This window comes from Pyxicephalus adspersus, chromosome Z (assembly GCF_032062135.1).
Source record: "Pyxicephalus adspersus chromosome Z, UCB_Pads_2.0, whole genome shotgun sequence".
NCBI lineage: Eukaryota > Metazoa > Chordata > Amphibia > Anura > Pyxicephalidae > Pyxicephalus > Pyxicephalus adspersus.
Genome location: NC_092871.1, coordinates 54,411,098 through 54,470,301, shown reverse-complemented (window position 1 = coordinate 54,470,301; position 59,204 = coordinate 54,411,098). Strand labels below are relative to the sequence as shown.

The window sequence follows — 59,204 nt, the reverse complement described above, 5'->3', positions numbered from 1 at the left end:
TGAACTAATCATGAAATAAGAGTAAAACATAATAAATAAACATTCAAAATGTTCCTTTTTAATAATAAAAAGATACAACTGTGTGAAAGACAGTAAACAAAATATTAAATAAAAAATATAAAAGAATGCATCAGATCTAAAGAAAATAGTTTTTGTCAATATATTTTCTAGCAGAGAAAACATCTCTGTTATTTCGCAAGGACATAAATATGAAAAATTATATATTGATATATAATATATATATTGTATATTTTTTTCCTTATAACATATTAATATTTATTTAAATATGCAGTTCTTCAATGAATGTATACAACGTTAACAGATGGAATGGACCAACTATTGCACCAAATTCACAAACATCAAAATGCATCCCACATCAGAAGCCGCCTGGAAACTTGTAGGGCGCAAGGCTAGCTAGAAAAAAAGGAAGAGCCGTTCTCAGGGGTGGGCAAAGGAGTGGACAATCGCAGAAGCTAGGTCATGCCAATTACATGAGCTAGAAGGAATGGACAGCAATCTTGGAAATGTTTAGAAATCTGACAATGACAGTTAAGTACCTGCATAGACTAAGACTGGCAATATGTAGCAGCTCGCCAACTGTGGAACTACAAGCCTCATATTTCCTGGGTGTTTCCATATTTCTGCCAGCATTCTAAGCCTAGAATACATAAAAAATTAGGAGGCTGCACAATATGATGGGGTGAATTTAATGAAGGAGGCGAGGCTATTTTGTTTGTTTCAGTAAATAAATATCTTTGTAGGGCATTGTTTAGACCAGGGGTCAGGAAACTTTTTGGGCTACTAGGCCATTTTAGGAGGTCAAGTCCAGCGCTCATGGCTCCATCCCCCAACCAGGAATGCCCCTGAAGGGAAACCCCTCACCTCCACAATGCATACTGAGGAGAGGGAACGCCCCTGGAGGGAAATCCCTCTCCTCCGCAATGCATACAGAGGAGAGGGAATGCCCCTGAAAGGAAAACCCTCTCCTCCGCAATGCAACAGGGAGGCTCCGGAGCCGCAGGTTGCCGACCCCTGCCGGCCGGGATTAGGTTGGATCGACCAGGGGGGCGTTAGGCCGGAACGGACTACTGGCTAGGCCGTATCTGGCCTAAAGGCTGGAGTTTGCCTACCCCTGGTTTAGACAGATGGTTGTGAAGTGGTGTGGTGACTGCTTATATTTCTGGACTTAAAACCGCATACCTTTCTTAGGCAGTGACAGACATTTACAGCCGTTTATGATTTTGTTAAGCTTTAAATAGAAAATACAGATTGCCAACTACAAGCAGCATTTGATAAGGTGAGATCTAATGTGATTGTTGACATGCCTGACAACTATCAAAACTGCCTATGTGAATGCTCTCAACCATCTAAAATACACCATTGAGGAAGCGGTTGATTGGTGGTTTGTGCTCCATGAACCCACCTCATAATTGCAGCCTCCAAAAGCACAAGAAGTCTCCCTGTTAGCTAGCTCTAAATAAGGTAAAGCAATTGTTAGCAAATGAAAATTTTTGCCTGCACATATTTATAAATTAGGCATTTTGTCTCAGATGTTTGAGCCAGTCATAAAATCACCAATGTATCACAGTTCTGCAATATATATGGTTGGCACACTACTGAAAGAGAATGAAAAATAAGCCTGTATTGCCTATTCAATGAAGAGCACAGCTCAAAGCATATCATGACTGCACTGGAGCCTTGCAGTGCTGGTGCCCTGGGATATATTCTCACTTGCTTAATAAGGACATTCGGTGTTGGGCATTGCTTTACTGCATTTTGTAGCATATGCCAAATGAAAGTCATCAAAATCTCATGGTCATGAAAGAAGCCTACATTGAGCTGCTTGCATTGTACTACATTTTTACCTATTCAGGTGCATTTTCCTCACCTTTTAGAGTGTAAGCTGTTTTGGGCAGAGTCCTCTCATTCTTCCATGTCACTGTCTGTATATACACTGTGTATTATGCTGGTGCTATATAATACAGTTCATTATTATTATTATTATTATTATTCATAATAATAAAATAGCCTTTCCTTCTATCAGAGTGAATTCTTAAATGTTTCTAAAGCTTTCACTGTCAATCACCTGAAGACGTCGGACATCCCTTTAATGCTTGCCATACAATAAACAATGAGTTGATCACCCATCATTTTACCAACCTTTTCCTCGAAAATCTAACAAGGAAATATTTACATAGTTGGAAAATATATAGTGGCCCTACAGTGGTGAGGTGTTAGGATTGTGGCACGCAGTAAGTAAAGGATGCCTATGTGTGCGGGGTGGGTATGGGAACCTTAAGCACATTCATCATTACAATGAAGATTCTTTGTATGGAGGTGACTTTTTATGCAGGCACCCTGTTACAGGCGCAATGAAAAGGCCTTGTTACCATGGTAACAAAAAAGGGAGATAGAACTGCCAAAGGAAAAACAAGCAGGGATTAACTGTTTTACCCCACATGACAGCCTTTAACTCCTTCACTTTCATTAAATATTCCCCCAAACATGATAAGTTTTAGAACATGGGCAACTTTAACCGCATCACTGCCATTGGCGAGCATGCAGCATTCAGTAGATAGTCAATGCCGAGGATTCTAAGTAGCTGTCTTAAACCGTTTCATTATCAAAGCTCTACATTGCATTCCAAAACCCACTCGTTCATTTAATAAATCATTATCATGTAGGTAGCTGCCAAACTTTATGGGCTCCTGTGCCTGGCGCAGCAGGAAATTTTATATTTTGGGTCCACTATCCTTTATAGTGTGTGTAGCCATTTTGATCCTGTACTCAGGGGTACCTAATGTGCCCAGTGCTTGAGCCCAGTAGACATTATTTACTTATTTACCATTTTGGCTCCTAAAAACAAGACATGCAAAGTCTCCTTTTCCCCAAAACTTTCCCTGCATCTGAGGTTTTTTGCCAATATTGCATACATCATGCAGTGTAGAGCCTGGCTAGTAATAGTAGAGACATTGGGCCTGATTTACCAAGCGAGTACAGGGAAGCTTGACGGGTGTATTTATGTGCCAAAATACGAGGCCTATTTCCACGAGCCAGAGCGGAAGCCAAGTGCTAGTACACTTGCCTTCACATGCCAGCAGGTTTGCTGCTTTGATAAATGAGCAATAGGGGTTGAGAATCCACCAATTATGGCGATTAGTTTGCAGCTGCATGATTCAGTAGGATATGTTACGCTCTGTCAATGGTGAGGTGATAGCAATAATTAGCGCACACCTGCTCCCTGTTCTGTGCACATCTACAGTCCATTACTGGTCAGTTTCAATTTTTAATGCTTCATCTTCTTTTAGGTATATGCTACATTTTTATGTTACGTTATACTCATTCACAAAATGGATTCATTTATTGTTACATTTTTTCCACTGTTTTGATACTTTTTAGTTTCCTTGCAACACTGCAAATTAATTTAGATCAAGCTGTGTATATAATAATTAGCACTTCATAATATGTCATCACACAATAGTATGAATGTAAACAAAATGTCAGCAAGCATTTGTGATCTGATTCAAATTTCATTCTAGTTTGGCTTAAAAGAAATCAAATATTTGAAAACAGAATTGTTGCCAAAGATGTTTTAATACTTGTATCAAAAAACATTTAGTGATTTCACTTGTGTTTGCATGTCAAAATACATTTTAATGCATATAAATACATGCATTTTCATTATTACTACGGTATTTTAACCACCTAGCCGTTAAGCCCGACCTTCGTATGGGCAAAAAAAAATGGCTAGGATGGTTAAGCTCGTATTTTTGTCACATCCTTACCTCCATGGTCCTGCTGTGCACATCCAGCGTCGTTTTCCTATTCCAGCGTCGTTTTCCTATTCCAGCATCGTACAATTTAAAAAAAAAATTTCATGAAAAACAGTGGATCACTTTTGGTACAGAAATCTAGACCTCAGTGTAACGCTCAGGTGGTTAACCGGACTGGTTTGTGTGTGTGTGTGTGGGGGGGGGGCTGGGTTATCAAGTAAGTTTGCTTGGATGGTATGCATTGATGTGACATTGTAATGCTCATTATTGTTAGTTTAATCTTTTCCTGCAATGTTTTTGTGCTTGGTTTGTAATGACAGTTTCTGTTGTTTAGCAATTCATCAGCAATGTTTTGTTATTTTTTTTCTACAAATATTCAGTACAAATGTATGCATGGTTTCCACTCCAAACTGCTACTTAGACCCCGTCGTTGCCTTTGTACTATTCTCAAAGTCACATGCCAGATATTGGTATTTGAATGTATTATGTACCTATTTCTTTTATGAACAAATTGTCATGGTTTTTTTGCTTTGTTTTTTTTTTCTTAGTCGGACTTTTGCACTCATGTTGTTTTGCTGCCACACAACTCCTCTGTTCATTTGTAATACTGTTATAGGTTTGTTCTCATGGTGATGTGGTGCCTGATCTTAGCCCTATTGTAAACAAACACACTTCCACGTGCAGTCCAAACAGGTTGTCAATTAGCTGTCCAACTGAGTTGAATACTCATTCTAACACACATCAGATGGTGATGGAAGGAGGTCCAGGTTGACAAGCACAACATCAAAGCACATTGATTGCCAAGCTCACAAGCAGGGTCAAGCACTCTTAGAAATGAAAAGATGTTCTGTTTTTGCTCAACCTAATTTTGTATATATATATATATATATATATATAGGTGTGTGTGTATATATATATATATATATACACACACACACATTTATATAAATATATATATATACACATATATATATATATAAATGTGTGATAAATATATATGTAATATATATAAATTTATACACACATACATATATAAATATATGTGTGCGTGATATATGTGTGTGTGTGTATATATATATACACACACATATACATAAAAAGCAAACAAAAGAACGCGTGTGTGCTTGTGACTTTTGTGGGAAAATTTAGTCCGATGGCTTCGCGCGCTTTCAGTCGCAAGACAGTCGCAATATTTAGATGAGGGCGGCTTCTCCGATCAGGCATCGTAAGCTTTCATATAGGCGACTATGTAGAGGAGTTGAACTCGGTTAATTCTTGCCTAACAGAAAAGAAATAAGTCATTTTAAAATTTGCTTTTTCTTAGCGCATTTAGATGTTTTAAACATTTGAACAGCACAAACATTTTTTTTAGGGCTAAGGGTAATATGTGTGCCATTATAAAGAATGCTTTTTTTAGGGGAACAGTGACTTTTAATGCAAGCTCGCCAGTGTAAAGCTGCCGGGGATGCGCAGCTCTGGTCGCAAGCTCATCCAGTTGCTGCCTTTGAAGTTCTTTGAAGTTGTGTCTCCTTCACATGAAGTTCAGCCTTCATGTGAAGGAGACACAGGCAGCCCCGCCCCCATCTCATAGCACGAGCTTGGATTTCTGCCTGTGAATTGTATCCACCTCTAACTCTGTGTGTGAATTCTGCATCCTCACAGCTCTGTGTACAATCCTCCATATCTCCTAATATGTATGTCACAATGACCTGTAATTTTCAGGGTGTACAGGGGATCCTTTAGATTGGTACACCAGTAAACAGCTATTCAGGAAAAACCAAGTAAAAGTAGAAAAGTTACCCTGAACACACGTAAAATAAAATATTTTAACATTTAAGCCTTGTCCTATTCTTTAACACATATTTTAACCTTAGGGGTTTAATGTACCCCTGTACTCATTCCCCAGGGTGGTGTGGTAGAGATCTGGGAGTCTTCTTATTAACCTCCTGGGCGGTTACACAAATAAATCCACTGTATTGCATTCAATACAGTTATTTTGTATTGAATGCAATACAAATTGATTCGAATCGCACACCGGAAACGTCCTCGCACACCGACGTCACTGGGAACTCCCCGGTGACTCATCGAGTGCAGAGGAAGCCGGCCGGAGGAAGAAAGAAGACGGATATTGCAGAAAAGGACGACGCAGGACGCCGGCGGATCAGTTAAGTAGCGATTTACTATTACTTCCTATTGGTTTATATACCAAGACTCTACCAGTGTGACTCAGGGTTACTGCTTTCTGTACCTTTTTTCTACCCCGGGGTTACCGCCCAGGAGGTTAAAGGGGGCTTCCAGATTCCAAAGTCCTGCTAAAAACACTTTTAAAATACCCTATTGTTTTGAATAGAAACTTTCTTAAAAAGCTTACAATCAATTGTAAACGTGTTTCTAATTAATGATGTATATAAATATATAATATTTATAAATATAAATATATATGTGTATAAATACATAAATATAAATATGTATAAATATGTACATATACATATATATCTATAGAAGCAAACAAGAACTTGTGTGCCTGTGACTTTTGTTGAAAAAATCTAGTTCGCTGGCAAAAGTGAGTTCTCGCCCGCCAGAGCTCGCTGGAATTTATCACTAGGTGGATCCTCGGATCCGGCATTGTATGCATTTAAATAGGCGCCTATGTAAAGAGCTAAAATCAGTTAACTCTTTCTGAACCTAAAAATATTAGGTCATTTAAAAATATGCTTATTTCTCAGCTAATATAAATGTTTAAAACATTTGAACAGCCCAAACATTTTAATTTAGGGAAAGTGAAAGATGTGTGCCATTGTAATGATTTTTTAGGGGAACAGTGACTTTTAATGCAAGCTCGCCAGTGTCGAGATCCCGGAGATACGTGGCTCAGGGTGAGCTAGCATTTCAGTTGATACATGCCAGGTAAATACGGCTGCGTATTCTCGCCCCCGGAAAATAGCTTGATAAATAGGTTTTTGGTGTCTGATTCTGGATCGCGCGTACGCGAGCGAGCTTCCGATTTGGTTTGATGAATGGCCAATTATGGCAAAAGAGCACCCATGCTAATACAAATTTAGTTCTGTTTTACCTTATGTAGTTCCAGTGTCTTGAACAGCATTAATCACAATAGAACTTAACCTATTCCACAGTATCTAAACACAAAACCATAAATAACTGCAGTTTACTAGTTTTTAGATGTGATGGCTGCATTAGTTTTCTTTATCCAGGCATTTAATTCCCTTATTTTTACCTTCCTGTCCCAGGGTGACAATGCTCACCCACTGTTCAGTAGCATTGTCACCCCAGGTTGCTCTCTTGATTTGAACAAATCTTTTATCTTCAGTGCTAAGCAGAAAGTTTTTAACCAAAGTGTTCTGCACAGCATCACTTAACCCAAAGCAACCTTATCTCTTATCTCAGACCCTCCATCAAGGACAACAGTGATCAGAACAGAAGGCATGACTTAAGCTACGTACACACGTCAGATTTTTATCGCCCGATAATCGGCATCAGCCAATTATCGGGCGAAAATCTGCCGTGTGTACAGTTGGTGTCGTCCATCGTCTGGACGACCGACCTGCCGGATCCACGGACGATGGACGACAGCCGATCGTAATGAAAGGGAAGGGGAGAGCGCGCAGCAGGGTGCCGCTCCGTCGCTCTCCCCCTCCCCTCTCCATAGAGCATGAACGGTGCTGTATGTACAGCATCGTTCATGCATCGTGCACTCCCTTGTCGTTGGAAAGGATCGTGAAAGATCCTTTCCAACGACAAAAATTGGAAGTGTGTACGCAGCTTTAGGCACAATTAATAAGTCTACATGTTCCCCATACCCTTTCAAATCTTCTCTGGTCCACTTTTCACTTACTTCACTTTCACTTATTCACTGATTTTTGAAAGTTTTGACAATGTGGGATTAAATCTCTTGCATTGTGAGATTAAATTCTTACCTGTACCTAAACCCTTAATCTCTTTCTATTGAGTGATTTAGGGCAAGGCGACATGGGACAGTCAACACAAAGCTATTTTTAAAAGAAATTGCATTGCGAGAAATATCCCATTGCTTTCTGAAAATGTTATGTGTCACATTAGGATTTTAATTGCAGTATTTATAAAAATAAAATATGAGAGTAGAGATATACTTAAAATTTTGTAGCAGACAATACAGAATTATTCATCTCAGTCCTGTAAAAATTTTCCAGCAGTTTTTTCACTTTTGCATAGTGAACATTAGGCTTGCCTCCACTGTGTTGTAGACTGCAATAGACAAACAGTGTACAGTGCCATGCAAAGTATTTTCATATATCCATAGACCATTGGAACTTCAAGAATATCTTGATTTTGTACATAATTATACCATATTATTTATTCCAAATTGGATACCTCTGTTTCAGGCTTGTTGGCCATCATCATTGCAGTTGCATGGAAACTAGGAAAAGAGGCAGTGTGACATATGTTTTACAAGGGATCTACTGTCTTTCACACTAGTTTAGTGAAAACTTTCTAGGTTCCTTTCAGACCACATATCATTTCTGGTTATTTCTTTTTGGTAAAGTGTACAGATATCCAAACAGTACACTCCTTTTTTATTTTTTGCTCCCTTTTGATCTGCTAAATAGATCAATAAAGTGTTTTGTTATAGCTGCATAATAGTGTTTGTGTGTTTGTCAGCCCTGTTGAAAAAAAAAAAAAGAAAAATATAGTTAATTTTTTTGTTCTTAGATTTAGATACATTTCCCCCGTCGGATGTTTACTCGGATAAAACCTGTATTTTAATGTTTTCGACAATGCATTGTCATACCATGACATTCATTTTAAAGGATACCCCAACAAACTAAACAGACACACTTGTGTTGCTGCTTAACACAATGCACAGTGGGTCTTTACTTTCAATTATTCCATTACATTAGAAAAGTGGCCGTTGTTTATTCTGGTTACTGGGCAGCAACCAATCTTCACATCAATTACCGAAGTGCCTAGTTAGACAGGGAAAGCCTCACTCCCCCTATGTATTCTGCAGAACTAGTTTGACAGTTCAGTGCTACATTTACATTGCCTCATCTGTCTCTGATAGTACGTGATAGTAAGATGGCCGCAGCGGCGATCCACAATATACAGGTCTGTAACACATGGTTTGAGAAACACTATTCTATATGAATGTTTAGATCTGATTTAGAACACTGAGTCCAGAGACATACAACAAAAAAGTGAGGAATCTGAGTATATTTCATATGAAACCAAAATCACAAAGGCAGACATCTGAATCTTGTCTACAGCTTGTAATCCTTCTCATATTGGCCACCAGATGGTGCTACGGACTTGTTTAAATAACCCCCTCAGCGTTCTAATTCTGTTCATATTTCCACACAAAAAGCATTACATTTTTTTGCATGGAAATTCATTTTACATTGTAGGCCTACAATTCTTAGACATAACTCACCGAAATATGTCAAATATTTATTAAATTTATTAATAAACCCTAAATAAAAAACACAAAAATCTGTTAAAAAATAAAATAAAAAAATTGTTAAATATGTAATATAACTTCACAGTAGCTTGTATATATATATATATATATATATATATATATATAATTACATATATATTATATTATGATTTCCTTGTATTGTATTGAATCCAGTACAAAATTATTTGAATTTCCCGCTGCTCCTCTCGCCCGCACCAACCAACGCATGCTCTGACATCTCTGGGAAACCCCCAAGATCGTCTCTGGAGGAGACGTGTCCGGAGGAGCTGCAGGGACCAGCAAGACTCGGGGGGCGACAACGGAACAAGGTAAGTGGGTTTTTTCATGTTTTAGGCGACCCCGAATGTGACTCGGGATTACCACTTTTTGCACACTGGGGATTACCGCTTGGGGGGTTACCTTGTGCTAGTAACTTCTGTATACAGTATAGGTAGCAGTTTGGCCACCACTATAAATTTATATATAAAATCTGTAGGGTCTCAATACTTTTAAATGTGCCATTTTTAACCTTAGTTTTTTTTCTGAATCCCTGACCTGAAATAAGCATTCAGTACACCAAGTATGATGCTGACTTCCCGTCATAATACTGTAATTGATATTATTGTAAAAAAATATATATATAAATGATTTATATAGTGCTATCTAATCTTCTGTGGTAATGTACAGTGGAAATACATAGCACACACAATTACACTGTAGTTGACATTGCCCAATGGAAAATCCAACCTTTTGTACAATTAGTAGGAGAATTTTAAAAATGTTAGTGACCCAGAACAAGTAGACAGTTTGGGAAATTTAGTCCTTATATAAAAGGGTACTCTAACCAGCAAGGACACAGACAGCAACAACAAACTAAGAAATATTCTAACCATCTACTGCCCTCCGAAACTACAAAAAAAACTTTGGGGTCTTTATATAAAACAGTGAATCTGACATTTAGCACACATTCTCAGGCACAGAATCAATCACTCTCCTTGTAAACACTTGCATCCCCTACCTGATAATGTGTATTAAATGTCAAATTTACTGCTTCATATACAGCAGGTTTTAAGTGGACTTGGCCTAACCTTTCTGCAATATAAAAAAGGTTGAGCTGCCAGAACACTTCCTATATCAGAAACCAGAGATGGGAAATCAATAATGCCAACCTGACAAATTATCAAAACTATCTCCACCCTAAAAAAAATGTTTTGCCAAATAGTATAATGAATAAATCGCAGTAGTAAACAAGAAGGAAAAGCTAAGAGCCCCAAGAAATGCTCCAATAAACTGGAGGGCCCCCGAGATCTGAAAAACCAAATTCCGCCATGTTTGTCTTATGCAGGTCTACATTTTTGGTTTTTTTTTTCAGTGAATAGCAGTTGTGGCAGTTTTACATTTAGAATCACAGAGATCATCCAGAATTGACATGTGCATCTGACCACCAGTTGACCACCTAACAGCAGACCTACAGGAATGCAAAACTCATTGACAAGGGTCCAAAAAAGCATTGTATAAAATGTGTTTATATAAGGACACCTATGTGCGAGTTGTTATCCTTTGTGTGTAAGTAGACCAAAAAAAGAAGGCTTAGAGAAGCACCATCAGTCCAACAAATTCCTGGTTGATCTTGAATTTATTATGCTGTAGCACAGGTCCCTACACAAAATGCAACAAAAGCAATGAACTTGTAAACAGACTGTAGACAGGCACACTCATAAACGAGCCTACTAAGTTCATGTTTAGTTCCAAGTCACTATCATCCAGCAAAAATGATACAAGGGGACAAAACTTCTGATGCTGAATTGGTATGGTCTGAAATCACTCATTAGGCAGTTCCTGTAATTCCCGTAGACCCTGGAAAATTTAAAGAAGTATTAATATAAGTATTAAAAATAAATTATTTTGGCTAAAAGCACATTTATGTAATCACTGTATGCAGTTTATAATGTGAAAGCTAGCTATGACCATAAATATATATAAGAGAATGTAAGGAAAAAAAAATCTTCCCCATGAAAAGGCAAATCACCTCTTGGGGCCTTTGTCAGGGGTCTTTGTTTGCATTAGATGGATTTTACTTAAATATTTAAGGAGAGCAGGTTCAAAGGAGGTTAACATGTGCAGGTAATGTCAACAATACAGACAGTTGACAATGGATTAAGTGTCCCCATTTGAAGATCTCCCTAAGCTCAAAGTCCATCAAGACAAAAAAGAGAAGGCAATTCTCCATAGAATGTGCAGACAGCAATAAAGGCTTGAAAAAAAGTTCTAATCATTCCCAAAACTCTAACTAATAAGGGTTTGGAAAGAAATATACTTTAAGCTTCTGCTCCTCCTCGATCGATTTGGGTTTAAATACCCAGTGTTGGCAGCATACAGAAGAGTCAGACCCCTACTCCCACAGAGGCCCAAAGTCTTCAGTATTCCAGCAACTTTGCCAGCACACCACTCCAATCGACAGCTGTCTTGATTACTGAAAAGGACGGTTGATTGGTACAATGTGCAGAATGGGGGAAAGGGGTATCAGATTTCTGCAATGAGTGTAAGAGCAGCTATTACAATTCTCTATGTGTTGCCAGCACAGAGTAACTTAATTCCAGCTGAATTATTTATTAACTAATAATAAACTAAAACAGCATTTTATTTATTTGACACACATTGCAAAGAAATATTATAGTGCTGTACACACAGCTTGGAGGATGAGCAAGTGGCAATTGTGCTTTCCTGACCGCTGTGCTTTGCTCAATAAGAAAGTACAGCTGTTGTCTTTGATCCACCTGAATCGTTTGATGAACAATGCTGGAGGACCACCAGAGATGATTGTGATTGTTCATCTGAGAACACAATAGAGCTAGAGCAGGGGTGTCAAACTCTGGCCCGCAACATCCTTTTTTTTGACCCTAAATATGTACTGCAGCTGGTTCGCCGCTGCATTAAAATAGTGCCGCCATTAAAATTCCTGGCATCATTTGCATCTATAGACCAGGGGGCTCTCTGCCTATGTGTGGCTCCGCATTGGACTGTTTCATAGACACAAGTAATGGCGGGAATATTAGTAGCAGCGCTATTTGGCCGCTTCTGGCATTTCCAGCACTCCCCCTCAGCTGTACTTTTCCTTGCTACTCCAAGGCATGGATTTTCATAGAATAAAATTGTTATTATTATTGATAGCCTGTGCAAAAAGGTTACCATTGAAATTTAACTCAGAAGGCTACAAATAGAGAAAGAGGCATACGATTTTTTCTTAAATAAAATTGAAAAACAATTCCTATGCCTCTTTCTCTATTATAGGCTTGTTCCAGATTGAATTTGAAGCAAATGATTTTTCTTTGTTTACTGTAAATTGTGCAAAACACTGTTTTGTGTATGTTAGTTATATTTATTTCTCTTTCCAAGTTTTTGGCATAATTTGTATATTTAAATCTAAATCTTTATCTAAAATAAAGAATGTTAAAAAAAGAATGTGAAGCAAAACCTCTTTGTTTCCATATGAAAAGGTTTTATATCTAATGAGAAGGAGAAACTTCCTCAATTTTGTCTAAGTTTTTATTTAGGCCCACAGTGTATTTGAGTTTGACACCCCTGTTCTAGAGTGTGTATGCAGTTTTAGACAGAGCCTAATTCTTACCTCTAAGACCAGTCTTATATGGGCCTTAATATTTGCAGCATCCTTGGTTAGATTTTCACTAATTCTGCAAAATAAAATATTAACTTATATATAAATTAAAAAGGTACAAAGCCACAAAACACACACTTTGTATAATGAGTACTGTCACAGCTTTCCTTACTGAGTTAGCATCTTGTTCTTTTTTTCAATAAATTTTAGGGCTTCGTCCAGCGTCAGTTCGGCAAAAAATCCAAAACCCAATGCCAGGCATATCTTTGATGAATCTGGACTGGCAAAAATACATATGAATTACATTACTTACAGAAAACAGACTCTAAAGAAATTCTTGATCATAAGCTTAGCGCATGAACATGAGTCTAACAAGCTGAAGCTGTTACTGCAATGTATTAAAGCCCATACAGACGTGAAATATTTTTGCTACAAATTACTGAAATAATGATTGTTTCCAGCTGTGATGGAACATACAAGCACTGTATAGACAGGGCTCTTCTGTTTCAAGGAGAGGGTAGGACAACCAGGAGGCACTTCACTGCATTCCCCCTATTGGAAAACAATTGTGGTCATCCCTATCAGTCAGTAAGTGTTTCCAGGTTTGATGGATCACCCAGCTTAACTGTGGAAAGTGTATCCTCTCCAGCCTTGGAGAACTTTAATAAATCAGGCCCATTATAAATTATGATTCATCACACATTTACATTTACTGGAGCTGTGATGTGTTACCATAGAGTTGTAGATATGATGACATGTCCTGGACCTGAGTTAATTCCAGACATGGTAAAAAAAACAAAAAAGTAGTATTATAAGCCCCAAGAGAATCTTTTGGTCTTCTGGAAAGCCTTGGGGACTTGGCTGAGAAAGTCTGCTAGAAATGACAGGTACTCAGCATGCAGAATTTAATGATGTTGTTGAAGTATGACAACTGAAATGGTATTTATTGCAATGTTCAGCACAGACCCTTTCTATACCCCAACATACAAACAGAAATCACATACATTCACAACAGTAAAGAATACCTACACTTCAGCGTTCACGTAAAAGTTACAGCCCAAATCAACTTGTGTTTTTAAAGGTCCCGACTCTAAGTCCTGTATTGAGAAAATAAGTTAAAAGTCAAATACTATACCAGGATAAAGTCAAATCAATAAAAGTTTAGCCTCATCCAAAACTCATACTTTAGTTCTTGGTCAATGCATGGAAATTATTATATGAAGTGAGGTTTTTAACATTAAATCCACTTTAAGGGGAAATTATAGGTTTTTGATTTACTTTTTTTACCAGCCTATAAGTTTTATATTATATACTATTTTGGTTCAGCAAATAAACATTTAATACAGGACAAATGTTTAAATCACTGTGCATTAGCAAAATATACAGTAGATTGGAAGCTGCTTATAGAAGAAGGGGAAGAATCACTGGTATAAACCATTTGCTTGGGTGTGTGAATTGCAGTTTGAGCTACCAAGCCTAAAGCTCCACCTGCTGACAGGATAAGACAGTACAAATTTTTCATGTGGAATAGTTTATATTTACCTTAAAAAAAAGATTTTAGGAGTTATATTTTTTTTTTTTGCCTTGATAAAAGTGCATATATACAACTTTCCTTTTAAAGTGAGTCTGTGCTTTGTTAGTTGCACCTTACACAGGTTACAGATATCCATTTGAAAGCGGTGGTTGGACTAGCATTGTCACATAGAAAGGCTATGACATTTCCTTCAGCTTCCAAAGCTGTATGGAACAGCAGAAATTTGAAAGCAAAGTAAGTATAAAATTAGTGGAAATTTTTTGCCAAAGTTTATGTTTTTTACCTGATTGGACAGATTGCTTTTGGCAGTCAGAAACAAACAAGGTTAATTGAATGGATGGCAGACAAGAACATCAGGGATTGGCCCAGAATTGCAAATGGACCTGCTAAGACTTTCGAATAGGAGTTAGCTTTTCTAAAACTCAGCAAGGTGCAATCAGGGTGAACCCCAATGTGCAAGTACACTGGCAGACACGTCACACGGCATCAAATATTTCAAGGAAAGTGCACTTTCTACCTAAACATACTGTGAGCAACAATGTTTACATTCTCCTAGTAAAATTCTCCTAGTACTAGCTATGTCTCCTCAGGCATCTACTGCTGAGATGCCTATGGTGTCTCCTCTGGTGTCTTCTATCTAGATGTTTATGGTGTCTCCTGAATAGATGTCTATGTTGTCTCCTCATGAGACTTCTGCCTACGTGTCTATGGTAAATGTCTATGCCTAAATGTCTCTTCAGGCAACTCCTGAATAGATGTCTATGGTCTCTTCTCATGTGACTTCATCCTACATGTCTATGGTAGATGTCTATGTCTTTTCAGGCATCTCCTGCTTGAACATATATGGTGTCTCCTCAAGTGGTGTACAGATTAAAACATGAAAAACCTAAACATGTTAAAGATCTATGTTTTGTGAGTACCTAACTAGATATAAATTGAACAAACTAAGTCCTGCCTCAGGTGGATAAACAGACAACGATCTAATTTTTTTTTTCATAAAGGTGTAAGAATCTTTTAAAAAAATAAGGAAGGTTTTGTAATGGACATTTCACCCTCCTTTAGTGCCTTGCATAGAGTATTGTTGGTGAGCTAGGGCAGGAGACAGAGCAGCCTCTACCTAGATGTCTATTATTTCTCCTTAGCCATCTCCTGTTCAGGTTTCTATGGTGTTTCCTGTCTATAAGTCTATACTGTCTCCTGCCTTGACCTTTATTGTGTCTCCTATAGCCTCCCCTGCCTAAATGTCTATGATGTCTTCTTGTGTGAATCTTCTCTGGATGAAGACCAACTACATGAGGCAGGCAGTGCAAACACTGCGGTGGGGTAAGGCATATAGATTAATATGCATCTGGGGTGAGGGAAGTTGGGGTACTTGAGGTCATGAGGGAAGACATAAAGATACATTTATTTTGATGTTCACAAACTGTACAGATAGACTAACAGATAGAGGGATAGACAGACAGACAGACAGACAGACAGATAGAAGCACTTCAGAGGGAGTGGACTAAAGTCTTGTAAGATATCCACCACCATGCTATTACCTGTAATCTCTCAATGATGTTCTTCAGCTGCAGGTACTGGCTGATCTTCTCATAGACGCTGTCCCGGTTCTCCAACACTCTCCTGTGATAAAAACAATTAGAAAATAATTACCTCCGGTTCTGAAACATGATAAATACTGAACAGAAATTGCATGCAGAACCCTCTACATGGAGAAACCTGATTGAGTCTTTAGGGCATTGTGTAATCATCTATCTGGCCATAGTTTTCAGTTCCTTCACAGACAGCCGGATGCTCACTATTAAGACATGAAGGGCGTGTTCCTGCCCTTAGGGCTCTCCTAAACCCCCCCCAATCACCTAATGAAGCCATAAGAACAGGTAGTAAGGTGGAGAGGTGCCACCCTGTCCTTGGTTAGCGAGCAGCTAATCACCAGACAAACATGGGAATAAAGGGGGTGGGTGGTGAGACTGATCTACTGACCAGTATTGAGTCCGAGTATTATAACAGCCAGGGAATACACATTTTTAGGAAGAAGTATTGTCATGTGTCTATTTTCTAATATATCTTTGGTATAATGGAGCAGCTCTACCTCCCAGGCTGCCTGTGTGCTATTGTTCACTTGTATTCTCTCCTTGTTAGGTCAGGCTGTAGGGCCCTGGACCACACATATGTGTAATTATTATAAGGAGCTTGAACAATCAGATTGTATCATGTATGTTAGTTTATAGATCAATCAGATTGTATCACGAGGCCACCATGGAATCCATGGACAGCAGTGAGGTGACAGCCTATTTAAAACAAGTCATATGTGTCATCTCCCATCCATCTATCTCATTGGGTTATTTTGAAAGCCCCAGGATCATTAGCATTGCTATCTATATGGGGCAGTACTTATCTGAGGTCTAATGATCGTACTAATTCAGGGTACCTAACTTCATCCAACAGTGCCCTTGGCTTCTTTTAGAAAGTCACCATCTCCATCAAAAGCACACATATCTTGCCATAATTAAAGTTTTTGATTGGTCTAATTATTTAGGAGCACAGAGTGCTACCAATTGATTTAATCAACTACAATCTGTCAGACTGAGGTAGCGTAGGTTTGTACAGTCCAGTGCAAATCCAGGGGTGCTCAACACGTGGATTGCGATCTAGCGGTGGATCGCAAAGGCAAACGTTGTTGGTAAATCATTTTGAAAGTAGCTCGCAGGCTAAAAAAGTGTGGGCACACCTGGTCCAATCTGTATGTGTATGGCCACCTCTGGCCAATAAGAGGCCACGTGCAAAATAATAAATAAGGTCACGTGCTCCTATGTAAAGAGGGGGAAATGGAGATACCACGTGGCAGGGAGGGAGGTCATGTGCTTCACACCTCAGGTCTCGCTGAAGGGTGTCAGTCACGAAAGCTTCGTATCTCAGCACCTTCTCCTCCATGGTACAAGCAGCCTACGGGCCACTTCCGGACGCAACGTTAGACGCAGTGACGTGAGCGGCACCTGGCGGCCATGTTGGTATCTGGCGGAAGCCCTACCATTGTGTCGGATGTGATAAGAAGCATTGTCCGGTTTCCGGTGGTTGGTCTTGACAAGATGGCGACACCTGAGTTGCTTCTGGATTCCAGCATTCGGCTGTGGGTTGTACTGCCCATTGTCTTTATAACCTTTTTTAGCGGTCTCCTTCGTCATCATGTTACCCGTCTGCTACAGGGGGAGAAGAAGACCGAGTTGGAGCCTCTTAGCGACAGGTGGGGTGTCAGGAAGGCCTTTGCGTATGTCTGAGGACCTTTGTGCTCGCTGAGTGGCTAAGGCTTTTAGGTTGGTGATCCTAAGCCGGTTAGAATGGTGCGGATCTGCCAAGGGTTCTCCATTAATATATATATATATATAAAATAGGTCCTATAAAATTACTGGGGACCCGGATCTTTCACAGCTGCCCTCCCGCACTTACCATTTGTTTTCCCTGTGGTATGTTGGGTAACACAGGGCTGTCTGTTTGCCTGGTTCATTGTGGATCCTGGGGCAATTAAACTGACTACAATTGCCCATGAGTATGTATTAGGGGCTATAATATGGCTTGGGGGGGCTATAATATGGCTGGGGGGGGGGGCATTTGAGCTTTCAAAGCTTTCCTTCTATTCTTGCCATATAGGGACCCTTTCAGTAATGTATTCCTGGCCCCAGAATGGCCAGAGTTTTTAAGCTGCCCCCAGTCATGGCCCCTATGTGTGGCCCCTGGTTTGCCTTGCATGTCATGGGGGCTGTAAAGAAGCTAGAGGGCCCCTAAGTTGTTACAGCTCTGCTCATGCTTTTGCCCATTGTGACTGCTAGAATATGTAATCTTACCACAAGTCTCGGTAAGACCTGGAGGTATTTGAGCTGCCTTCCCTCCTGGCCTTGTGTGCGGATCTATTTAGTGGCACTTTAATTATTTCAGCAAAACTACTATAAAGAAATTAGGTGAAGGTCTTGATATGGCCCCTTAGCTGTTCAGTCATATCTGGCCCCTGGGCGTTTAGACATATGAGGTATGGATAATATATGGTATGAGGGTGCTCAACCTTGGGTGTAGCACCTAATATGTAATGCAACTAAAGGCCATCAGAGGCTGTGGAGACTAATAGAGATCAGAACAATTGCAGCCCCTTTACAAATCAATGCTCCTACTTCTAGTGCTAACTGCTGATATCTGAGGGCAAATAGGGTAAATTTTCCTAGCGTGGACAATAATGTTAGACGTCATTCTAGCTAATTTATGAGAACTCTGAATGTGCCTCTGACTGTTTAAAATACTTTGCTCAGCCTTTTTTACCTTTATAACATTTTTTCATTCAGCCAGGTGCTGATAAGAAGCCGCATCCTCAGGGAAAATGGCAAATACATCCCCCGACAGGTGAGTTTTAACCTAAAAAAAAAAAAAAAAATACATGCTGGCACACAAAAACAGTCGCACAATCTTTTTGTGCACTGTAGTTAAAGGTTACCTGCTTTCTCTATCTGTGTAGCTGACATAGCTAATGCAGATGTCAAATACTTTTTTTAAAGGGAGACATAGAGACTGCTGTTACTGACCTGTTCTGCAAATGTTCCATCTCTGAATGTCATATGACGTATATAGTGTCTCCTTGAATAAGTATCCAGATTGGGACTTAAAGTTTTCAAGTTCACTGATGTGCATACTGGCCTTGGTGCAGTGACTTATGAAATAATTAAACTGTTGGATTGGCAATAAAGCCAGGCAATTGACCTTTTTAGAAGGAGGTCAGAGATGGCAGCTCTCTAATTATGCTAAGTACTTGCCTCCATTCCAGCAATTCCGCATGGACAGGCTTCCTTGTAAACACCAACATCTTTGCTGGTCGCCTTCTGGGTTTGGCATTTTTTGCCTTCTTAATAGGCCAGCCTGGCATGGAAATGTATTCATCACAGCATCAAAGTGTGCTAAGATTGGATTCTGATTTGATTTTGTACATGTAGGTGCTGCAAGCTCTGTGTCAATAACTTTTTCAAATTTTCTTCACAGTCATTTCTCATGAGGAAGTTCTATTTTAATGATGCAGAAACTGGGTTTTTTAAGAAAACCAAAAGGAAAGTCACTCCTAAGAACCCAATGACAGGTAAGTATCTGGATACCTTTAACTCTTTAGAGAACATATATTTAATGCAAAACGGTAACCTTGCCAGAGGAACCCGATCACATGCGTTAATTCTGTAAATTGAGTCTGTTCTTTGGAAGTACAGAGCAAAGCAGCATATTCAATTTTTAATCATTCCCTGCAGCATCTAATGTTAAAAAAAAAAAAGACAAGAGTATTTGTCAGGGGATATCCAGGAAATAAGGTGAACCTGTTGTGTTTCCTTGTATGTGCAAAGCATGGGGTTGCTTCAAGGAGACACTGTGATTTTGATTAAAAAAAAAGCAAGCATCTGAATATTTTTATTTCTAAAAAGTATGTATTTGCTTACCTATTTAGGTTTACTTGATTTTTCTAAACTTTACACTTAAGTCCGAATGTTTGGGTTACCAGTAAATGTAAACTTGACAGTTGCTGAACCTGCTCATATCTTGAGAGTGCTTGAAGTATCCAACATGACAATTCTTTCTCTGCAGATCCCAGCATGATGACAGAAATGATGAAAGGTAACTTGACCAATGTTTTACCAATGATCCTAATTGGAGGTTGGATCAACTGGGCTTTCTCTGGCTTTCTTACAAGTGAGTGATATTCATGTTTTATTAAGCAGTCCACACTCCAAGCTTTACTGCAGTTCAGCGAGGTAGTTAATTTTTTTTCTTTTTTTTTTGTTAGCTAAAGTTCCTTTCCCCTTAACATTACGGTTCAAGCCAATGTTACAGCGCGGGATTGAGCTTGTCTCACTGGATGCTTCCTGGTGAGATATATATTCATTTTTTTTTAATGTTTTTTTGTTTAATCATAATAGATTTTATTTACAATTTGACCTGTATTTACTTGTAGGGTCAGTTCTGCATCCTGGTATTTCCTCAATGTATTTGGTTTGCGTAGTATGTACACACTAATTTTGGGACAGGACAATGGTAAGTACAGGATAATTGGATAAAAATACATCTTGCCAGACAACGTATCAGTATAAATGATATATATATTTGAAAAAAAAAAAATATTTAGATTTATGCAGATTTTGTTGATATGCAGATCTGTATATAGTAATTTACTATATATAAAAAACATTGTACATCTTTTAGTATAGTTGTTGGTTCATTTTAACCTGCTTAATATTGTACATATTGAAAATTGGTGACAATGAACAATCCTAATCTTTGTTTCCTGCTTTGTAAGTTCATGGAATGCTACAGGGACATTTTTACATGACCGGTATAAGTTCCTGCAACCCACGTATTAGATCACATAAATTTCTAATACTATGAATCAGTACCAGGTGGTTGGGGTGTTCCTAATTAATGCTGTAACTTGCTTACAAAAACATGTCTGTCTTTGTAGCTGCAGATCAAAGTCGGATAATGCAAGACCAGATGACTGGAGCAGCCATGTCGGTGCCCCCGGATTCTAATAAAGCTTTTAAAGTAAGTACCTTAGCCTTTTTTTTTTTTTTTTTCACGTTTTAGGTTCCAACACAGATTATTGCATGTGTTTACTCAGAAATAGTGAAAAGTGGGAGAATACATTTATTTAGTCTGAAATGTTCCCCTATTACTAAAATAATTCCTGTTCATTGCTAACATCTTCTTAAAATGCTGTTTTAATGTTCAGTGCAGAGTCCTGGACCTGGAACAATTGCAAGGTCAGAAATTTAAACAATTTTATCAGAGTCTGATAGCTAACAGCTTTAGCAAAATGTTAGCTAATCAAATCAAAGCTGAGGAATAGAAAGGTCATTAAAAACACATTGTACAATGCCCTGTTTATAGTAAAACCTGAAACTTTTTAACAACTTTTTTTTTTCCTAGGCTGAATGGGAAGCCATGGAGATAACGGAGCACCAGTGGGCTCTGGAGAATGTAGAGGAAGAGCTGATCTCTAAAGACCTGGTCTTGGATTACAGCAAGTGATCAATCTGCGCAGCCAAAAGAGATTCCTTAATCAGAGTATTTTTCTTACTTACTAGTGCCATAAACTAATGAATAAAATAATTTATAGGGGAAATTTATGTGATGTGCTGTTAAATATTTTACAGTGCATACAGTTTTGTGCTGTGTGGTATGTATATATGTATGTTTGTGGTATGTATGTATGTATGTATATATGTATGTGTGTGGTATGTATGTATGTATATATGTATGTGTGTATATCTCCTAAAATTACTACATACTAGGTAAGGAGGTTTGTGTTTCCACCACTTTATGCTGTTACTTGCTTACCTCCAAGGAAAACCTATGCTCAGGCATAGGATGCAGCATGTAACTTGCATCTCTATCTCCCACAACACAGCTTTTCTTGCCAGTAACATGGGGCAAAATGAGGAGCCTTGTTCCTTTATAAACTGTTACGTAGAATTTGCACAACTTGCTCATGCAGGAGCAAACCTAAGCAGTATTTGTATAATGTGTATATAACCATGCTCTTCAAACTTCTTCACTGCAAAACTAAAGAATTCTGGTAGTTAGAGGGTTTATCTTTCCAGCATCCAATCTTTTTTTCTTTATGTAGAAATAAAAATCTAGAGGTAAATGGTTCCTTTTCCATTCCAAAATGGATTGAGAAAGGATTGCACAATAACAGAAATACCACCCCAGGGAATGGATCCAAAATAAAAAGGAACGGGTCATGTCCTTTTGTATGACTTAGGACGAGGAGGTTCTCAAATATTGCCAAAACACAGCTTTGCTTCTTGCTTGTTTTTAGGTAAGTCATTTTGTGAAATTTGGCATGACTCTGCAGTCTGTATTGCCACTTAAATTGTAATTCTATCATAATATGCTATAAGGAAGCTATGGTACTAACGGGAACGTCCTATTGCATCAGTCATGTTTTCCTGGTTTAGACCTCCTCTCCCATAATCTGCTAAGAAGAAAAAGGTATTTGAATATTTTCCAAAATGTTAAGTGAGACATAATCCTGCCCCTGTACAAAGCATCGGTCAGACCTCTTTTGGAATAGATATTGTGGAATTGGGGAGAGCGCTAATAAAAGGAATGAAGGAGCTCAGCTTTGAGGAGAGATTAGCTGAACTGAATCTATTCTCCCTTGAGAAGAGATGTTTAAGGGGGGATATGATCATCCTGTATAAACGGTCCATATAGAGAACTTTCTTCCAGATAAGGAAGGAATTCTTCAATGAAATGTCTGTGAAAATGTGGAATCGGCTCCCTCAGGAAGTAGTTTCAGCAAGTACTATAGAGTGTTTAAGGAAAAAGCTAAATGTATTTCTAGAAGCACAGAGTACAACTGGGTAATAAAGCTTTCACTTAAAGAGACTGTTGATCCAGGGAACATATGATTGCCTCACAGGTTCAGGAAGGAATTTTTTACTGTTGGAGCAAATTGAACTAAGGGTTTTAAACTTTTGTTTGCCTTCCTCTGCATCAACTATGTCTATACGGTTTTTATGACAGGACAATATGTTTATTTCTCTAGTGGTTGAACTTGAAATTTACTTTTTTTTTTAACCTATGTGCTTGACATATATGCTTATTTGACCTGCAGCACCATGTGTATACAATACCACTAATTGAATACTTGTGGACCACCACCAAGCAATGGGAATTCAGACCAACATTTACCACAATTAGCCAACCAAAGAATTTATATATATTACAAAACCTATTTTATTAAATATCAATAAAGTCAGACCTAAAAATAAAATCAATATACATAGCACAGAACCTCCTATTTGAGTATACCCTCACAGGAGGTTTAGTATATATATTGATTTTATGCTTTACGTCAGATTTTATTGATATTTAATAAAATAAGTTTTGTAATGTATAGAAATTCTTTGGTTGGCTTATTTTGGTAAATGCTGGCCTGAAAAGTCCTATTGCTTAGTGGTGTTCTACAAATTTACATTTTGTAGAAGTTGGATATCTTTATATACATTACCCCTAAACTACAGTTTGCCAGAAACTACATAAAATACAGCAAGCAGTATTGTTTCTGCACTGCTTTTAAAACGTGCAGGAATTATATACTACTTTTTCCGCAACTGAAATTATATTAGATTTATGTGAAGTCTAGAACTACATGTACATGAAAGGACAACTTCTACCACACTTCTAGCACTCAATGATGTACCTCATATTGTACCTACAGCCCAGGTGCCTTTTATGACACTGATTTGCATAATAGGTGTGGTTTATCCTGGAAAATGTCATTCCTAACTCCCAATATAAAGCAGCTGCTGAAGATTCATGTTATTTCCAAAAATGGAAATATGGTTTTGTTAGGTGCATCTTTAAGTGCATTTTCTAATTTTAAACCTGTCAAGAAAAATAAGGAACTAGACCCATAATTCCCCCCAGAAGGATTTGGCCAGTTGCTTCTTCACCCAGCTGCCATGCCTCCCCAGCCCACCTCTCACTTGCAGCTCGAATCCTCAATCAATCTCAGTGAGGCTGCTCTGTGCTCCGCTGTCATGTGTCCAGAGGATTGCTGCTGCCTGTGAAAGCTCAACACACAGTTCAGCCTTGATGAGAGTGGCACACAGGCAGTGCCGCCTCCATTTAATAGCACAAGCTAGAAAACAAAAGCTGCTTCTAAATGTAACTGCTCAAGTGGGTGTGTATGTGTGCAAACCGGGGACCCCAAGGGCAATATACATAGCAAGGAGCTTTGGGATGGGTATACCTACCTGTCACAAATCTGTAACTGTCAAACTATGCTACCCTGTCTGCTTCTCTACAAAACCAAAAATATAGGTGCAAGTGTAGGACACCTTTGGGGAACTCCCCCTATAACTTTATTACCATGGCATCATTAGAACAAAAAATTCTGCCCATCAAAATGGGATGCCCTGTTACACATTCCTGTGCACTTGAACCCCATTTTCCCTGGAATGGGGAGGGGTAAGAAACCAAAAATGTATAGGTAACATCTGTGGCTAACATCTCCTAAAATTTCAACACTATGACATCATTAGAACATAAACTCTGCCACTAAAACAAATAGGGTTCAGGTAGTGAAAAGGTACAGACGTGTGCCACAAGTGTCCCCCACTTGCACCTTTTTTTTGTTTTCATTTACCTCTCCATTCTAGAGAAATTGAGGTTCAAGGTAGAGCAGACAGGGTAACATAGTATGACAATTACAGCTTTATGAAAGGTAGGTATAAATTTAGGGCCCCCGCCCAAATGCTTTTTCTATGTGCGTGACACCTGGGGTCCCACAATTTGCATTTCCAACTTTGGGCCCTTAGACGAATTCCCTTTTTAAACAGCAACCTCAATGTTCAGTTTTCACAAGTTTTAACCCTGTGAACCCTATATCTTAAAATTCTTTAAAAAAATTGGTCACCAGTAACTATAAGGGTCCCCTGTGAAGCCTAAAACTTTGTCATTAAGACTAAAGGTTTAGGAGATATGAGGTTTGAACACGGTTGTTAGGCTGCAGAATATGACAAGCAGTTTTTACACACACACAGCTGTCATAGTGCTGCTGAGCCAGTGTGGGACTCCCTTGTTCATTTTGTAAACGGATCAAGTGAAAAAAATTCATAAAAGTTCACTTTAACCAAATATAGCCTCAAGCACATCTGAAGTTAGGCTAATTCACACTGGCAGTAAGGCTGCCTTTGCTGCATTGACCCCTTCCTCTCACCAGCAACCACTGCTGCATATGAAAAAGCCAAGCTCTTACCACCGGTTACAAATCCCAGGTGCCCAGCATTTACCAATTAGTCACTCAGGAGTGGTATATGGCAGTTTATTTTTTGCTGCTAATGTGAAATAAGCCTAATTTGTTACACCAGATTCATTATATTATTACATGGGACAGTCTTAAACCATAGAACGCTAGGAAGTTTGGTCATAATACACAGCACTGGACAGTTGGGGTATAATACATAGGATAAAATAATTGGATATACTAATGGGGCAGGTATTAGAAAGTTGGAACAAAGTATAAGGGTTAGGTAGAACACTGATCACATTTTAGGGTTACTGGATACCTACGGCATGAGCAACTGAGAGCACACTAAACATGGAGCTAAACCTTCTAAAAATTGATTGGTTGACCAAAAACAACCCCACAGCAAGTTACGTCACTACTCCTGGTTCCTCACATACATTTTGTAATAAATTTGTATTAGAATGTAGTGAATCCAGAAGATCAGCACTATGACCACAAGGATTTTCAAAAGGATATCAGAAATACTGCTTAAGTTTGCCCTTGTGTTTCCAGGAATGAGCATAGGACTGGGACCAGGACCAAGATTTACAGACTATGATATACTGGGTAAATGGTGCCACAGAAATATGAAAAAAAGTGTGTGTGTATACATTTTATATATACACACATATACACACACACATATATATATATATACACATATATACACACACATATATACACACATATATATATACATACATACACATATATATACACATATACATATACACATATATACACACATATACATATATATACATATATACACATATATAATATATACATATACACACACATATACATACATACACACACATATCAAATATTATAATAGTGATGAATGAAAGCCAAATTTGATTTTCATGGTTTTATTGGTTGTTCATACATAAGATATGTTGCAGGAAGAAGGGTGGAGCCCCTGCATTATTCCTCCCCTGGGTGTCAAACTAAAAGGTATTATTACAGGGAAGGGGAAAGAGGAATCTATGCACATTTAAAACATAAGTCCTTCCTGTTCTTACGTATCCTTCCACTTCCATCCTTCCACATCTAGACTCCTGCAAAGCTTTGGTACCTGCACTTTACTGGAGACCATAGTAAACAAAGCATTCTTTTCTAATACTGAGTATTTCTGCCTCAGGCACAGCCCTGCTTCTTAATTCCTGAGAAAAGTAAAGTGACTTAACCAGAGACCCATTTGCCACCAGAGTGACCACTGTCAAGGCCCTTAGCCTTCGCATGAGGACAAGAAAAACAATTCACCCACAATATAACCTACTCAGAAGTAAACAAGGGTTACAACAATAATACCAAGAAGCTCTTTACCATTCAACTAGGTAAAGGCCCTGACCAGCCCTTAAAACTAGGATCGCATTCATGACCGTTTGTTATCGGCTCACAGCATCCTCGTAATAAATCCCAGAGCCTCTCCCCTGCTCACAGTGATCTTTACAGTCAGTTTTTTTTTACATCCTTCTTACAAAGCAGTACTTGAGTCTGCTACATTGAGTGTTGAGCTGGAAGCTGACTTGATAGAACAACTCCTTTAGGTCCAAAAAAAAGGGCGTATGTCAATTTTTTTAGTTGAGGAACTAAGCACATCCTAGAACTCCCAAAAACAAAAGTTGAAATAAAGGGGTGTTTCATAGAAGCTGAGAGAAAATTCAAGAGGAAAGAGTACAGGATGAAACATGACAGGGAGTGTGGCAAAAAAAATCCCTGGAGGAACAGCAGCAGATCGGCACCAAGTGTCCACATGGCAACGGGAAAGATTATATGGGTACTGCAGATGCCACATGCTGGCACAGCCTAATATCCACGTGTTTACTTGTTCACCAACTGCGGGCACAAATAATAGTCTTTCAGGCTCTGCCTGGCCTAAGTCTGTTTCCAGCTGTAGGGTCAACACTCTTCAAATTGAAGATGAAACCTCAAACATTCACCCAAGAACAAGGCTGAGTCTATGAGACTGTATGTTAACTGAAAAAAAAAAAAAAACAACACAGGTTTACTGTATGAAGACTAGTCAAACACATTTCTTCATATACAGAGCAGTCACTAGGAACCATTTATAAATGTAGTAAAGAAAAGCATGCAAAAATAACAAAACATCAAAACTACTTTCACAAGTTTTTATCTAAAATTTTGTAAAGAGAGAAAATAGACTAAAGCTGTCCTTTAAATGATTTACCCAAACCTCCTATTAAGTCCTGAACCCTACCATTATGCAACTCTCTGGACTAGTACTTGGCTTTTTGCTATTAGGAAAATACCAGTAGTAGTTCTTGGCACATAGGTTTCACAGTTACCCTTTCCTGCACTTAGGTCAATAAAACATAAGCTAATTTAACACTTGAAAGTATACTCATCAGTATTAAGGGGAACAGAACTGGCTTTGTAAGTCCTGAGTCCCATCTCCCCCACCCCTTTCTGTTTATGGAAGGTGATGTTCTTTGTCAGGTGCCCACATCTCTGTCTATCCAGTAGAGGGGTCCTCTTGGAATCCAGAAGAAGAAAATGCAGCTGTGACACCAGCACAAGAAGATTGTTGGGGACCAGCGTGGGCCCATCTGCAGCCCTGAAATAATGGTGCCTTTCTGGGTAAGTATGTATCTACATGTGTGTGTATACAGTATATACCCAACACTAAAATAACATCTTAACCATAATTTAATCTTTCCTATAATCTTATCACTGATACTAATGTACACTAAGGCTAGATACACACATCCAATGGTTCTCGTCCAATTATCGGCTCAGGGCCAATATCGGACGAGTGTATGCAGCCTAAAACACTCCTTTGGTGACACTGAACTTACAGCATGATATGCCCCTGACATATGCTCTTTATCTCCTTTGTTGTCAATGATGAATGCTTTAGTATTGGTCTACAGGCTTAGCAGTGGTTTCAGTGCTATAATGTAAATGTGATCAGTTTGGCTGTACAGCCACACAATCACATTTACTAGGCAGTAGAGGTGCCACTCTTATTCAGCTAACAGAAAACCCCAAACCCCCTCCCTGACTTCTAGGCCCCAATTTTTCCCATGAGACCCAGGATGACAAACAATAGAATTGGGATGGGGAGCAGACAGAAAGATCAATTTAACAATGCTTAGCTGCTGTAGAGCAAAGGAGACATCAGCGGGCTAGAAGAACCCCTATGTCTCTGTAAAGAGAAGCTATCACCTGTACAACCACATCTTTTATATTTTACCAAACATAATGTTTATTGAAAACTTTCAAGAGATGAAGGCATGTGTAAGCTATAGGTCTCCTAAATTCTAGCTTACATAAGGCTATGGACTATTCCCATGTTGGAATGCTGGTGCATTGTGAGAGACCCAGCATATTTTCTTTACTTCTGTAAGTAAAACAGCAGTTGGGAGCAAATAAAAGGTGTTTCTAAAAGTAAATATGAACTAGGGTTGAGAAGCATGGAAAATACACAAGTTTAGTTCAAGTTGAGCCTTCTTACCTGAGTCTGCCCTTTGCTTGTTCTCTGGCTCCAGACTAATCTCTTTCAGTGTAAAGATGGAAGTAGCTGTAAAAAAGCTGCTATTACTAACAGTTATGAAGGTTTTGCCAGAAATGTGATAATTATTACAGTTGTCATTAAAAGAAAAGCTTTGAAAGAGTAAATGTATTTTTCTGCAAGTGGGGTCAATATATAGGAGATACTCTGGCAAAAATTAGACAAGTTCTGCCTTCTCCAACAACAAAAAGGTGATCCAGGTAATTTTCCACAGTAAGCAAATAAGGAGGTTCACTTATCAAAATCAATGGAATGAGTACTTTCAAAAAACCACCATGTTCCTCCCCCAGATTGTCAGGGAAAAACCTACTGCTTCTACATCCTAGGTAGGTACTTGAATGGCCTGTTTTTAGTCTGTAGGACTATTTAGTGCTGGCTGGTAAAAGTGCAATTTACGAGAAGCTAAGCATTACCTGCACCACTCAGGAATCTTTAGTCAACTTGGTGGATCAGAGCAAAGCCAAAACTTTTTTTAAATTAGGGAAAAGATGGGAACCTTCGGAGTATAATGCCACATGGATTACCTCCGAACTATGAGCAGGATAAAAGAAATTATATTTAAAGAGACCCCTTACTGTCTGGCAGCTTGTGAATACGTTCACCCAGTTCTTGGAAGTATGAATGCTTCATGGCTTCATCTGCAGAGATCCTCCTTCTTCCCTCCAACTGTAAAACAAAAAGTTAGAAAGCCATTGTTCAGACTCAATGCTAAACATGAGTCATATTAACATTTAAATACACCATTTTCACTTAAAGTGGACCTGTAATGATGAATGATGTAGGTATGCTATTGCTAAACTAATTCTAAAATGTGATAATTACCTGGATGTAAATTGGATTTTTTGGCTTGAAAAGTATCAATTAACTGTTACACAATTAGACAAATGGCTGAACAGCATGCTCTTTGGAGAGTGTTAAATGAACAGGGTTAAAAAAGCAACCTAGAAAGCAATACTTTTTAGAAACAGGTCAGCAAGGACCGCTTACATAAGCTCAATATAAATACACCATAACTAAGAAAGGATAAAATATATATTGAATTTCTAGAGTCCGCAATGTCTAACAGTTGATTCCTTGTACTACATACCAGCATATGTAGCTGCTTTAAGCTGAGGTTACCTATTACAGATAAAAGTTGTCTGCTACATGTCATACAGCAGTAAGAACATATGATGTCCTGCCCTCAGGATATTAATTCATGTTACCTGTAGAGCAGGCAGCCACTGCTAATTCTAGTGAGTACAAAGGGGATCATTTTAAAACTGCAGATTGTCGGGCATGGTTCAAATAAGTATTAGCAGCATACCAGGTGCATTCATCACTTCAATTATCATTACCAACCACAGCCAACCACTTTTTATTTCCCACTCTTCCCCCTTTCAATTTACTGACCTGTAAAAGCTTGGAGAGAAGATTTGCCCCATCTGAATCCAGCCTATAGAGAAAAAGGAAAGTGTATTCAAATAACAGTAAAGGTCTGGATGGAAAACCAGATTCATGAAAAACTTTGGATGTTTGGATCCCATACCTGGGTGCGTGCTTCTGGATAGGATCTGGATAATATTTGGGATAGTTGTAAGATTTAAATTCCTCATTGGATAGAATACCAGGCCATGTTTCTTCAGTGGGTGTCCCTGAAAAGCAACAAAAGGTTGTTTTTCCTATGAATACAATTACCCAAAATATACAACATGTGCTATGTGAATACATACAGCAAAACACTGATTGCCACTTTCACTTTTATACCGTCCTTCCACAGAGCACAACCTCGCAATAGGTCTCCAGTAATGCCTTTTATATTATACACAGATTACTTAAAGTGAGCTTCAACTCAAGAAAATGAAGATTTATTACTAGAAATGTTAATTGTGTCAAGGCAGCACCCAGAAAAAGTGACTTTTTTTCTTTAACGTCTTCCAAACATAAGCAGCACTTCTGCTAGTATGGGATTGTGCCTAGTCTCTCCTGCTCTGTAACCTCATACCTGTATAGCTACACTGTGAGATCTAAGGCACTGCTGCATCTCACATGAACCTGCAGTGTAAGCATTTCCCTTTTTATACTTCATTCATTCTGTAGATCTGTTCTTCCACCAACTCTAATTTTTGAAACATAAGAAAACCAAAAGACTCATATTTACCGAGTATCCTAAATATAAAGTGCAACTGTTCTTCCACAGTGGATCCTGGGAAAACGGGTCGACCTGTGACCATCTCATAAAAGATGCAACCAACGCCCCTATACAGGGGAGAATAAAGAGAATAAATACTGCAGTATATATATGGATCAGCTGTGGGCAAAGGGTTCAGTATATGCAAGTTTTTCAATTATTTTAAATATTTTTGTATTGGTTGTAACTAGGGTTCAGGCTATATGCTATGTATTACAAAAAAAGAAAGATATCCACAGATGGCAGGCATTGCTGAAGGGTTTTTAGAGCCAAATAGGCTAGTAGTGGCTAATGTTGCATTTAAAATGTACCTAAATTTTGAATTTTCACTTTACATAAACAGGTAGACAACCCTTTTATTTAAAGTAAAAATTTTGTTTGTTAGTGTTTTTTTTGTTGTTGTTTTTTTTAAGTGCAACACCCTTTTAAAAAAAAAAAAAATGGTGCAACACCACCACCTAGGCTAGGCCAGTGGTGCCCAACCATTATTCATCTGGGGGCCGCTGGGATAAAACTTGAGGTCCACAAATGTACACAAAAAAAGATGTATGTTTAAAACTAGAATAGTTTTAATTTAAAATAAAATTAAATAAAATGTTTCTAGTTACCATAACGTACATGTACCAAATATAAGAAATGACAAATCAAGAATCTCTGCAATGGATACTTCCAGAGAAATGCAATTTATTTGATAGCCAAGTGGTACATGTTCTTACTACTACATCATCAGGGCCCTTAATCTTCTGTATTAGGGTATACAGAAGGTAAGTGGCCAGATATGTGTGACTGGGTAGCATGGTATGAAAGGTAAAGTTTTTCTCATCTTGTGATGGCGCCTCAGCAATACAATTTTATGGGGAGTTAGCCACAAGAGTCCCCCACTTATTCTTCATTTTATTATACCCACAGCTCCACTTTCAAGAGAAACTGGGATTCAAAGATCATAGCTATGTGTGACAGGGTAGCACAGTATGGCAGGTATAGTTTTTCGTATCTTGTGATGGCGCCGTAGTAATGACATTTTAAGGGAGTTAGCCACAAGATTCCTGCACTTGCAGTTACATTTCTCTTTTCTTACAGGGTATTTTGGATTCATAGAGTAAGGAGATAGCTAAGTGTGACAGAGTAGCATGATAGATGGGTATAAAATTTTATTAAGGAAGGGGGTGGGGGGGCAAAAGGCAAAAAGGCATTTTCTACACATTTGCAGTCGCCAACATGCCTCTGTTCCAGAGAATTTGGGGTACACAGAAGTGTCCAGCTATGTGTAACAGGCAGCTCTTTAGCTTCTCAGTTCTTTGCACTGCTAGTGAAAGATGAAAAAAATGACCATTTATACATGGGGATAATGACAGCCGCATGAACACAGAACTCATCCTGCTGCTGGGATTATCTCACAGTACAAAGTAGGCGGGTGCGCCCCATTCCCCGCAAGATAACAAGCAGAGGGTAATGAGGAGAGGGCCAGATCTGACAGCGAGGCCGTAGGTTAGGCACTCCTGGCCTAGGCGATCAAGAACGAATTGGAGTGCAGGTATCCCAGGATACCTACATCATGCATCCCGGGAGGCTCTTGGCTGCTCTTTCATCAATAAGGAAAACATTTCCAATCACACACATGTTCAGTGAGATTGGCAAGTTTTTTTTTTTTCAAACTACGTCACCCGATCTCGTACCTGCACAGTGCGAGATCGGGTGAAGCAGGAAGAAGATGGTGACGCCTGATGCTCCCTCTGCGCCAGGCCAAAGACAGATACTAGGACAACGCGGGACCTAATGGAAGAAAACTCCAACAGACAGACTGATCTGCAGGATTGAGGGTTAAGTATGATTTTATTGTTTTGGGTTATTTTTGGGTTCACTTCCTCTTTAACTTACCACATATCAATCTGGGTGGAGTATTCTGTAGATCCCAAGAGAATATCTGGGGGCCGGTACCAAAGTGTCACCACCTCGTTGGAGTAAGTCTTGGTGGGAATAGACTTTGCTCGGGCCAAGCCTTTAAAAAAAAAAAAAAAGAAGACAAATTTTAAGGAGAATACATTGTATAATTTGTAAAGAAACAGCAAGTGAAGCTCCCTTGTCATCGTGAGAACAGAATGTTGTTTTTTGGGTCGAACTTCAATACTAAGTAACAATATGGGTTCTGAAGCTATTCTGTGCAACATCCTCTTCTCATTACCAACCCAGATCATCATGAAACATATACAATACTTTGCTAATTTGCATTACAATAAAGCCCCTTTCCTAAGAACCCTGTAGTTACACCTAAAAGTTTGCTCTTTCATACCAAAATCAGCAAGTTTGAGCTCCCCCTTCTCATTTATCAGAAGGTTCTGTGGCTTCAGGTCTCGATGAAGAACCTTGCGCCGGTGACAATATGAGAGCCCTCGGAGAAGCTGGAAGAGAAAGAGCTGAAAAAGCAAGGGAGAATTTGTTATTCCTTCTGCTCAACCACAAAACCAAAATCCCAAATGCTTGTACACACCTTGATGTTGTGGAGATTTATTAGATTACCACAGTCATCCAGGTATTGCTTCAAATCTTTGTCCTGCATGGATAGAAAAATGATTATATGAATAGGTTAACAGGTAGTCCAGACTGAAACAAGAACTTCTAAGAAGCCAGGGGACACATTAGATGTAGGCTGACATTTTTTTTAAATACTACCTAGAATTTTCCTAGCTCTGAGAAAGCTAAAGGCCCCATAATGTCAGTGCATTTATTTTTTGCAAGAGAGCATTTACCAGGTACTCAAAGACGAGAGTCAAAGTCCTCTCTGTGTGGATGATATCATGAAGAGTGACGATATTTGCATGTTTTAAGTCCTTCAAAAGGGAAACTGCAAAAAACAGTAATAGTATTGTTCAAAAAATTAAAGCAGAATGACAGATTTACATAGTGTTTATTTTAGCTTACCTGAAACATTAAAAAAGACTAAAATTCCTATTGATCAATACTCACTTAATAACCCAGCTAAATTATGCATAGATGAAGACCTTTGCCTTGTAGGTGTTTCACAAGGCAACTGTATTTCAAAGGATTATAACCTTACAGTTATGCAGAAAGTGCTCTAGAACCAGCTGTGTCCTTGCCACTTACCTTCCCTGATAGCAGTACAAGGAGCACCCTCCTCATGTTCCAGGCGAATTTCTTTAAGGGCAACCAGGTTTTCGGTCAGTTTACTGCGGCCCTTGTAAACAGTAGCATAGGTTCCCTGTCAAAAATAAACATTTAAGCCACAAACCAGCCAAACACAACCTAATCCACATTAAAATGTAATCCAGAACCTAGTTGCATTTGTTTTATTTTGGATAAGAAGTAGGAAAAGAAGTATTAATTTTATTCTGTCGGTGACCCAACTGGGGAGATTCCCCCTCATATGCTGTCCCTGTGATATCTGAACAAGAACTAAGGGGTAATTGGATCAGAAATTAAATTCTGGCTTGGCAATGGCACTGTGAGCAGGCACTTTCCTGGAGCTCTGTGTCCACCGCGGCTTTAACAGCTAATACTTCAGATCACACAGCTTGTTTCCACCCCACGACTATCACACTCACATCTCTGAATGTTAAGGGATTAAACTCTCCCTCAAAACGTTCAGTCCTATTCAATACACTCCGAAAATGCAGAAGCCATATTGTCTTTCTGCAAGAGACACACTTCCGCCATGACAAAATCCCGGTCCTGCATAACAAACAAGCCAAATACAGTTATCACAGCACTTCACCCGATTCTAAATCTAGGGGAGTGAGCAATCTAATAGATGGTTCTCTTCCATGGTCTCCCTCTTTGTGTAAAGTGGATCCAGACGGTCGTTTCCTCATAGTCCAGGGTATGACAGAGAAGCAACTATTTACATTTGTAAACATATACCTACCTAATACCGGCCAGTTGACTGTCCTTGAATATATTCTGACCCTCATATCTGAGGTGGCTCAAGGTACCATCATTATAGGAGGTGATTTTAATTTAACTTTAGATCCGTCCTTGGACGTATCCAAGGGCCGTTCCCACCTGCCTTACTCCCTTCATAAACGTCTGAAAGCACTGCTACATGACAATCAATTGATAGATATCTCACAAATTCAACACCCCGGAGACAGGGATTATACGTTCTACTCCACGGTCCATAATACTTACTCCAGACTTAATTATTTTCTGATATCCCATGATGCCATTTCACAGGTTAGCGACTCGAGTATTGGTTCCATAACTTTCTCTGACCACGCCCCTATTATGATAGAGATCTCTGGAAGGATATATGAATGTAAACCCAGTGTTTAGAGGCTAAATGAGGCACAGCTCGAAGACCCTGAACTGACCGCAAAGATTGAGGAAGAACTTTCCTCCTTCTTTGGGAACAATGCAGGATCTACAGACAATCCACTTTATGTATGGGAAGCTCATAAATGTTATATTAGAGGTCTGTTCATACAACAGAGCTGTAGACTCAAAAGACTAACCAAACAAAGGCTTGATATGCTGTTACAGGAGTTGCATCGTTTATAAATGTTGCACAAAAGGCTTCCAACAATGGACCTGGATTCCCACCTACTTCGCCACTTGTACACAAATTAACTCCCTGTACAGAGAAAAGGCTAAAACACAACTTACACGTTGCAAACGGTACTACTATGAACATGCCAACCACTGTGGTAGAGCATTGACTAGGGCGCTTAGGTCTAAGAAGGGGGCCATGTATATCCCTAAAATCAAAACCTCTTTGGGCACCCTGGCACACGCCACCCCTGACATTGCTAACACCTTCCATGACTATTACAGTCTACTGTATAATTTACGAGGAGACTCTAGTGGTAGGTCATCTCCTGACAGCCAGATCGCAATACAGGACTATCTCAGTGCCTCCGACTTACCGACATTGTCCTCAGACATTATAGAGATATTAGATAAACCGATAACACTGCTTGAGCTACAAGCGGCAATTCGCCAAGCCGCATCAGGGAAAGCTCCCGGCCCAGATGGTCTGACATTAGCCTACTATAGGAAATTCTTCCCAGTACTAGGCCCGCATTTAGTTTTAGCGCTGAATGGGCTCACTGATGGTCACACTCTTTCTCCTGACACATTAGCGGCCCACATATCAGTGATACTCAAACCAGACAAGGACCCTCTCCTATGCTCCAATTATAGACCAATATCGTTGCCTAATTGTGATTTGAAACTTTTTTCCAACATATTAGCGCATAGGCTGGCTCCAATACTGAATGATATTGTCCATCCTGACCAAAGCGGTTTTCTCCCGATGAGGGAAGCCAGGAACAACACGATCCGTACCCTGAATATTATTAACTATGCACATACTCACAACACCCCTCTAATGCTCCTCTCCACTGATGCTGAGAAGGCATTTGATCCGGTGGACTGGACGTTTCTGCTCCCCACATTGACACATTTGGGTCTTTCCCTCGTATTCTGCGCTGGATAGAAACGTTGTATTCCTCCCCCAGCGCCAGAGTACGGTTAATGGTGAACTCTCCCACTCTTTTGTACTACCAATGGGACGAGACAGGGATGCCTATTATCTCCCTTGCTGTTTGTGTTGACCCTGGAGCCCCTCCTACGAATAATTCGTACCAATGGAGATATCAGGGGAGTCCAGATTGGCCCCACTGAACATAAGATAGCTGCCTTTGCGGATGACCTTTTATTTTATGTTGCAACACCGGTAACTTTTTTGCCGGTTCTTATGCGAGAGCTAGACAGATATGCCTCCCTCTCTAATTACAAAATAAACCTGCAAAAGTCGGAGGCACTGAGTGTTACTCTTCCCAGAAAAATTAGAGAGGCCTTGGCCCCTTCTTTCCCCTTCAAGTGGTCTAACACAGCTATTTCTTACCTGGGCACACAGATTCCTGCTAATCTAACGCGAATTGTAGATCTCAATTTTATCCCTCTATTAAATAAAATTCGAAGTGATCTACAGAGGTGGAGACAGATGGCATTTACATGGTTTGGGAGGTGCAATGTGCTTAAAATGAATGTTATGCCTAGACTGTTGTATATGCTGCAAGCACTCCCAATACACATCCCACTTTTTATCCTTCGAAAATTCCGTTCGGAATTTGTAAAATTTATCTGGCTTATTGGGGCGCCCAGGCTTAGGATTACATTACTGAGACTCCCCAAAGCCAACAGGGGAATGGCACTTGTCTAGGCTGCTGGATTGGTGCACTAATAGCCACTCCAAACTGTGGGTTGGGTTGGAGGATGCATGTTCTACTGTCCCCATTGCCGCATTCGCCTGGTCAACACCGACGGCCAGGACGGCAATGTACACCCATCCATTGATTGGCGAGACCTTGAAAGTGGTCACTAAGTACTTCTCCTCTCAAAACGTAACCATATACCCGTCTCCAATTCTAGGCGATCCTGGATTCCCCCCGGGCCAGACTGACCCAATATTTCGTCAATGGCGTGCTTTGGGTGTGTATAGAATATACCATTTCATGCACAATGGGGAATGGCAACATATTCCGACCCTACAAACGGAAAGGGATCTCCCTTCATTGTCGCCCTGGCGCCACATACAAGTCACTTATGTTCTGAGATCCTTGCCGCAGCCCAATACAATAGCCCGATCGCTTCTTCCCCTAGAGGACCTGTGTGTAACTGGTAAACCTGTACGGGGCTCTCCCATGCCTATCAAACCCTGTTATCTGTATATACGCCAGAACTCCCTTTATTTGTATCCCAATGGGAAGCTGATTTGGACACTTGTTTTACTGAAGCCCAGAGAGATATGTTACTTCATTTCTGTCATAAGGCGTCCATTTGCAACAAATATTAGGAAACCAACTACAAGTTGGCCACTCGCTGGTACAGGACACCGGTGAAGCTTGCTAAGATTTTCCCGGGGTTGGATAGCACCTGCTGGAGATGTGGCGACACACAGGGTATGCTACTGCATGTTTTCTGGGAATGCTCAAAATTGCAATTATATTGGAGTTCAGTAGCTAATATTATCTTAAAGCTTACCGAAGTGGATATAAGGGGCAATTCGGCCTTGGCACTTCTTCATGTTTCGGACATGTCCCGCAGGTGCTATAGTAACTCTCTCCTGAGACACCTTCCCAATGCCGCTAAGGCCTGTATCCCAGCCTTATGGAAGAATACTGCCCCTCCGACAGTAGTACATTGGTTGCTGATATATATCACATGGAGGATATGAAATCCACTGACGCTAAGAAAGCGGAAAAATTTGCACAGACTTGGTACCACTGGATCCACTTTATCACTACTGAGGAATATTGCCATTTTGTACGACCACCCCCCTAGATACCTGAGTATTCTGGGATGGATGCCTAATTGCATTCTGCCACTTTTTCAGAGATGTGATTGATTCTATAGCTGGTCAATGCCCACTTTTTTACGACCACTTTATTTTCTTTTCTCTGTATGTACCTTGATATCTTTTAATAAAAATAATTAAAAAAAAAGAAATTTCTGATGCTGCTAAACATATGTTTGTATCTCCCCACCTGAAGCAGAAACAGCAATAAAATCTTAACATTGACTATTGATTCCTGCTCTATCAAAATATTTTGGTTGGATTAGCTGGTTTTTAATGCAGTGACCACCACTAGTAAAGATTTATAACAATCAATAGCTGCTCTTATCGCCATCTTTTTATCTGGAACATAACATGATTCTTAACCATTACCCAAAATTAAGCACGTTTAATGTTCCTAGTACAGCCTGTGTTTGTTTTAGGTCTGTGTTTTCAATTTTGTTCTTACAACAGATTTCAGACACTCTCATCTTAATCATGTCTACCATCTAACTAAATCAATGTTGGGTACCAACCTCTCCCAATTTGTCCAACTTGACATAAGTCTCCAACTTTCCAAAACCAATCTCTGACTAAAAGAGACAAAAAAAAAAACAAAAACATAAAATAGCAAACCAAAAAAGGTCTTTCCAAGAAGAAGTTCATTTTTAACCCATTATTAGTTTACAGATAGGTTGTACCTACCAGAGAGACCCGTCTTAATCGCCTACTTAGGGGCTTGTCAAATGGTGGGCTACTGAGAGCCAGTTTCTCCAAACAACCTTCAGGAAGACGAATATCCGCTGGGAGGGACAGACGCTTATTAATATCCTGCGGGAAAAGTAACATGCAACTTAAATAGGAGAAGCTACAATCCATTTATTTATTTAAAAAATAAATAAACATTATGAATGGGGATGGGCAGGGGAATCTATTCAGATTAAAAACATAAAATCCTGAATTCTGCAAGACTTAAGGTGCAAAAGGACTCGGGTATGTTAGAAATCTAAAAGTAACCTGTTGGGGATAAAAATACCAAAGCTAAAACAGATGGCTTGGCCCAGGCTCCAGGGCTGCCATGTTTATTCTACATTCACTGCTTAGAGGGTATGCAGTAGTGAAAGACTGGAACAGCTCTAATATGGGCAAAGAATAAGAAAGAGGAGTACTCCTCTATAAAAAAAATAAGGGCAGATGCAGAAATTCCTATATTTTCAATGTGCTTCCTTTTTTGTCCTCATATAAAAGAATAAGGGGTATGCAAACTGTGTTGTGGTGAACCAATACACAAACAACAGCAAGAAAGAGATAAAACCCATTAGTTTCACCTCTGTGGATATTTTGCGAGCTGCGTTGTTCCTCATCCTCACTCTCACTGGTGACTGAACCTCATCTGAGGAGCCAGAAGCTTGGTCACTCTCTCCGTCTGAACCCATCTTAAGGTCTTCGTGTACAATCTCTATGCAGAAGGAAGAATTGGGTCATATAAAGTCAAGCAGCAAAACTGAAATAAGACCAAAATTCCAGCATGTTTCTAGCTGCTAATCTTTGTGAAGGTATCTTTGTTATACCTAGTAGATGGCTAAGACAAACAGGCTAGATTCTTTGGAGTGAAGGTTAAAACTGGCCATCAGGAAGCAAAGCAAGACAGTGCAAAATCGTCCAAAAAAATATAACTTTATGGAATGAGTGGGAGACCAGACATGTCATAAACACATATGTAATGTATAAATAAAAGCAAAGGTAATGAGAACTTGAAAATGCCAGAAAAGAGGCTAATGCCAGAAAAGAGGCTATTGTTACAGCTACAATAAAGTGCAATGGTAGTGACAGCAAAGGTGCAGACATAGACCTGGAGCCAGCTGATCCTAAAAACTGAACTATAGCTTGTGTTCACATGTATGTAGTATTTTAAACTTATGCTGGAAATGTTGTGTTGACTCCTGAAATGGACTTATGGGTTAACAGCTCTGGACAATTCAGTTTTTGTTTTGTTCATGATTTTGAACATGGATCACAAATTTCAAAATATATATTAGTAGAGTGGCATTTTGTTTTCATTCCAAACTCCAGTCCCTCAGCAACTCCAAACTCTAGATGTACAATGGCAAGTCTCATACAGCACTGTGAACATTTCTGAACTTATATTGGTGGAGTGGCATTTTGTTTTCTCCAATCTTTCTTTACTACTTAGAATGGACGTTCAGGGTAGTGAATTCAACTCTAAAATGGTTCAAGGCTTCAGTTTTGATCCTAGCATTTCTGTTGGTTACCAGTCTAAATATAGAGTAGCCACTAGGGATGAAGGAGCGATCTCAAAATTCTGCTGTTCTTGCTTACCGAAATTGTAGTAAAAAATGGCCGGTATAAATTTGCTGTTCGAGCCCGTAAAAAAACAAGATTGCGGGCTGTGCTGATCAATGAATGCAGCACAATTCAGTGTGCGATCCCCGGCACTGGAGGTTACATGGGGACAATCCTCCCCATTCAAAACCTCTACTGCTCTCTGATTGGCTGGGGAAAGTAAATGGGGACAAGTCTCCCCATTCAAAACCTCTAGTGCTCTCCAATTGGCTGAGGAAAGCTTTCCAATCAGAGAGCACTAGAGGTTTTGAATGGGGAGACTTGTCCCCTTTTAACCTCTAGTGCAGGGGATCGCAAACCAGATTCCCAGGGCTCCAAGAATGATTGCAGCTGTGAGAATCAACTGCGATCCTGGGGCACTGGAGGTTAATTAACCTCTAATGCCCAGGGATCGCAGACAGGAGGATTCCCAGGGCTGCATAAACGATTGTTAGGCTTTCCTCATCCAATCAGATAGCACTAGAGGTACTGAATGGGAAGACTTGTCCCCATTTAACCTCTAGTGATGGGGATCGCAAACAGGAGGATTCCTAGGGCTGCAACAATAAAAGCAGCCCTGAGAATCCACTAGTGAAGGGGATCGTAATGATTTCCTCGATCTCTTGATGGTTTCGCAAAATCAGTTTACCGAAATTTCGCAGACCCATCGGAAGTTTGACAAAATTTTCACGAGAATGCCAGAGGCATTCTTACTCATCCCTAGTAGCCACCAAATCAAGTTTAATTCATAATTCTACTAGAATTATGTGAGCTTCCTTATTCGCAAGATGTACAGGCTATTGGTTGTCTTTACTTGATAAACTGAATTGCTTGTGGACATGGCAAGAAAAGTCAAAAACAAATTTTAAGTACAAAATTGAAATTAATTAGTTAAGTGATAAACAGGTCTAACAATAATAAAACTGGTTCTAACATATTAGATACCATCTTTGGCAGTTTTATTGGATACCTGGTGCCAGTGATAAGTTCAAGTCTATGCCGGCACCAAAATACCATTGGGGGGCATGGCTAGTACTATGAATGCATAAGAAATAAAGTGGTGGTGAGTTTGGTGCTAGGTCACCACCAGTATGGTGATAGAGGGACAGATGAAACCGGATGGGTCAAAAAAAAAAAAAAAAAAAAAAAACCTTTTAAGGTTTCAGGGACTGAACTAGTACCAGGATATCTGAAACATAGTACTGCTAGTATTAATGTCAAAGAGGAGTGGAGGCCCAGCAGCAATATTTAGGAAAAAGTGTTTATATTACTAATGTTAAATAGGTGAAAGGATTTTGGAGAGCTTTGTGGCATAAAAAAATTAGGAAATGAAAGCCTAATAAATCAAAATCTTAGCCCAGGGTCTGTCTACTATAAAGTGGTGGCTACAACCTTTGTTAAACCATCACACATGAGAAACTACCCCTCTCTAGCCTTGGAGAGCTTTAATACATCAGGCCCAACATCTCCAAGGTTTCATAGAATAGTGCACAAAAGTAAAAATATCCAGTGGGCAATCCAGCAATTATTTAGACAAAAAATGTCTTTTTGATGTCGGGAGTGAATAGCTAGACTGGATTGGGCAGATATGAAGACAACAATAAATCAAATAAACACTCATTACAACAAAAAGTATGCAAAAGAACATCTCTGAACACACATGTCAAGCCCTGAAGCTACAGAAGCAGAAAACTACACCAAATGGCAAGTTCCTGAGGCTACAATTTACACGGGCTCACCAAAATTGGACAAGAAGAGATTGGAAAAATACTGTCTAGTCTGATGAATGCTTATCCCTGCTGCAGAATTCCAATGGTATGGTCAACATTTGCAAATCAACAACATGATAGCCTGGATCCATCCACCTTTGTATCAACAATTCAGGCTGGTGGTGGTGTAATAGTGTGGGAGACATTTAATTGGCACACTTTAGACTCCTTACTATCAATAAAGCATTGTTTAAAAGCCCCAGCCTACCTTAGTATTGTTGCTGACCATGTCCATCCCTTTATGACAAGACTGTACCTATCTTCTGATGGCTACTTCTAGCAGGATAACGTACCAGGTCACACAGTTCAATTCATCTCCAACTACTTTCCTGAACATGATAATGTGTTCACTGTACTCAAATGGCCTTCACATTCACCAGATCCTAATCCAGTGGCGCAACTTTGGGATGTGGTGGATCGGCAGATTTGCATCATGGATATGCCAACAACTCTGCATCAACTATGTAATGCAATCATCTCAATATGAAGAGCATCACAAAGAAAGTTTACAAAGCCTTACTGCATGTATGTCACAAAAAATTGTGGAAGTTCTGATGATGAAAAGGGGTCCAACCTGGTACTAGCATGGTGTACTTAATAAAGTGACTGATAAATGTGTGTGTTGCCTCATAGTTACAAGCAAAAAATTAAGGAAGTTCTGATGGTGAAAGGGTGTCCAACCTGGTACTAGCATGGTGTACTTAATAAATTGACCGATGAATGTGTGTGTTGCCGTTACAAGCACGCTTGTGCAGATCCCCAATATTCTCACCTTTAAATTTAGCAATGGCACCCATCTACAGGCTGACTACAGAAAATCAGATTTGTTATTGATGCTCCCTCAGCCAGTCTCAATTTCCCTAGTCTGCTGATTTATCAATGGGGAAGCAGCAGAACACTGATTAAGCCATTCCCATGTTTTCCTTCCTGCAATCATTTTGTATTAGACTTACATTTCAGTGCAAGGTAACAAAGCCATGACTAGCTAAGAGTGCCCATTGGGCTTCACCTTTTTTGTTTTAGATAATCACTGGGATAGAGATAGACAGAGATAGTCTGTCAATTACAGTCCATACATCAAAGACTCCAGACCATAATCATAAGCCATGGCTTTCTCACCCAAGAGTGAGTTACTTGGAGGAAGAGAGGAGAGCTTGGCTGCTGACTTTTAGCATCAAGTCTAAATTTGCATTGCATTAGGAGCACTGTTTACCACACATTTAGAGGAAAGTAAAACAGGGTGCTTTTGAAATAGTTGATGCAGATTGTGAAGCTACTAATATTTTTACATGTTTGTTTGTGTGTGTGTGTGTGTTGGGGGGGGACTTTAAGGGGAATATAAGGAAAACAAAACGTACATTTCAATTTGCTTTGTAAGACAAATTCGTCTTTAAATTGAATTTATGTATATTTTGACTTAAATACAGAATAACACACAGGACAAATGAAAAGCTGGGAAAGGTCTCCGTAAATGACTGGTGTATGTTATATGGGTTTTTGCAATATTTACATACATATTAAACACAAAACCTAAAGAAGATCTCAGACTAGCAAAAATACACACTTGGCAATATGTCCACACAAACACAACACAACCTGGTGTGCACAAGCAAAGTGAGGTATATCATTGGGCCACACCTGTTAGTGTTCGGATGTGCATACCTGTGGGTTTATTGAATAAGGCACTGTGGAAAAACCCCCAGCAACTAATCACATTTTATCATTATGTTGCTGCACATGATTGTTTGCAATGCCATACTGAATAGGCCCGTTTGTTTTGATGGGGCACGCACACACGTACCTAGTCGGCTGCTCCGGTTCAGGTAAGAGCTGAGACTCCTGCAGACGGCACTGTGGGGCCGGGGTATGGGCGGCTTTTGGAAGGAGCTGGCGGTGTAGTGGTGCAGGAAGGATTGCATGCTGTGGGACGAGAGGCTTCTCCCATTTCTGACGATGGGCGGGGGGGGGGGGGGGGGGGTTTGGAACAAATTAAAGGTTGAAGGGGTGAAGAGGAAAGACAAGAATGTAATGGGCCAAAGATCCGATGCAGGAAAGAGAAGGATGAAGGCATGGAGACGAAGGAAGCAAAAACAATGTACCAGATAGCCATGACACAATAAGTAGAGACAAAGGAGAAAAAGGGTAAAATGGTAAACAAAGTGGGAAATGATAGGGGATGAGATGCCAAAGAGGAGGGGGGGAAACAGCAAGGGAAGATAAAAAATTAACTTAAAAGAAAACAAAAATAATACAGATTAAAAAAAAACAAAAAAAAAAACTAAATGAATAAAAAGAGGAAAAGAAAATTCCTAGATTTTAACCCAAAACCAGCAACATGCAAAGCGGGCACTCACCATTGTGGCCTCCTTTACGAATTGGTTTGTGTGTAAACTACTTTTTCAAGTGCAGAAATACACTGAAAATCTCCATGAAGTGATTTACCACGAAGTCCCAACAAAGTTCCTGCCTTTGGGTTTGCTCAACTATGCATTTAACAAGCTTGTGTTTCTATAATTATTGTTTTCCTTTCAGCCAACAGGCAAAACTGTACATATATAATAATTACCCATTGCTGCCTAAACTAGCCACAAGGTGCTACTCTGCCCATTGGATGTAGTTATGCTTACTCAAAGAGCTGCTCCTTAAAAGCCAACCAAAGAGACGGCCTACAGACATCAATGAAGACATTAATAAAAACATGATTTGATTGTAGTAGGTAGCAGATTTTTTTTAAATTACTGTGACTCTGCTGGCAGCTATTCCGGTTCTAATGTCAGGTGGTCACCAAAACAGAAAACAAAAGAAGATTGCACAAACAGGAAAGAAAACAGCATACCAATATTCTAACATTTTTCAGTCCGCACAAAATTTTAAAACAAGATTGGGACCAAATTTATCTTAAAATTTTTAGGTTTACTTTTGCCTAAAACTTACACTAGGCTTCAAACATTCTTTTATCAGCCTTTGACAACCTTGCAAAGTTTTTTCTTAGCAATGCCAGCCTTCTACCTGGTAAAATGTTTGTCAGCTATCACGGTCAGTGCCAAGGTCTTTTCATTTCACCATCTTTCACAGAGAGTAGCCTCTCTCTTTCAACCATACCAAGATTCCACTATTTCACAATGTTCTTACCAGGGTTATGCCAGGAATTATCATGGCTACTTTGTAATCAGCCTCCTCCCATTTTTATTATGCCTTTTTGTCTTATACCCAAGACGCTCTAAAGTTTGGAGTTTTCTGTCTAATAAATCATCCTTAATCTTGCTGCAATACACTCGCCTGTGCTTCTCACCCATCAAATTCATCCTACCCTCCTAGTACTACTTACCATTATCACTGCTTCCATTGTCCTCCAGGGTGATGGGTTCTGAGTGGTCTCCAGGGTTTTTTTCTGCTGTCCGCCCACCCCGAAGGGTCATGGAAAGTTGTCTTTTTATCTTCTTCATCCGGTCCATGGCTGCCAGCTGATAGAGGGAAAAAATATGATTGTAATAAAATAAAAGGGAAAAAATATAGACAAATGCAAATGTTTTTAGTAGAATGGAGCAAGTATTTACCTAAGCAAAATGACCACGAGATGGAAATAGGGAGCCTGTCACACCACATATCAGATCTGCCCTAAGAACCATTTTATACATAACATATCTCTATTTTCTAATACTACAACTGATTAACAAAGACTCTTTTCAGTGCATAAAAATGGAGTTCCTTTTCTGGTCTCTCCAATAAAAGCTAATAGGAACCCACTTATCCTATTATTTATTGCAGCTACATTGCTCCTCATATATTCACTTTTTACGTGTCTACATTAAGCCATCACCTACACATGACAACATTATTCCCATTTGTTGTGCCAGAGCATAGTGTTGGTCGAATATCTCAAGTGTTCGATTCAGCAGCAATTCGAACAGCCATATTCAGGTCGAATATAAGGACAAACCGAATTACAAGATGTTTTCCTCATTCTCTCAGGCAAACAATAATAGAGGAACAAAGACAAGGTTCATATATGCTTTTGCTTAGGCCTCCAAAAGCAAAATCACTTACATAGTTACTGGATCTTTAAACTAGGAAGGTCACCTTTAGTTAAAACTACACTTCAAAATACTTGGCAGATTCACAGATATAAACAAGCTTTATGCACATTTTGACTATTTCTATAAAGGTCAAACTTAAGTGAGCCCTTCCAATTTATCCTTAAAATCCTTGCCTCATAAAACCACTAGGGACGTCCAGGAAACAGAAGTGGGTGGTCCAACAGTTCATTTTCCAAAAACTTGTGGTTTTATTATAGGTGGAGTGTTTTTAATGAGGTAACTCATCTGCAGGTTTCTCAAATTTCCAGGTTAATTCAACAGTAACCTATTTTTCCCTGTCCATGGACATCTGGGATCTATGGGTCTTTTAACTCATCTCTTGGTGCCCTACATCTTATAACTCCTAGGTGCTCTACCTCTTCCCACCTCCAATTACCAAAAAGTGTTCGCTCCCCACCCAACTCTGAGTGCTCTATCTACACTCACCTTTGGATGCTCAGAGTCACCTACAGGTTCTCTCCATCTACCCAACTCTGGATGCTCTATCTTCTTACAACTCTTTGTGCGCTAACTCCAACACTTCGGGATGCCCTACCTTCAACTCACCTAGGATTGCTTTAAATCCTTGTATCCCTTGGTGTTTTACCTCCACCCACCTTTGGATGCTCTTACTCTGCCCACCTGTTGGCACTCTACATCCTACCACCTCTACTAACCTAAAGGTGCTTTCTATCCAAACAAATCTGGGTGCTCTACCTTTTCCCACTTCTTGGTGCCCTACCTCCACCCACTTCTTGATGCTTTACTTTTTCCCACTCCCACCCACCTAGGAGTGCTCTCCCTACACCCAACTAGGTCTGCTCCACATCCCTGTACCCCTTTCGTTCAACCTCCACCCACCTTTGGATGCTCTGACTTTACATCCTACCACCTCCACTCAACCAAAAGTGCTCTCTATCCACCCAACTCTTTCTTCTTCTACCTTTTGGTGCTCTACCCCCACCCAGTAATACTGATAACATTTTACCAAATGGAAAAGGAGAAAAAAAAAAATCTTCAAAAGCAACACAGACAGAAATTAAAAAAATGTTTTTCTGTAACAGAGTAATGGAAGGCTAGAACCCATATTTGGTGAAATTGTTGTAAACGGAACAGTAAATTAAAGTAAATCTCTTAAACAGAGCACTCAATAGCACTGAATCAGGCTTTTTCCTGCAACAAGGTTTGACATACATTTTAGGATGTTTACACTTCTGCACTTTTCATCTTGCCATATATCTTTTTTCAGCATTAGTGCCAGGGAGAGGAACAGAGTGATCCATCATAGTTAAATGTCTAATTCCTAATTATAAAAAATTCCTGTCCCCTTTGGTCTGATAAAAAAAAGGGTTTTGATGAATGAGAACAAGCCAGGGTAAAACTAGAGCAGCTACTACATCTAAGGACTGGTAAAATGAAGTAAATTGCATTTTGGGGTCTGATACACTTTAAAGCAGAACTAGCCTATCTCCTGAAATTTTAACAAAATTATATGTACATAAAAAGTATTATTATGTTATTGGCCCTCCTCACCCCTTTTCAGTGCTGGTGCCATTTAAGTTAGGAAAATTCAGTTGATTCCAGATCAGTTTACCATTCCCTGCTGGGAGTTAGGCAGCAGGGAGTCTGCCCCTGACCATCATTAGCCAAAGGTGAAAATCCTTGTTGTGTACCTTAAAGCAGACAACCCTTTTATGCAGGGTAAAATTTATCTTAAGTTTAAAAAAAATGCAGCCCCCCCCCCCCGTCCTAATCTGCCAATCATTCTAAAGACAGAATGGGAGCACAGAGCCTCCTGGGATGCGAGCATTTATATATATATATATATATAATTTTTTTTGTCTCAATAGCAAGGGAGTAACATATTGCAATCCCAGATAGCAGGGGAGCATTTCCACAGTCTAGTCGGCGCAGGGGCAGACATGGGCAGACAGGGGCCCGCACAGCAGCCTGCCCTTCTTTCATTAGTGTACAGCTTGGACACACTAAGAACCCAGTTCACACGGCCCTGTCCCTTGGTTAGTTGTCTTATGTATCTGTTATTTTACATGGTCCAAATAGCATATGAGGGTTTTTGTGCTATGAATTTATTCTGGTATGGGGGTGTAACTATCAACGTTCTCACTGCCAAGTCAGGGGCCTGTAGCTTGTCAATTAGCATTTGGCCACACCCAGCCACACCCACTGCTTTCTGGACTGACAGCACTGCCTCTGCTGCTAAAACCTCCCACTGTGATCTGCAGTGTCTTTGGAGGGGGAGCATGCGAGACACAAACAAAAGAGGATTTGGCTCAGTCAAGAAAAGCACAGAAAGATTTCATAAACCCCAATCAAATGTGGTAAAATATCTGATAGTTTTCTGATTCCTAAACAAAGTTCCTGAATTTGATCAATTTCAGTTTGATCCCAATTCTTGTTGAAAGTGTCTGTAAAGTGAAAACGTTTTAAGTTTAAAAGCATGGATCAGTAATAGCTTTGACCTCCTCTCCTGTAGATATAGCAACGTGAATAGAATTGCAACCTGGCACATACCTGATATCTGTCACAGGAACAAGTGTACCCATTAAATGGTTTACTTAAACTTCTTTCTGAATTAGCAACTTCCCATTTTTGAATCTCATCTTTATTCTGTCACAATGGTCACCAGGAAACATAGAGGTGTAATACAGATAGAGACCTGATAAAGATTCTAATTCTTTTCATTGCTACTGAAAAAAAAAACGTTTTTACAAACACTTTAAAATATCAGTTTCAAAATGAAGTTTATTGGTTGATTATTTTTTTTCAAAATAGTTCGCCTTTCAGTCTTGCAGTGACATTTGATCCATTGAATGTGGTGAAAATTGACTAAACTACTGCTGCTATTGTATGGTCAGCATTAGTGCTATATTCTGCCATTCCTGAAACACCCAGACAAAATCAAAGACTGATCACTGCTGTTCTCTACACCCAAATTAATCTCTCCAACTTTATCCTGTCCTTCTTCGGCATATACACCCATACTTTCACTGCATACTACTTATTTACAGTAATATTAGCTCTGGGTAATGAAAACCAATCTTCTGGCAAATAAATGTTGATGTTAACAATACAATGCCACAGTCATTCCTTCTAGAATTGATTAGTAAGGAAAGCATCAAACCTAGAAACAACTAGGACATGCAGCTTAAACCACATGCCTTCTCACTGCAACACCCAAACACACATCCCTCCTACTAGTCATGTGACCTATGCCAAGGAACTGGATTTGAGATTTTTTCTGTATCAGAGGTTCTTGGAGAAACAATAACATGAAACTGCCCAAGCAAAGTCATAAACTAGGTTACTATATATGACATTAGAACCCCAAGATGCTCTGGCACAGACCATCTTACCGGCAGAGAGATTTTCATGAAGACTGTGAACAAGGAATTGGTGTCCCTTAAGTGTGGATAAAGAAGTAATCAGCAGATTCAGTTGTCCTACTAATCTTAATATCCAGTCTAAGTATGATATTACTTTTTCCACAACTAAGAAAAATATGCATGAATGTGTCTAGTTAACTGTGTACACTCCATAACATTTACAGGGCAGTTTTGTAATACATAAACATTCACATATCCAATAACTACAAAAAAATCTAAGCTGCTCCATTTCATTCTGTTCTTCAGTCTGTGATAACAGAACTTTCTCTGTTTTCCTAAACATATACTTTTTCACTTATCAATATTTAGGCTTTCTCTGCTATTTCCAAAAACATACTACTTCAAATTATTACAAAAAATAAAAATGGACTATTCTCACCTACTCATATTCCCAGTTCTCAGACATTCTTGACCACCCCTCTAGATCCAGTTTTGCACCATACAATAATCACAGATCATCTATTCCTATACATTCAGTATTCCTTTGTGTCATACTCAGATATTTTCACCTATACCAATAGATCCAGTCCTCCACCATGCCAGTCCTCATCCTTAGCATTTCTATATATTACAAAGTATTATTATTACACAGTATTTATATAGCGCCATCATATTACGCAGAGCTGTACATACACTGTCCATAGTCATGTCACTAGCTGGCCCTCAAAGGGGCTCACAATCCTACGTCCTTACTATAGTCATATGTCAATAATACAGTCTGTCAACTTTGGGGGAAGCCAATTAACTTAACCATGTTTTTAGAATGTGGGAAGTAACCGGAGAATATCCCACACAAACACTGGGAGAACCTGAAAACTCCATGCAGATAGTGTCCTGGCCATGATGTATGTTGAATATTGGGACCCAGCGCAGCAAAGGCCAGAAATCCAACCACTGAGCCACCGTGCAGCCCATATACTACAAGATCCATTTCTTGACTATACCAAATCACACATCCTGGTATTACCATAAATTCAGTCCTTTACTTTGCAATAAACACTGATCCTTACCTATTCCTAAACATCCAGTAATTTATATTGCACTTAACTTGGAACATTCTTACCTGTCCCAATAGATTCAGATCTGCACCACAACATAGGCACACATCCTCTACTTCTTCCATACATCTAGTTCTCACTTGTACGATATTCACCATATAAAAAATAGATACATCCATCCACTGTACTATAACACACATTATTTGATATTTATTTACTAGAATAAAACCTGGAATTTATATATAGGCAAGCCAATGCCTCACCCTAACAAAACACTCTCCTATCTTTTTATGTTCAGTCCTCAATGTAACAAACCAGGTCTGCAGTACCATTACCACACAACATCCAGTTCTTTACTGTACTGTTCCCAGACATCTCCATAAATACACGACATATCCAGACTTTGTGGCTTATTTACTAGAGAGGCTGGATATTTTCCCTGGACACACAATCAAGAACCATAACCAAAACTCTGCTATCTTTATATATCTAGTCCCCTGATATCCCTGGACATACAGCAATGGACTATTACCAAACTTTGCTATACAAATACAGAGATATTCCTGTACATACAGTCATACTATATGTGGCCAAACACTGCAATTTCTATATTGTATTGATTCTTGCTATACCAAATTTCAAATACTACAAATTCTGCTATTCCTATTTACCCTGTCTTCTGAAATTCTTGTAGATATAGTCCTGGATTATCCTATATCCAAAACTTGCCTTAATCAACACTTCCAGTCCTGTATTATGCTATTACACACGTTTTCTATACATTCAGTTTTTCCTTATACAATACCTTAAATTTGAAATATACAGTGCTCACCTGCCATTTTTGTACACAAAGCACTTCCAATATATAATAACCAGTATTATATATGATTGTTATACAATCATTTCTCCCCTACACCATACCAAGAATTCCTCTGCTATTCCTACATCCAACTTTTCACTACACTACACCCATTATTCTATAACTTCAGTCCCCCTCTATACCATAGCCAGTATTCCTATGCTATTCCTATACATCCAGCCTCAACCCATACTTTACCCATTACTTCTATACAGTCAACATTCCTCAATAATTTACTCAATATTCATCTACTATTCATATACATCCAACCTTCCTCTACACCATACCCAGAATTCCTCTGTTGTTGTGATACCTCCAGTACTCCCATATACAGTATTCCTCTTCTATTGCTATACAACAGTCCTCTCCTATACCATACCCAATACTCCTCTGCTATTTGTATACATCCAATCATTTCCTATACCATACTCAGGATTCCCCTGCTTTTTTCCTATTCATCCAGCCATCCCCATACCATACCCAGTATTCCTCTTCTATGTCTTTACATCCAGTGCTCCCCTTTACCATACCCAGTATTTCCTTATACCATACCCAGTATTGCCCTATGATTCACCCGGCATTTCCCTGCTAGTCGTATACAACCAGAGTTGCCCGATATCATACCAGACATTCCCCTGCTGCTAGTCATATAGAAGCAGTGCTCTGCCTTCCCCAGTACTATACCCAGTATTCACCTGTTATTACTTTACATCTAGCCTTCCCCTATACTATACCTAGTATTCCCCCAGCTATAAATATAAATCTAGCATTCCCCTATACTATACCCAATCTTCCCCCTGCTATTACCATACATCTAGCCCTTCCCTATATTAAACTCAATATTACCCCTGTTAATACTATACATCTAGCATTCCCCTATACTATACCGTGTATCCCCTTGTTATTACAATACATCTAGCATTCCCCTATAATATACCCTGTATTCCCCCTCCTATTACTATACATCTAGCCTTCCCCTGGACTATACCCAGTATTACCCTGTTAATACTATACATCTACAATTTCCCTATACTATACCCAGTACACCTGGTATTACCATACATCAAAACAACCACTATACAATACCCAGTACCCCTGTTATTACTATACATCTAACCATCCATACTATACCCAGTATACCACTGTCATAACCATACATCTAGCCTTCCCCTATACCCAGTATACTCGTTATTACTAAACCCAGTATTACCTTGTTATTACAATACATCCAACCATCCCTTTAACTATACTCAGTATTCCGCTGGTATTACTATACATCCCCTATACTATACCCAGTATTCCCCTGTTATTACTATACATCCCCCATACTATACCCAGATGACATGCTGTTCACATCCCTTCGCTCCCCCCTGTAGAGCATCCCCCCCCCAGCCTATACCCCGGATCTTACCCTGTGTCTGAAATGCAGGAGCTCAATGACATCTAGCAAGCCCGGCCAATTCCCTGTAATCCTCAGCCATTGTTCATGAGCAACACTCGCCAACTCCCCCCCACTGTCTGATATCTATCCCTCCTTCTATGCCCTCCTCTTCCTGCAAACCTCCCAGTGCGTATGACACTCCCCGGATCCTGGATACAATGTATTAACCTGTCTACAACAGGATTATACATCGCATGCACTCACCCTCTGCATTGCCATATATATACCAAATACATATGATACACACATCATCAGATGATCTGAGTGTGTTCTGTGTGTATATATCCCCTGCATATGATCTCAGTGTGTCCTATTTATATATCCCCTGCAGATGATCTGAGTGTGTCCTATTTATATATCCCCTGCAGATGATCTGAGTGTGTCCTGTGTGTATATATCCCCTGCAGATGATATGAGTGTGTCCTATTTATATATCCTCTGCAGATGATCTGAGTGTGTGCAGATGATCTGAGTGTGTCCTGTGTATATATCCCCTGCAGATGATATAAGAGTGTCCTGTGTATATATTCCCCTGCAGATGATATGAGTGTGTCCTGTGTGTAAATATCCCCTGCAGATGATATGAGTGTGTCCTGTGTGTATATATCCCCTGCAGATGATATGAGAGTGTCCTGTGTGTATATTCCCCTGCAGATGATCTGAGTGGGTCCTGTGTGTATATTTCCCCTGCAGATGATCTAAGTTTGTCCTGTGTATATATCCCCTGCAGATTATCTGATTGTGTCCTGTGTATATATCCCCTGCAGCTGATCTAAGTGTGTCCTGTGTATATATCCCCTGCAGCTGATCTAAAGCTACGTACACACGGCAGATTTTTATCGCCCGATAATCGGCATCGGCCAATTATCGGACGAAAATCTTCCGTGTGTACAGTCGGTGTCGTAAAAATTGCAAGTGTGTACGCAGCTTTAGTGTGTCCTGTGTATATATCTCCTGCAGATGATCTGAGTGTTTCCTGTGTATATATCCCCTGCAGATGATCTGAGTGTGTCCTGTGTATATATCCCCTACAGATGATCTAAGTGTGTCCTGTGTATATATCCTCTGCAGATGATATGAGTGTGTCCTGTGTATATATACCCTGCAGATGATATGTATGTCCTGTGTATATTTCCCCTGCAGATGATCTGAGTGTGTCCTGTGTATATATATCCTGCAGATGATATGAGTGTGTCCTGTGTATATATCTCCCTGCAGATGATATGAGAGTGTCCTGTGCATATATCCCCTGCAGATGATCTGAGTATGTCCAGTGTGTATAAATCCTCTGCAGATGATCTGAGTGTGTCCTCTGAATATATCCCCTGAAGATGATCAGAGAGTGTCCTGTGTGTATATATCCCCTGCAGATGATATGAGTATGTCCTGTATATATATCCCCTGCAAATGACCTGAGTGTGTCCTGTGTATATATACCCTGCAGCTGATCTAAGTGTGTCCTGTGTATATATCCCCTGCAGATGATCTGAGTGTGTCCTGTGTATATATCTCCTGCGGATGATCTAAGTGTGTCCTGCGTATATATCCCCTGCAGGTGATGTGAGTGTGTCCTGTGTATATATCTCCCTGCAGATGATCTGAGTATGTCCTGTGTATATATCCCCTGCAGATGATATGAGTATGTCCTGTGTATATATATACGGCAGATGATGTGAGTGTGTCCTGCGTATATATCCCCTGCAGATGATGTGAGTGTGTCCTGTGTATATATCTCCCTGCAGATGATATGAGTGTGTCCAGTGTGTATATATCCCCTGCAGATGATATGTGTGTGCTGTGTATATTTCCCCTGCAGATGATCTGAGAGTGTGCTGTGTATATATCCCCTGCAGACGATCTGAGTGTATCCAGTGTATATATCCCCTGCAGATGATCTGAGTGTGTCCTGTGTGTAAATATCTCCTTGCAGATGATATGAGAGTGTCCGGTGCATATATCCCCTGCAGATGATCTGAGTATGTCCAGTGTGTATATATCCTCTGCAGATGATCTGAGTGTGTCCTCTGAATATATCCCCTGAAGATGATCAGAGAGTATCCTGTGTGTATATATCCCCTGCAGATGATCTGAGTGTGTCCTGTGTATATAACTCCCTACAGACGATCTGAGTGTGTCTTGTGTATATATCCTCTGCAGATGATCAGAAAGTGCCATGTGTGTATATATCCCCTGCAGATGATATGAGTATGTCCTGTGTAAATATCCCCTGCAGATGAACTAACTGGGTCCTATGTATACCGGTACATCCCCTGCAGATGATCTGAGTGTGTCATGTGTATATATCTCCCTGCAGATGATCTGAGTGTGTCCTATGTATATATCCCCTGCAAATGATTTGAGTGTGTCCTGTGTATATATCCCCTGCAGATGATATGAGTGTGTCCTGTGTATATATACCCTGCAGATGATCTGAATGTGCCCTGTGTATATAACTCCCTGCAGATGATATGAGAGGGCCCTGTGTATATATCCTCTGCAGATGATCAGAGTGCCATGTGTGTATATATCCCCTGCAGGTGGTATGAGTGTGTCCCGTGTATATATCCCCTGCAGATGATGTGAGACTGTCCTGTGTGTAAATATCCCCGGCAGATGATCTGAGTGTGTCCCGTGTGTATATTTCCCCTGCAGATGATATGAGACTGTCCCATGTAAATATCCCCTGCAGATGATCTGAGTGTGTCCTGTGTGTACATATTCCCTGCAGATGATATGAGTGTGTCCTGTGTATATATCCCCTGCAGATGATCTGAGTGTCTCCTGTGTACAAATCTCCCCGCAGATGATATGAGAGTGTCCTGTGTATATATCCTCTGCAGATGATCTAAATGTGTCCCATGTGTATATTTACCCTGCAGATGATCTGAGTGTGTCCTGTGTGTATATATCCCCTGCACATGATATGAGAGGGTCCTGTGTGTATATATCCCCTGCAGATGATCTGAGTGTGTCCTGTGTAAATATCTCCCTGCAGATGATCTGAGTGTGTCCTGTGTATATATCCCCTGCAGATGATATGTGTGTCCTGTGTATATTTCCCCTGCAGATGATCTAAGAGTGTGCTGTGTATATATCCCCTGCAGATGATCTGAGTGTGTCCTGTGTATTTATCCCCTGCAGATGATATGAGAGGGTCCTGTGTATATATCCCATGCAGCTGATCTAAGTGTGTTCCGTGTATATATCCCCTGCAGATGATCTGAGAGTGTCCTGTGTGTATATATCCCCTGCAGATAATATGAGTGTGTCCTGTGTATATATCCCCTGCAGATGATATGTGTGTCCTGTGTATATATCCCCTGCAGATGATATCTGTGTCCTGTGTATATATCTCCTTGCAGATGATATGAGAGTGTCCTGTGCATATATCCCCTGCAGATGATCTGAATGTGTCCAGTGTGTATATATCCTCTGCAGATGATCTGAGTGTGTCCTGTGTATAAATCCCCTGAAGATGATCTGAGAGTATCCTGTGTATATATATCTCCCTGCAGATGATCTGAGTGTGTACTGTGTATATATCTACCTGCAGATGATCTGAGTGTGTCTTATGTATATATCCCCTGCAGATGATCTTAGTGTGTCTTGTGTATATATCCTCAGCAGATGATCAGAAAGTGCCATGTGTGTAAATATCTCCTGCACATGATATGAGTATGTCATGTGTATATATCCTCTGCAGATGATCTGAGTGTGTCCTGTGTATAAATCCTCTGCAGATGATCAGAGAGTGCATTGTGTGTATATATCCCCTGCAGATGATAAAAGTATGTCCTGTGTATATATTCCCTGCAGATGATCTGATTTTGTCCTGTGTATATAACTCCCTGCAGATGATAAGAGAGGGCCCTGTGTATTTATCCTCTGCAGATGATCAGAGAGTGTCCTGTGTACACATCCCCTGCGGATGATCTGAGTGTGTCCTGTGTATATATCCTATGCAGATGATCAGAGAGTGCCATGTGTGTAAATATCTCCTGCAGATGATATGAGTATGTCCTGTTTATAAATCCCCTGCAGATGACCTGAGTGTGTCCTGTGTATATATCCCCTAAAGATGATCTGAGTGTGTCCTGTGTGTATACCGGTATATCTTCTGCAGATGATCTGAGTGTGTCCTGTGTATATATCCCCTGCAGATGATATGAGTGTGTCCTGTGTATATTTCCCCTGCAGATGATCTGAGAGTGTGCTGTGTATATATCCCCCGCAGATGATCTGAGTGTGTCCAGTGTATATATCCCCTGCAGATGATCTGAGTGTGTCCTGTGTATATATCTCCCTGCAGATGATCTGAGTGTGTCCTGTGTTTATATCCCTGCAGCTGATCTAAGTGTGTCCTGTGTATATATCCCCTGCAGATGATCTGAGAGTGTCCTGTGTATATATCTCCCTGCAGATGATAAGAGTATGTCATGTGTATATATCCCCTGCAGATGATATATGTGTCCTGTGTGTATATATCCCCTGAAGATGATCTGAGAGTGTCCTGTGGATATATCCCCTGCAGATGATCTGAGTGTGTCCTGTGTATATATCCCCTGCAGATGATATGAGTGTGTCCTGTGTATATTTCCCCTGCAGATGATCTGAGTGTGTCCTGTGTATATATCCATGAGTGATCATGAGTGACTTTCAACAATAAATGTGTACTGTAGTCTTCTTCATGGAAAAATAAGACATTCCCTGAAAATAAGACCTAGTGTGTTTTTGGGAGCCAAAAAAAAATATAAGACAGTGTCTTATTTTCGGGGAAACACGGTATATATCCTCTGCAGATGATCAGAAAGTGCCATGTGTGTATATATCTCCTGCAGATGATCTAAGTGGGTCCTGTGTATATATCCCCTGCAGATGCTCTGAGTGTGTCCTGTGTGTATATATCTCCTTGCAGATGATCTGAGAGTATCCTGTGTCTATTTATCCCCTGCAGATTATATGAGTGTGTCCTGTGTATATATCCCCTGCAGATGATCTGAGTGTGTCCTGTGTATATATCCTCTGCAGATGATCAGAAAGTGCCATGTGTGTATATATATCTCCTGCAGATGATCTAAGTGGGTCCTGTGTATATATCCCCTGCAGATGATCTGAGAGTGTGCTGTGTATATATCCCCTGCAGATGATCTGAGTGTGTCCTGGGTATATATCCTCTGCAGATGATCAGAAAGTGCCATGTGTGTATATAACCCCTGCAGATGATATGAGTGTGTCCTGTGTATATATCCCCTGCAGATGATATGAGTGTGTCCTGGGTATATATCCTCTGCAGATGATCAGAAAGTGCCATGTGTGTATATATCCCCTGCATGCCATGTGTGTATATATCCCCTGCAGATTATATGTGTGTCCTGTGTATATTTCCCCTGCAGATGATCTGAGAGTGTGCTGTGTATATATCCCCTACAGATGATCTGAGTGTGTCCAGTGTATATATCCTCTGAAGATGATCTGATTGTGTCCTGTGTATATATCCCCTGCAGATGATCTGAGTGTGTCCTGTGTGTATATATCTCCTTGCAGATGATCTGAGTATCCTGTGTCTATTTATCCCCTGCAGATGATATGAGTGTGTCCTATGTATATATATCCCCTGAAGATGATATGAGTGTGTCCTGTGTATATATCCCCTGCAGATGATTTGAGTGTGTCCTGTGTATATATCCTCTGCAGATGATCTGAGCGGGTCCTGTGTATATATCCCCTGCAGATGATCTGAGTGTCCTGTGTATAAATCCCCTGCAGATGATCTGAGTGTGTCCAGTGTGTATATATCCTCTGCAGATGATCTGAGTGTGTCCCGTGTGTATATTGCCCCTGCAGATGATGTAAGTGTGTCCTGTGTATATATCCCCTGCAGATGATCTGAGTTTTTCCTGTGTGTATATATCCCCTGCAGATGATCTGAGTTTTTCCTGTGTGTATATATCCCCTGAGTGTGTCCTGTGTATATATCCCCTGAAGATGATCTGAGTGTGTCCTGTGTATATATCCCCTGCAGATGATCTGAGTGTGTCCTGTGTATATATCTCCCTGCAGATGATCTGAGTGTGTCCTGTGTATATATCCTCTGCAGATGATCTGAGTGTGTTCTGTGTAT

The 59,204-nt window shown here is 39.8% G+C and overlaps 3 protein-coding genes across 8 annotated transcripts; 1 reads left to right on the top strand and 2 right to left on the bottom strand.

Annotated features, from left to right (window-relative positions):
• Nucleotides 1-10,842: 10,842 nt before the first annotated feature.
• UXT (ubiquitously expressed prefoldin like chaperone) lies at nt 10,843-17,381 on the bottom strand. 2 transcript variants are annotated; one of them, XM_072429570.1, is made up of 6 exons: nt 17,248-17,381; nt 15,917-15,998; nt 13,871-13,938; nt 13,014-13,121; nt 12,854-12,917; nt 10,843-11,082 (listed from the first exon to the last, which is right to left on the bottom strand). In XM_072429570.1, the coding sequence occupies exons 1-6, from the start codon at nt 17,307-17,309 to the stop codon at nt 11,047-11,049; spliced, it is 420 nt and encodes a 139-aa protein (XP_072285671.1). In that variant the 5' UTR covers nt 17,310-17,381; the 3' UTR covers nt 10,843-11,046. The 2 variants fall into 2 exon arrangements, with proteins under 2 accessions (XP_072285671.1, XP_072285672.1); XM_072429571.1 differs by having other exon boundaries at nt 17,214-17,271.
• On the top strand, nt 17,366-21,516 carry LOC140343080 (ER membrane protein complex subunit 3-like). Its single transcript, XM_072429569.1, has 8 exons — nt 17,366-17,619; nt 18,707-18,764; nt 19,395-19,488; nt 19,983-20,087; nt 20,182-20,263; nt 20,350-20,429; nt 20,854-20,936; nt 21,321-21,516. Exons 1-8 carry the CDS (start codon nt 17,381-17,383, stop codon nt 21,420-21,422), a joined length of 843 nt encoding a protein of 280 aa, XP_072285670.1. The 5' UTR covers nt 17,366-17,380; the 3' UTR covers nt 21,423-21,516.
• Nucleotides 21,517-26,050: 4,534 nt separating this feature from the next.
• On the bottom strand, nt 26,051-53,197 carry CDK16 (cyclin dependent kinase 16). 5 transcript variants are annotated; one of them, XM_072429421.1, is made up of 17 exons: nt 53,054-53,197; nt 45,634-45,769; nt 44,107-44,533; nt 39,522-39,652; nt 38,899-39,024; nt 38,730-38,786; nt 34,005-34,119; nt 33,650-33,744; nt 33,391-33,453; nt 33,193-33,316; nt 32,781-32,901; nt 30,873-30,970; nt 30,261-30,366; nt 30,125-30,167; nt 29,308-29,398; nt 28,676-28,741; nt 26,051-27,177 (listed from the first exon to the last, which is right to left on the bottom strand). In XM_072429421.1, the coding sequence occupies exons 2-17, from the start codon at nt 45,649-45,651 to the stop codon at nt 27,137-27,139; spliced, it is 1,722 nt and encodes a 573-aa protein (XP_072285522.1). In that variant the 5' UTR covers nt 45,652-45,769; nt 53,054-53,197; the 3' UTR covers nt 26,051-27,136. The 5 variants fall into 5 exon arrangements, with proteins under 5 accessions (XP_072285522.1, XP_072285527.1, XP_072285524.1 ...); XM_072429426.1 differs by having other exon boundaries at nt 44,107-44,267; nt 45,636-45,769; XM_072429423.1 differs by lacking the exon at nt 44,107-44,533.
• Nucleotides 53,198-59,204: the final 6,007 nt, after the last annotated feature.

Coding starts and splice junctions, on each gene's coding strand:
- UXT (XM_072429570.1), bottom strand. CDS start 17,309: ATGGAGGAGAAGGTGCTGAGATACGAAGCTTTCGTGACTGACACCCTT. Junction 13,939..15,916: donor ACATCATTGAGAGATTACAG/GTAATAGCATGG, acceptor TTCTCAATACAG/GACTTAGAGTCGGGACCTTT. Junction 12,918..13,013: donor AAGAACAAGATGCTAACTCA/GTAAGGAAAGCT, acceptor TTTATTTTGCAG/AATTAGTGAAAATCTAACCA.
- CDK16 (XM_072429421.1), bottom strand. Junction 38,787..38,898: donor GATTAAGACGGGTCTCTCTG/GTAGGTACAACC, acceptor TGTCTCTTTTAG/TCAGAGATTGGTTTTGGAAA. Junction 28,742..29,307: donor TATTCACAAGCTGCCAGACA/GTAAGGGGTCTC, acceptor GCTTTTTTACAG/CTACTTCCATCTTTACACTG.
- LOC140343080 (XM_072429569.1), top strand. CDS start 17,381: ATGTTGGTATCTGGCGGAAGCCCTACCATTGTGTCGGATGTGATAAGA. Junction 17,620..18,706: donor TTGGAGCCTCTTAGCGACAG/GTGGGGTGTCAG, acceptor TTTTTCATTCAG/CCAGGTGCTGATAAGAAGCC. Junction 20,088..20,181: donor TTTCTCTGGCTTTCTTACAA/GTGAGTGATATT, acceptor TTTTTTTGTTAG/CTAAAGTTCCTTTCCCCTTA.